The following is a 72,089-nucleotide window of genomic DNA, read 5'->3' as shown; positions in this document are numbered from 1 at the left end:
TTTGTATGTTGGGTGTCGTTTTTAATTTTGCTTTAATGTTGTGGTTTAGTTTATCTATAGTGTTTGTGCCATATCCATTCTCCACTGCTATTTGTCTGATTGTCTGCAATTCATTCTTGTAGTTGTTTTCAGTGAGTGGGGTTTTTGTGTAGTCTGTGTAGCATATATTGGAAGCTGGCTAGTTTGTGTGTAATCGGATGATTAGAGCCTTTGTAGTGGTCGCTTTCCTGAATATAGAGAATTGGTGTTGGTTGTTGTGTCTGTATATTGTGAGGTCAAGGAAGTTTAGCCTTTTGTCGTGTTCTGTTTCTATGGTGAATTTTATTTTTGGATGTACTTTGTTTATATCACTGTGGTGTTGTTGGATGCGACTTGGTGTTTCATCTATAAGGCATATGATGTCATCTGCAGAACGGTACCAATATATTATCCGGTGTTGTTTGGGTCTGACTATTGTTTCGAATATTTTATTTTCAATGTGATTGAGAAAGATGTTGGCTAGGACTCCACTGACTAGTGACCCCATTGGAAGCCCATCTTCTTGTGAGTAAAACTGATTGTCAAAGGAGAAGTAGTTTTGTTGTGTGATAAGTTTTAGGATGCTAGCTATTTCTTTTATGTGGGGTTTGGGAATTTTTGCTTGTTCTTCTAATTGTTGTCTGATGATGTTGATGGTTTCAGTGGTGGAGATGTTGGTGTACATGGATGTGATGTCAAATGATGTGAGTGTGGCTGTTGTGGGTATGTTGATGTCTTTGATTTGCTGTACTAGCTCTTTAGTGTTGCGTATGTTTCTGTTATTTGTGTATATTTAAAGTTTCTGTATGTATGTGTGAATTTCTCTGGCTAAGTGGTATGTGGGTGCACTTCTGAAATTGACTACAGGGCGTATAGGAATGCCATCCTTGTGGAGCTTTAGTAGGCTGTTCAGTGTGGGTGCTTGGGGGTTCTTTTGTTTCAACCATTTTGCTTTCTGATTTGTGAATATGTGTGAGATATTTTTTAGGAGTGTTATTGTGTTTTTCTGGTATCTTTGTGTTGGGTCACTGGTTAGCTTTGTTATGTTGTTGTCTTCCAGGAATTTTAAGGTTTTTTGCTTGTATTCATCCTGTTTTATTATTATCATGGTGCTGCCCTTGTCTGATCTTGTGATGAGTGCCTCATTGTTTTTAAGTTTGTCCTTTATTTTTCTAGAGGTTTTTTCTTCTTCAGTTTTTGTTCCTGTCAATATGTTGTTTTTGTTTTCTTTTATTATGTATCTTATTTCTTCTGTGACTAATTCTCTTGTCGGACCTGCATTGAAGTTTTGGTTATTGTTTCTTTCTTGTTGTTTTATGATGTACTCACTTTCTGTGATAAGATTCTCCATTGTCTTGTGTGTGATGTGTGTGTTGACATTGTATTTTGGGCCTTTTTCTAGAAAACTTATTTCTTCGTTGGTTAGTGGTATGTCAGTAAGGTTTACCAGACGTTTGTGGAATGTGTGGTTTGCTTGCTTTCTATTTTTATGTGCAAAAGCTTTGTTTTGTTTTAAAAGAGTGTTTAGTTTTTGTTGTTGTTTATTCCATTTTGATTTTATTTGTGTTTCTGTGTTTTGTTTGACTGTATTCATGATATCATTGAATATTTCAGAGACTTTAATGTGGTTTCCTAGTTCCAGGTGAATTTTGAATAGTTCAACATTGAGTTCTTGCTTTTTTGTATGTAGGTTTCTAATTTCTTGCTTCAGCCACTCAATTTCAGCTTTGTGTTTGGCATGACGAGCTGCAGGTGAGATACTGTTTACATTTACATGTATATAGTTAGGTATTACATTATATGAAAGTCAAAGTCTATTGAATTTTATATTTAAAATAGTTTGATGTAACTTTGCTGTGGTGTTCCGGAATTTGTTGTAGAGCTTGCTCGGAAACGCCTGGCAAGGCGTCGAAATAATCGGTATTGAAGCTCTTTTTCTCCGTGTTTGCTTTAACAATACATATGTTTTTGGATAGGGTCCGCCTTTAGCAAAAAACAGTTTTGTTTTATAACCTAAACATGTTTCACTGCAGTTGCAGCATCCTCAGTGGGCTTTTATTTTCCATCTTTTTACCACATGGTGTGGTTTTTTTTTCATGTGGTAAAAAGATGGAAAATAAAAGCCCACTGAGGATGCTGCAACTGCAGTGAAACATGTTTGGGTTATAAAACAAAAAAAGACTGGATTGCTGAATTCCTTTTTCTGCTTTGAGGCAAAATCGCCTGTAGACTTTCCACTCTGGATACCAATGTTCACAATTCACACAACACACACACACACACACACACACACACACACACACACACACACACACACACACACACACATACACAAGTAAGAATTATGTATCAAAATCCCGCCAATGCCGCTATCTATTCACTTTCCACACCTGATCGTCCCATATGCCTTCCTACTTCGTGCCAGAAGCGACTGCTTCCGTCTTCCCATTATTATTTATAGTTTCGTCTTCCTGCTTAATATTTCATTCACCTGTCTCCAAGTCCAGCATAAACCGCAGTAATATTTGTCCTATGAATCACAATTTCCCCAACGGTCACCATAGTTTTCAGCATAACCACCGGTACTATCAATGCCATGAGTACTAGTAGGAACAGCAGCACCGTCTGCAGCTACCGTGGCTGAGGTCATCGTCATGCCCATTCAAAAGACTCCCTGTATCCAGGCATGTCCTTCTACATTACATGTACTAGAACCTAATTCCCATCAAAAGGCTTGTGCCTCTTTTAGGGCACCTAGTGCCTTTATCCCCCTTACAGGATTAAGGTAAAGAACAGCATTAAATATAAAAATACTTGGATAGCATCAATGCCTGATCTTTAGTGGGGAGTAGACCAGAATGCTGCAAGTACACGTATGAAGCTAAGTATCAACACGACTGTCTAACAACATGTAGGTCTATGTACGGATGTACAGCAACGCTTCTACCTTGGATTAAGCGATTACTTCTTGCTATTTTTCGCTGTTGCCAAAATTGAAAACCATTAGGTGTATAAGACAATGACGGCAATGAAAATTTGTACCGAACCGGTCCTCGAACGCTGATTTTCCCCTTGTCGCTTCCCCCTCTCAATAAGAGGGAAATCGGCGTTGGAGTCCGGTACAGCAAAAATTTTCATTGTCGTCTTCCCATTATACACCTGATGGTTGTCCATATTCATGTGTTTCATAACAGCTGTAGTCGGCGCAGTGCCTGTCCTTTGGACATGCATAAATGTCCAAAGGGAATCTGCATCGTAATTCTTAACAATACAGGCACTGCAATTTCGTCATAACAAGATGAAGGGATGCAGGTGATTCGCAATAATGTTTACATTGTTTTAAGCTGACATGATGTCTCTGATTACCATACCAGGTCTCATGAAAGCGCAAATGAGTCTCCCACATAACGTAATCTTTGCCGCTGTGACGCAGAGCATCTTTCGAGTAATCTTCTGCCTGGATGACGACGTAGTCGAACAGGACCTCTGATTTGATGTAATAAGCAATGTAGTTAATTCGGCAAGGTGATATAGTGTAGGAGCGACGATCCCGTTCCCACAGAAACCGTCACTTATGAAATAGTTGAGTCTAAATGGGAACACGAAAGGTTTGTATGGCATGGAGAGTCATGTTCAATGATGTGTCCTAAAAGGGCTGCTGCGAGACAGCGTTCCTCTTTGTTGTTATATCTGCCACATATCGCCGCCTGTTCTACTGAGCAAGCAAGCCAACTACGTGCACCATCGTTGATGACGGTGGACGTTTAAAACGCCGTCTACTCTTGGTTTTACCATACTTCAGCCATTCTCCACAGTCGATCACTACCGTATCCCCGAACAGCTACCTGGCATCGTCGTTTTCGGAATGCTTGTTACTAGGAATCGAGCCATAGTAATTTGTCCTTTGCGAAGATCTATTATGTCAGTGAATATCCTCATTTGGGATTTCATTTTACCAGCAGTTTTACCAGTGCAATTATTCTTCCGAGTCTTGTTTGGGTTAAGTAGCACTTCTGATTTATCTGCTTGCTGATCCAGTTTTTCGGTGATTTCCGGTGCTAATTGGAGTTGCCAGGTGACACGTCCGGCTTTATAGTTGATGTTCAGAAATGTAATTTAATCCAAGCACCTATATCTTCAGGTTTTGGGAAGATTCCTGTACAATGGTTGCTGAGCCTCTCAGAAGTACTCAAGAATACATCTATCGCCGCTAATCTTGAGTACGATCTCTGACGCGAGACCACACTCCACAGGTAGTGCCGTCAAAAGTCAGAACCATACGATTCTGAAGGGGTTGGAGACTCTTTACAAGATTTAAAGTGGCACTGCCCAGTAATAACGTAGGAGAGTGTAGTTCAGAGCGGGGCAGCGGCATACGTGGTAATAACAATTACGCTTTTGTCTCTGCTCCACTTGTAGTCGTGCAAAAGCTTAAGAACGAAAGTAACTTTCGCGTGATGCGTCTCTCTAAGGTAACAACGCTTGATGAAACTTGGACCACATATAGAAAGAACTGCTGCACTACAAAACAGAGATGGAAAGAAATGCGCAATGAGAGGAAAGGAAACGACGCTCTTACTCCTGAACATAATTACGCTGAAGATACTGCGTAATTCTTAAGAGTGTGTGATAGCCATGGACAGCAATGAATGCTCTATAATGTGCTTCCATGCTGTTGTAGTTCACTCGGTTCCCCCATCAGTCCGACTGACAACTGATGGATGATCGTTGGTGGTTCAGCACTTTGCCCGACACATCCCACATGTGATCGACGCTATTTAATTCATAGCGACGGTCAGGCCAGTATATTGGTAGAGTTTCCTTTAGATCCAAGAGCTCCTCCTACTGCTGTATTCGATGTGATTGTGCAATGTCATCCATAAGGAAAGAAGCCGGGATCGAATGTACGCCTGAAAACGTGAATAAGGGGAAGGAGTACAGTGCCACAGAAATGTTGAGCCATGAATTTACAGTGTTCAAATATTTGGAGGTCAGTAATCTCATGCCACATTATGCCTATCCTTAACGTAACATTTGCACCACGAGGACAATCATGTTCAACAATGCTTCTGAGTGCATTTCGTGTGGTAAGAGGTGAAGGTACATGTGTCTTCAGAAGTGCAATCAGAACAGCTTTTGCACAACTGCGTCGACCTGGTCAGGTGGAGGAGTGCTTTGACTGAAAGAATATATGGCCAACGGTCTTCCTGCCCATTCACTCAATTGAAATCCCATCAACAGGATATGAGATGTGTTGGGGAGATGTGTTGAAGCACGTCCACATACACCAACACTCACCCAGGTGTTGTTAATTACGCTGATGGACGAAGTTATAGCCCTACTGTTACATGACAGTTTATGCCCAGACTGTCATGTAACCTATTTTCTAACTTAAATTGCAGATTCCAATAGGCAGCATAATCAATTCCTTAACACTTCATGAAAACTGGAAACAGTATTCGGTATAGCCAATGACTACGCTGGTAATTACTTCATCATCTCTTTTCCTCTTAATAAAATGAAGCCATTATTACTGCATCCTTTGGGACTTTTTAAGCTGGTCCACGAATAGGATTGGCATTATGTTGTTTGTTGCTGAAAGCTGTCTCCAGGCCGGCACAGGAAAGGGATTGTAGTGGGCCGTATCCACTCAGCATGAGCATCACAGAAGCCAGGCTGCATATCACAAACGGCATTGTGTGAGAAGCGCAAACGAATATTTTCAGCTGGATAAAATCTGCAGACCACGTGAAAACACAAGGATTCACATCTTCATATCTTAGTGGGTGCTATTGTGGTAGCTCGCAGTAACTATATTGGTTCAAGGAACACGTTTCCAACCTCGAATACAAGCAAGGCTTGTGGTTGGATTTATCTGGAGATCTGTCATTTAGTTGTAGATTTTTTCTGACTTGTTGTCCATGCCATACCCCACTGGTTAACAGCAACAAAATCTGTGACTTTAAGAAATTGCTAAACTTGTTTATAAAATTAATATTAGTCGAAATTCAAAGCACACTTTCATAAGGGACGAGAGATTCTGCCCCTGGGAGAACGAACTAATTTTCAAATAATAAAGTCAGAACAGACTTGCCTCAGAGAGACTCATGAAGACACTTGCTCCAAGTGTTTGCACGGAGCAGATGAGAGTGAGGTCTCCGACACACTCAGAGGACGAACTGAACACATCATTAGCAGCCATTAGTTCTTCACTGGTACAGCTTAATGGGCTCAACATTCGTCCAAATATTGAAATTTCCGTTTTTGATTTTTTCATTGATTTAATGTATACAATTTCACATTTCCAATTATATGTAATAAAAATGTGTTACTGCCCCATTTCTGGTTTCTTAATTCATTTAATCCTTGCGGTACTGAGGAGTGAGGCATACTTTTGGAATTTTTTGAAAATATTGTATTCTAGCAACTTACTTAATATTTCAAAATTAAGGAAAAATATTTATTTTTTCGAATTAATTCTTTAACCAGATTTCATAAATGTTATAAAATTTTCAGGTGAACTTAACCCAACTATTTTAGTCTCAGTAGTAAATGTCTCATCCAACAATGAAATGGCACTATGCATATTTTTAGGTTCAGGCCCATAGTTAACATAAGTGTCATTTAAAGAGTATGTTATGAGTAAAAAGTCTGCACCAGTGAATGGAATTTGCATTTTAAAAATTTTTTGTGGTTGTCATTAAGTACCCCATATTGATAGTACACACTGATATTGCTAATAGTGTGTTAAAAGACCCCACGAAGGTAATGCAAGTTACAGAGAATGCGAGGTTTCTGCTAGGGATAAGCAAATCACTGAACTGACATGACTAAGAACTTTTGACAGTTCTCTGCCCGAAATCTGATTCTTTGAATCACCTGCCTCTGTGTAAAAATTTCTGGAACATCAAGGACATTTCGCGGTCACTACACTACAGAGATGTCTCTGTAAGGGCACTATCACTTTCTGGTCCTCATATGTTTATTTTATTTGCTTTGGACATTTTGTCTGCAGAAACTTGAAAGTATAAAAGGTAATTGCTTTGATAATAGTTACTGTTTTTTTCAGTATATAGTGAATTTATTAATGTTGACAGACTATAACGTGATGAACTGTCTGTTCAACGAAAACCGCAGTGTAGCAGTTCTCAGAAAAAATTAAAGGACCAGCAATATTAAACCTTTGAAGAAGAGCATGTTTTTGTTGTTGTGGTCTTCAGTCCTGAGACTGGCTTCTTGCAGCTCTCCACGTTACTCTATCCCGTGCAAGCTTCTTCATCTCCCAGTACTTACTGCAACCTACATTCTTCTGAATCTGCTTAGTGTATTCATCTCTTGGTCTCCCTCTACGATTTTTACCCTCCACGCTGCCCTCCAATGCTAAATTTATTATCCTCTGATGCCTCAGAACATGTCATACCAACCGATCCCTTCTTCTTGTCAAGTTGTGCCACAAACTCCTCTTCTCCCCAATTCAATTCAATTAGTTATGTGATCTACCCATCTAATCTTCAGTATTCTTCTGTAGCACCACATTTCCAAAGCTTCAATTCTCTTCTTGTCCAAACTATTTATCATCCATGTTTCACTTCCATACATAGCTATACTCCATATAAATACTTTCAGAAACAACTTCCTGACACTTAAATCGATACTCAATGTTTACAAATTTCTCTTCTTTAGAAACGCTTTCCTTGCCATTGCCAGTATACATTTTACATCCTCTGTACTTCGACCATCATCAGTTATTTTGGTCCCCAAGTAGCAAACCTCCTTTACTACTTCAAGTGTCTCATTTCCTAATCTAATTCCCTCAGCAACACTCGACTTAATTCGACTACATTCCATTATCCTCGTTTTGCTTTTGTTGATGTTCATCTTATATCCTCCTTTCAAGACACTGCCCATTCCGTTCAACAACTCTTCCAAATCCTTTGCTGTCTGTGACAGAATTAGAATGTCATCCGCTAATCTCAAAGTATTTATTTCTTCTCCTTGGATTTTAATACCTACTCCGAATTTTTGTTTTGATTCCTTTACTGCTTGCTGAATATACAGACTGAATAACATCGGGGAGAGGCTGCAACCCTGTCCTACTCTCTTCCCAACCACTGCTTCCCTTTCGTGTCCCTCGACTCTTATAACTGCCATCTCGTTGCTGTACAAATTGTAAATAGCCTTTCGCTCCCTGTATTTTACCCCTGCCACCTTTAGAATTTGAAAGAGAGTATTCCAGTCAACATTGTCAAAAGCTTTCTCTAAGTCTACAAATGCTAGAAACGTAGGTTTGCCTTACCTTAATCTTTCTTCTAAGATAAGTCGTAAGTCAGCATACTGAAAACAATGCAAATGAAATAATTTGGATATTCTGTGTGTAGTTAAATAACACAGTTTATAAACAGTGTGTTAAGTTCGGTCTGAAACCTGAAACAGAAGAAAGTTTTCATTGGCTGCTGTATTCAAGTGAAAACATGAAAAATGTGATTTTAATACCTCGTTCAGTGATTCACCAGTTTAACAGAAGTATGATAACCCAAGACTGAATGTGTGGGGCATAAATGTACTGTAAAAGAGTACGTGTCGGGAATGTGGGATATAGTTGTTACATCCCACTTCCGACACCAATTGTAACAGAGGACGTGGTTTGGGGTTGTGGAGAGAAACTTCTGACACCAGTGTTAATGTATAAAATGGCAGGGAAGGGGGAACACAGTTGTGAAATATTCCTCGAGGCGGCAGTGTGCAGGAGGCCGACCGATCAGGATTTGATAGTGGGCATCCAGGGCAGCTGTTAACTGACGAAACAGGAAATTAAATACAATAAAGAGGATATATTTCAATATACGGAGTACAAAGGCCGCGCCTAGGGTCGGAAGTTAGTAGGTTTAGGCCAGTCTAACAGGACGAACAATTAATTAAAATGGGAAACAGAAGGGGAAGCGGTTCGTGTTAACTTACGTTGGTAGCCGGACGTGAAAAGCAGAGCCAGAGGCTCTGCGTTCCAAAAAGTCGTCTGTTCCGCTCGAGATCTGGATTATAAGAGAGAAGCAACTGTGTTCCAACCCGCAGGACGCTCCGGCGTCCACCGAGCGAGGTGGCGCAGTGGTTAGCACACTGGATTCGCATTCGGGAGGACGACGGTTCAATCCCGTCTCCGGCCATTCTGATTTAGATTTTCCGTCATTTCCCTAAATCGTTTCAGACAAATGCCGGGATGGTTCCTTTGAAAGGGCACGGCCGATTTCCTTCCCAATCCTTGCGCTCCGTCTCTAATGACCTCGTTGTCGACGGGACGTTAGACACTAACAACCACCACCACCACTCCGGCGTCCACACACGTGTTGGGTATCCCGCGCACGCTATTGGCTAAAATATATGGCGTGAATTCACTAGCAGTTTCAGCAGAGGGCTCAGGGCGTCTCCCGTCAGCAGCTTTAATTGGACAGAACTTCCACGGTTTTGAAATGAAAGCGACTTGTGTCACGTAGACATGGCGTGAATTACTCTGGGAGGAAACTTTTAGAGATTCCACTAGGCCTTTGAAATAAATATTTTAAACTAATTCCCTAAAATATTTCTTGACGGCTGTCATTCTGAAGAGTACATTTCGCCTATGATCTGACAGCATTTGGTAAAGATGCAGCTGGTGGTGCAGAGCTGAGCGGCCTAATGAATTAGCCTCCTCCACCTCCACTTATATTTGCAAAATTCAACAGACTGCTGGTGAAGATGCTGCCGTAGAATACACGCTTCATGCTACAGAAACGGCTGTAACAGAGAATAGCAACGACATATTTCAGTAGCCTTCGATGTATCCTAGCAAAAATAAGTGATATACAGCTTCGAACGGAGAAGGAACATGTACTGGTTTTTCATGTGGTGCTGTCATGGGTAAACATGGCAGATGTGAAAATAAAAATAAAAAAACAACATGGAGGCATTGAGGTGACACTGGTTATTCCAAGAATCTGAACAGCTGAACAAGGTAAGACTCGTCATTTATTTAGGAGATGGGGATTCAAAAGCTTTGAAAGCAATTGAGGATGAGAAGCCTTATTTAGATAAAGTCTGCGACGACTCGAAACTACATACAAGGGAAGACACTGGAATATGTCAGAGGATTAGATAATAGTAATAGACTCATAGAATCACAAATAGAATTCAAAATTTTTATGGCATGGCCATGAGGTAAAACGTTAGTACCGTCGAAGATATGAAAAAAGCTGTATGGCCAGTTTTCTTTTGCCTCTCTTCAAAAGACGATAAATATATTCATGGCTTATGTCCTCCAGGAAGTGATTAATGATGCAAATTCAACAGAGCAAAGAAAACGCTGAGAAATTTATTCACTAGCCAGCTATACATTTTCACATTAAGGAGGTCTTGAAATAAACTTTCTAAGTCTTGTCAGTTGAAACACATTTGAAGAAATATTCCTATAACAGTGCCTTAATCCTCACATGAGCAAGAAAAACGTAATCTGGACCACAATTCACAAGACAGTTTTTGTGTCAGTTGGTTCACAGCATTGTTGTCGCTTTGTTAATGTGGCTACGTTCAACGAAGAAAGTGTTGTAAGATGTATAGTCCTGGTACCCACCATTGGTCGTTTCACAGTGAAGTAAATGTTAAAATTTGGATTAAGATAGGTTATCAGGGAGAGCTGTTAAAGACCTTCAAATTAGAGCAAGACAGCACCAACGAGCAGGGAAGAGGAAATTTCAAGATGGAAGAAGATGCAGACAACTTATCATATTAATCTTAACGGCTGTTTACCGTAATTAGTATTTCTTAAGAATAATGCCAACGTTCTGTTTTTCTACTTGCCAGAATTTTTTTAAAACGATACGGTGTTCTCATTGGATTATTCCGTATATTCTATTACATGGGTTATTTTATTTTGTAAATCTTTACATGCAGAGGAAAATGTAGGCAGTTTATTTTTATTTTGATGTTCGCTTTTTACAAAAATCATTTTTTGTCTAAAACTAATCAATCCTTTTAGAGATCCCGCTGTTAAAGACGTTAAAAATGTGTAACTTACAAGCCATTTTCTTCTGACGTTTATTCCTAATAGCTTCTGAGAGAATTTACCTTCAATATGAATAAATTCTTGTTTAAGGTAGGAATGTCCCACCCAATTTCGAGACCTTTAACGGTGTCAGTCCGCAATGAGCGGAACGCGAAGACTTCGCATGCCTAATATTCAAAGCCAACTACTTGCTCCCATCTGCCCTCTGGCTAAAGTATTGGTATTCATTCTTGCTTCTCCGTGAAACTTTATTCAAATTACTAACCATTTCCGCAGTCACTGGCCGTATCAGCGTTATAGTTTCGTATTGTGACCTCATGAATCCACTCAGCTGCATCATTCTGTTGTCCATGTATTAAATATTTATATGCTTCATTGAGTGGGTAAGTCAGTTAACATGTTATCTTAAGACAACATACCAAACTGTTACAGTTACTGTGTAGTCTGATGGATCCCTTAAGTAATATATCCGTTTGGATTGTGGTAGCCATACTTTCAGGTTTAAATGGGTCACGCCTAGGAACATGAAGTTATCCATAGCGCGAGACTGTTTCCTTTAAATTGGTGTTAAAAGGGATGTCCATCTCCTTTAGGTTACCGAGAATCTTATCAGTATCCGCTTAGGGTTATGCTAAACAACTCAAATGACGTCACACACTACCTTTTCAACCCTGCAGCCAGAGTGGGATTTCGTTGCAGAGTATGCATTGCCGTCAGTATCGATTGCAAACCTTATTGAGAACGATGTCCCTCCTTTTGTAATGTCCAGGGGACCATTATGAATAGCGGTGACATCAGTGTAATTAATTTCTTGGAATACAAGTGTCGCTCCCGTTCCTCTCATTGTGTATTTCTTTCAGGTACCTTCTGTACGATACTGAAGTAGTTCTTCCTATGTATGGTCCAAGTTTCATCGAGCTATGTTGTTCTGCATTGACACATCAAACGAAGGTTAATTTCGTCCTCAGGTGTTGCACACCTCTGCACTTTACTTACCGCGTCGCATACCCGCAAAGCCAAATGTGTTGCGGCGAGCATGGGTGCTAGTATTTCGGCTCATAAGTGTAGATAATTTATTTATAAATTATACAGAGTGTGTCGTTCTTTTTTTATATCTAGCTCATTTGTTACTAATAATCTGATACGAAAGAGTAAGACTGATTTTGTTAGAAAATAAGTTAAATTATGAAAGTGATATACCATCACGAATTTTTCACACGATTTGTCTTTGTGCGTTACAAAATTGCGTTATAAAATTTGAATCCATAGATCTTCTAATAGAAAATTTCTGCTGTAGTCCTACCTTTGGATGCTATGTCTCATATTCCAGGTGTTTCAAAATTCTAAGTTGCTATTTAAACAGGCTATTTCTATTACAACAGAACATTTATTACAGTTGTTTGTGACAGAGAGGCTGTCAGAGCACATTCATCCGACTAACACGAACTTCCGGCTCTCGTCTCTCACTTGCACGAATGGAAACGCATTTCCAATGACGTGATTTAAATGTGTGGAAGATAAACAGCCGCTACGTTAACAAGTTGCGAGCTGCCCTATCTCATTTGCTGCTATTGGCTGTCTGTGATTCAGTGGTGGCATAACACGTTGAGAAGATTGATTGCCGTTCCAACAGTTGACGGTAAGTGACACATTGTAGGTGTAATGAACCAGACGCAGCGTAATATATACGAGAAACTACGCAGGCTGAACCACGAAGCAGTGTATCACACACGACGTCGCTATGGGGTCACGTCAACAGGATAGATTCCACGAGTCACCACGCTATCTGTCCCATCTCTCTCTCCCTTCTCTCTCTCTCTCTCTCTCTCTCTCTCTCTCTCTCTCCTCCGTCGCGCCATCTCTCGACCCCCCCCCCCCCCCCCCGCCCTCTCTCAGTGTTTTTGTAAAACATGTCTCTTCCTTTTTCTATCACGCACTAAATTTCTCTCTCTCTCTCTCTCATTGTATTTGTAAAACGTAGCCATGATCTTAAAATCTTTTTTACTTTTCATTGGATTGGTCGAATTACCGTCAAGACAGAGCGGTGTACATGCAGCGTGACATAATCATCAACCAAAACCATTACTGCAATTGTATATTCAGTCCATTATAACTAATGGTCGGGAATTATACCCAAGTTCTTTGCAGAAAAGGAAAACGTTATTTCTGTACTGTCCAGGATTAAGTATTGAAGAGATTCTCTGAGTTCACTCTTAATACGTCTTATGCAGACGAGTAGGATCGTTTGCGTTTTAGATGAGTTTAGCTTCTAAACTACGTTCTGCGCCCTCTCTGGTCAATGACGTAAGTCAACACTTATGTGATGAGTGGCTTTGTGATGGTTTTATGGGTTCCCACTTTGGTAAAACTTAAGGTCGTTACCGTTTAAATCATATTTTCAAAGGAAGATGTGAGTCGACACATCATTAACATACAATGAGGAAGGTAATGGACCCAATACTCATTCTTGTGCAGCCCTAAATACTACATTCCTCCACTGTGATCACTTCGTTTCGATTATTGCACACGGTTGACAGGATGTAATACATGAGTGGAGCCACAGTACAGCACTTGAAGAAATGTTTCGACTCTCGTGTCTAGAAAATAGAATATCAGAGTCAACAGTGTGTAAATCTTCGCAGAAATAATAAAAAATAATAATATAAAAAAGTAGTCGCCTCTTCTTTGTCCATAGCTCATTTCAGTTCGAAGGGCAGGTTCATACTTCAGGTTGGAAAGGTATTCCTTATCTATCGCGATAGCAAGCACCTTTCCAGACATGAAGTAGGGCAGTGTAGTGTCATGTTCGTTTTGCAGATAACAGGACAAGAGAGAAATTGAAACCCAGTGCCGGCACATGGCCTACTCAACACCAAGGGGGCCGCTGAACATAACGTCCCCAACCGACCCACACCTCACTCTCAACATTGTCATGTGCCTCACTCCATGAAACACTGTGGAAAGATTTGGAATTTAACCCGGATAATAATATAAAGTCTAGTGACCAGGAATTTACGTCACTACCACTCCTCCTCTTTCCGGCCAAATACCGACAGTGAGAATTTCATCCACCTACAGGATTGGAGCCGGGTTAACTCCTAGTCGAGCACCACTTCACAGATAGCAACCACCGTTACAGCGGCCACCCCACAGATAGCGACGACGACTCCAGTGGTGGCTAGAGCTACCATGAGTACTGCTTACGGGCAAAACTATGCACTCGCAAGAAATGCACCATTTCAGTTGAAATGTTGTATCAGTAGCGGCGCATTAGAGACTTTTGTGGAACAGAAGAGTGAAAATACATCATGCCGCGAGTAACAGTGGTGACCAACGATTATCACGTTGCTTGCAGAGAGCTTGTAAATCAAGGATGTTGCTTGACTTGTGCAGGAACTCAAATTGTGGCTCACGGACATGGAATAGGTTCGAATTGGCAGGTAGTGTTAAGGACTTAAGCCTCGCAGGCTACTGACATTCGGCAGGTGCACAGTTGATCGATATCTACGAAATTAAATGCATAGTAACCGTGGGATAGTTAGCCCAGAACCGAATTAGGTGTTGGAAGTGGCTATATGTATAGCTTCAAATTTCTAATAGACATATACGCGATGCTAATCTCCATTCCCGATGACCATAGCGAGCACTGCGTTGTACTCGACAGTGCCATGATACCATTACAGATGGAAAAGAAATCACTAGTCGTGTATTGTTTACCGGCGAAGCTCGCCTCTCCTTGTACCCTGATAATCATAAACATAGGGTTCGGAGAAAACCCGGCAGTATCGTAGGCCTCCAACACCGTGCCGCACATGTGCAACAAAGTAGTGGTGGGGGATTTTCTGGAGTGGCATTACATGTCTACATCGTACACCCCCTTGGTAATTGAGGACGGGTTCACAGCTCTAGGGTATAGTGGCGAGATCTTACTAACAGTACTGGGACCGTATCGCCAACATTTTGGTGACGATTTCACTTTGATGGATGACAGTTCGGATGGCCGTCGTGCTGTTCACATGAACACGTTCTTCACATGTCTGTTTCATCGAACATGAATCCATCCGAACATGTTTCAACGGTTTGTCGACGTCGACGGCTATCAAGTACTCTGCGTGATATCAGCAGAACTGCCATCGAAACATGGGACAATTTGCACCAGGACTGGCTTGATGATCTCATCGAGGGTACAACACGATTGATTCAAGAATGCATCCGAGCAAGGGGACGTTCCACTGGTTACTGAATTTTTTCTGGAGTGCCAGTAGCAACAGAGGATATTTCGTCCTCAAATGATTTTATTTTCTTTTTCTTTGCTTTTTAATACGTGGTGATTAGGACACATTGCAAATGAACATGTACGTAAGCATCAGAGCGAATCTTTGTTTCCTGCAGAATCAATTTCAAAATAAGAGGGCGATGCATGACTTTTGTTCACGTCTATAATTAAACAACAAACTGGTAAGAGGATAATTTCAGAACTACCTCAAGAAATTACGGTAGGACTACTACCGTCTATAATTTATGTTAATGACTTAGAGGATAAAGTCGGAATTCCACACAATATGACATGATGTGCATGAGCTCGAATATCGGACGTTTGCAATAACATCAGGGGCCTGATTATCAGTTCATCTATTACGAAAGTTTGCATCAACTATGGTAGCCACACTTTTCAGTTTTATTGTAGTGGTAGATAAGGTTACGGCGTTAAAAATCAAAAGTCATTCAAAATATATTTCGTTGACATTTGAAACGACTTCTAAACACTCTTCTTTAAAAATGTTATTCTCGAACATTGAATGTTTCCATTTTGGGATATCAAAGCGTCGTAAGGGAATGTAATATCAACAAATAATGGAAGTTTCAACGGTTTCTAGTCCGTGGGGAAGTGATCAGATAACTCTTGAGTAGAATAATGTAGTGGATTCAAGTCATCAGTAAATCGATTCCTGGGAAATACCGTCTGATCACCGTACTCTATCCCGGTAGCTCTTTTGTAACTGGCGATTAGAAGACAAATACACTCCTGGAAATGGAAAAAAGAACACATTGACACCGGTGTGTCAGACCCACCATACTTGCTCCGGACACTGCGAGAGGGCTGTACAAGCAACGATCACACGCATGGCACAGCGGACACACCAGGAACCGCGGTGTTGGCCGTCGAATGGCGCTAGCTGCGCAGCATTTGTGCACCGCCGCCGTCAGTGTCAGAACGTTTGCCGTGGCATACGGAGCTCCATCGCAGTCTTTAACACTGGTAGCATGCCGCGACAGCGTGGACGTGAACCGTATGTGCAGTTGACGGACTTTGAGCGAGGGCGTATAGTGGGCATGCGGGAGGCCGGGTGGATGTACCGCCGAATTGCTCAACACGTGGGGCGTGAGGTCTCCACAGTACATCGATGTTGTCGCCAGTGGTCGGCGGAAGGTGCACGTGTCCGTCGACCTGGGACCGGACCGCAGCGACGCACGGATGCACGCCAAGACCGTAGGATCCTACGCAGTGCCGTAGGGGACCGCACCGCCACTTCCCAGCAAATTAGGGACACTGTTGCTCCTGGGGTATCAGCGAGGACCATTCGCAACCGTCTCCATGAAGCTGGGCTACGGTCCCGCACACCGTTAGGCCGTCTTCCGCTCACGCCCCAACATCGTGCAGCCCGCCTCCAGTGGTGTCGCGACAGGCGTGAATGGAGGGACGAATGGAGACGTGTCGTCTTCAGCGATGAGAGTCGCTTCTGCCTTGGTGCCAATGATGGTCGTTTGCGTGTTTGGCGCCGTGCAGGTGAGCGCCACAATCAGGACTGCATACGACCGAGGCACACTGGGCCATCACCCGTCATCATGGTGTGGGGAGCGATCTCCTACACTGGCCGTACACCTCTGGTGATCGTCGAGGGGACACTGAATAGTGCACGGTACATCCAAACCGTCATCAAACCCATCGTTCTACCATTCCTAGACCGGCAAGGGAACTTGCTGTTCCAACAGGACAATGCACGTCCGCATGTATCACGTGCCACCCAACGTGCTCTAGAAGGTGTAAGTCAACTATCCTGGCCAGCAAGACTGGACATGTTTGGGACTGGATGAAGCGTCGTCTCACGCGGTCTGCACGTCCAGCACGAACGGTGGTCCAACTGAGGCGCCAGGTGGAAATGGCATGGCAAGCTGTTCCACAGGACTACATCCAGCATCTCTACGATCGTCTCCATGGAAGAATAGCAGCCTGCATTGCTGCGAAAGGTGGATATACACTGTACTAGTGCCGACATTGTGCATGCTCTGTTGCCTGTGTCTATGTGCCTGTGGTTCTGTCAGTGTGATCATGTGATGTATCTGACCCCAGGAATGTGTCAATAAAGTTTCCCCTTCCTGGGACAATGAATTCACGGTGTTCTTATTTCAATTTCCAGGATTGTATAATATTTACTTTGGTTGCTGGTACGGGTCGGAAAATGGTCAATATGACTTGAAGTAGTCGAATCTTTCTAGCAGGATGGATCCGTATACCTGACAGGCACACAGGACGTCGCCTTTCACAGTCAATGCTCTTGCCGACTGAGCTACCCAAGCGGGAATCACGACCCGCTTTCACACTGAATTCTGACGCTGCTCTTCTATGTTAAAAACGTAGACACATTCCTCCAGATATTTTGATAGACCAGCTCTTCTGGAGGAATTTTTATGGATTCACGTTTCTGTATCATATTCTGTCACCACAGTGCCACTTCAGGAAGGGATACTGGAGAACGTATGAGATGTTTGAAAAGTAGGACAGCGGATTCTTATCAGTATGACTTAGTCGGTAAGGGTGCTGCACGCAAAAGACAAGGTTCCCAGGTCGATTCTCAGTTCGTAACACTGTTTTAAACTGCGTTAAGATTGAAAACAGTGCAAACTTCCCTTCCAAATGATAAAGTTATTTTGATCACTTGAAGGGATTTGGGAGTAATAGAGTGAAGCGGAGACGGGAGAATTTCGTGTAAAAGGGACAGTCGGAAAGCTATAAATTTACGCGAGGAGGATGTAGGTGGCATTGAGAGAGAGTCGTTTTCTATCTCGTCGGGGAGGGATGGTGAGATTAGAGGTAGTCTATGTTCGGTGCAGAATGTTCAAATGTGTGTGAATTTCTTAGGGACCAAACTGCTGAGGTCATCGGTCCCTAGACCCCTAGACTTACTCACTACTTACACTAAGTTATTCTAAGAACAACACACACACACACACACACACACACACACACACACACACACACACACACACACATGTGCCCGAGGAAGGACTCGAACCTCCGACGGGAGGGCCGCGCAGTCAGTGACATGGCGCCTCTAACCGCGAAGCCACTCTGCGCGGCTCAGTGGAGAATGACAGTGGTATTGACTTAATGGACTACTTATTATGTCCAGTGAAGCTGTCAACAAATAGTTTTCGAACTGGTTTTTCTCGAATTGTTGTATGTAATTTTTCTCCGAATGGATGCAACTACACCGTCGATCGAAGAAGTTCCCGAACAGGGTATATTGCCGACTTGTAAGCGAAGTCGGCGCAGTAATCACTGTGGGAGCTTAAAGTAGACAGCCGAAGGGCATTCAACCAGTCAGTTATGAGCAGGCACTGTTAAATAGTCGAAGCGGTACCGTAATCTGTCAGCCTTGTTGTGTCATAAGTCACAGTGGAGCAATATATCTAAATGATGTATTCAAGATTTTCACCAGAACGGTTTGAAGAGGAAAAAAAGTGAGCGCAATGTTTGTCCCGCACAACTTCACTACCGAACTCAAACAGCGACGAGTGTGGGTCTTATGCAACTGGATAAAAATGCAAAACGCGAACAATCATTTTCCGGACCAAATCATCACGTGTGACGAGACATAGCGTTATCAATGTCAACGTGTCACGAAACGACAACATGGAGAACAACATAACCGACAGTAAAGTCAATGTGACGTGCAAGTTGAACCACCTCCCAAAGAAGGATTTTAAGACACTTTCAGCCTGACCTATGAAGCGGGAGGGGAGAATATGTAGAAAATCTGTAGCACCATACTTCAGTACTTCAGTCTCGAAACATTTCCATCGGACTCTACTTATCTGCTTGCACGAACAATCAGGAGAATTGCGGTAACTTCTAATCCTTTGACCTAGCTTCTCAGCAGATTTCTAAGCTAGTTTGCTTTATCTTCCCCAGTCTATTCGTGCCAACAATTTTTTGTTACTTCGTTACTGCTTGCTCTTCACTTGCCTATTCCTCACTCAGTTTTTCCTATCTCCGCTCCTCGTCTGAGCCGTTCTACTGAATGTTTTTGGAGGGTAGTACTCTACAGTTGCTGGATACTGAGTTGGAGCGTAAGTTCGTAGCGTTTTTCCATAAGTTAATTTGACGCAACAGATGCATGTAACAAAAACTTCAGTCATCATCAATATATTCACCCTCAGTGTTTACGACAGTCTGCCAATGCTTGGATGGCTTTCCGATTCCGTGACTGTGAAATCACGTAATTTGAGAAGAAGAACTTATCGAGCCATGTTCGGAGAGGACGTTCATCCAGAAACGAAGTTCCTTGAATGTTATTCGATACACAGCGGAAAAGGTTAATTCTGAGGGCGCAAGTTCAGGTAAATAAGGTGGGTGTGGAATGACTTCTCAATCCCTGTATAAGTTTTCTTGTCAGCGTAGCAGTATGCGGGCGGACGCTATCATTGAGTAGCATCACCTCATGCAGTCATCGTTGTTTTTCGATTGCGTCTGCAAGACATCTCAGTCGTTAACAGTAAATGTCAGATATGATAGTTGCCCTCCGGAAAGTGATTCGTAGTAGACCATACCGTCACCGTTCCACCAAATGCATAACATTATCTTTAGTGGATGCGGACAGGTCTTTGTAAGTTCCAGTCTTTTTGGACTCAATCATTCTTTTTTTTCATTATGTTTCCATTATTTCTCGCTACCAGTAACGATGCACGATAGGAATGGTCAGTTCTTTTCACGAGCATGACCAATAAGCAGACATGGACATACTGCCAGCCTCTGATTTTCGTGATTTTGCTTAGAGCATGCGGTACCCATTCACCCGTTTTTTGAACTTTGTCCATAGCATGCAAATGTCGCACTATACCCAAATAATTGCAGCTCATCACGTGAGGCAGTTGTGGTTTTACGCTGATGTGGACCATTGTAGATCAATGCGTTGAAATGAACTTCTAAAAACCCCGACGGCCTTCTTGAAAGTGGAGATCCCAATTAAAAGCAAAAAAAAACTTTTTCGATCCTTGCTCTGTCCAATGGAATTATCCCCATACACGGCGTGAACGTTTCTGGCTGCCTCTGCTACTTTCACGCATATTCTCAACTCAGCCAGAAGAATTTATCGGAAATATTCTGATTTCCCCACTTGTCACTCATTTATTAGCATCCACAGCTTCACTTGCTATTTCGAAATGACAAACTGCAATATGGAAACTAAAATAGCCACAGTGAGCTACTAATGATAAATGACAATAGATAAATAAACCAGTGGCAACTGGAATACCACACATAAAAAAGAAACGCTGTGAACTTATGCACCAACCTAAAAATTTGCTAAAGATATACAGGCTGAGCCACCTAACGTTACCGCTGGATATATTTCGTAAACCACATCAAATACTGACGAACCGATTCCACAGACCGAACCTGAGGAGAGGGGCTAGTGTAATTATTTAATACAAACCATACAAAAATGCACGGAAGTTTGTTTTTTAACACAAACCTACGTTTTTTTTAATGGACCCACGTTAGTTTTGCTAGCACATCTGAACATATAAACAAATACGTAATCATTGCCGTTTGTTGCATTGTAAAATGTTAATTACATCCGGAGATATTGTAACCTAAAGCTGACGCTTGAAACCTCCCACGTTCAGTTGGTTGTTGTAACAAACACGGGCCACAGTCGGCGAGCAGCATCTGCAGGGACATGTTTACGATGACGACCGTGCTTACGAGTGTGGCTGTAGTGCACTGTTGTGGTTTGTTCTAGCTGTCGCAGTGTCTGCATGTAGCGCTTGCTGCTATTGTTGTTCTGCATTCGTGTCCGCACGCAGACCAACTGTATTACACCTTGTTACTTACGTCTGTGATAGTATAGTGTTGTAGGAACTGTGACCATGGTGTATTCGAATTCTGAAAAGGCGGAGAAGATACTCATCTATGGCGACTGTCGACGAAATGCAGCTGAAGCCTGCAGGGTGTATGCAGAACGGTACCTAGACAGAGAGCATCCAACGTGCCGCACATTGCAAAACATCTACCGCCAACTGTATGCAACACGTATGGTCGTAGCAGGCCCGTCACAGGAGAAGCGTGTGCAGTTGGTGTGTTAGCAGCTGTTGCCATGTACCCACACATGAGTACACGGGACATTGCGAGAGCCGCTGGACAGAGTCAAATTAGTGTCATGCGCATACTGAATCGTCATCGCTTTCACCCGTTTCATGTGTCGCTACATCAGCAATTACTTGGTGATGACTTTAATCATAGAGTGCAATTCTGTCAGTGGGCATTAACAGAGAATGCGGGTTTCACAAACCACGGGGCAGTGAACCTACGGAACATGCATTACTGGTCCGTTGACAATTCTGGCTGTCGCAGACAGGTAGAGCGCCAGCGACAGTGGACTGTAAATGTATGGTGCGGATCATTGGCGACCACCTCATTGGTCCTCACTTCATTGCAGGGGCCCAAACAGCTACAACATACATCGCGTTTCTACTGAATGATCTGCCAACGTTGCTCGAAAATGTCCCACTGGAAACGCGTCGACGTATGTGGTATCAGCATGATGGTGCACCTGCACATTCCGCAATTAACACTAGGCTGACCCTTGACAGGATGTTCGACGGGCGTTTCATAGGACGCGGAGGACGCATAAATTGGCCAGCCCGTTCTCCTGATCTTACACCTCTGGACTTCTTTCTGAGGGGTACGTTAAAGGAGAATGTGTACCGTGATATGCCTACAACTCCAGAGGATATGAAACAACGTATTGTGGCAGCCTGCGGCGACATTACACCAGATGTACTGCGACATGTACGACATTCATTACGCCAGAGACTGGAATTGTGTGCAGCAAATGATGACCACCATATTGAACATCATTTGGCCTGACATGTCGGGACACACTCTATTCGACTCCGTCATTGTAAACGGAAACCACGTGCGTACGTGTACCTCACCCCTCATGGTAATGTACATGTGTGTCAGTGAAAAAGACCAATAAAAAGGTGTTAGCATGTGGACTTAATGTGCTGTTCCAGTCTCTTCTGTACCTAAGGTCCATCACCGTTCCCTTTGGATCCCTACGTAATTCGGTGCTCTCCGATACATTCGATCGAACAGCAGAGGAGTGGTACTCAAGCGTCAACTTTAGGTTACAATATCTCCGGATGTAATTAACATTTTACAATGCAACAAACGGCACTGATTACATATTTGTTTATATGTTCAGATGTGCTACCGGGTTTCACTAAAAAAAAACGTAGGTTTGTGTTAAAAAAACATACTTCCGTGCATTTTCTTATGGTTTGTATTAACCAGTTACACTGGCCCATCTCCTCACGCTCGGCCTGTGGAATCGATTCGTCAGTATTTGATGTTGTTTACGAAATATATCCAGCGGTAAAGTTAGGTGACTCACACTGTATATGTCGAACTACACAGTCAGTTGTTGTCAAAAACTTTGTTGTTATTAATTTCGATGATATGCCGGGTGATTATAATTAGATTTAAAACTTTCAAAACGCTGTAGAAATAACTCGACTGGTCACAATGACGTCAAATTATATTATCGGAGAAAGGACTGCCATACGCACGACCCATTGAAATTGGGATGAACACGCCGGGTACCCTGCTTTTCCTCCTTTCTCGTCTGTGACGTTCGCCATGAGTGTTTCAATGGAAGATCGCGTTCCCCTTGTAAAGCTGTATTACAAGAATGATGATCGTGCGCCGAACGCTTAGACAAAAAAGCGTTGGTCGGATGGCTGAGGGGGGTCTGGAGAAAATTATTCGGAAATATCGAAAAACAGGTACTTGTGGTGTGCAGCCTGATAGAGGGAGGAAACGAATTGATTCCTTGACGGTGGAAGCAGTGACCACAGCAGTCCAGGAGAAGACGAGTGGTGGTGTGCAAACGTGTAGCACACGCACATTGCCCGAACATTGGACATAGCCATGAGCACGGTGCGTAAAAACCTACGAAGCATCCTTCATTACTATCGATTCAAAATTACCCACGAGTTGCTCCCTGTTGACCTGCCAGCAAGACAGACCTTTGCTTTAGAATTTCTTGCTCGCATGAAAGTTGACAGTCATTGGCCGTGGACAGACGAAGTGCACTGCCATGTGACAGGATACATCAATAAGTACAATTGCTGAATATGGCTAACGGAAAATCGACATGCAAATCAATCAGTACTACTTTGTCCTGGACTCTGTGTGGTGCGAGTTTACGGCATCATTTATCATAGGGTCATATTTTTTCGAAGAGACAGGTGCTTACTGCCATGTTACCTTTACCGTCACTGTAAGTGCTATGTGTCTCTTTTGCGCAACCACGTCATTCCAGCTCTCCAACAACGTGGATGTGTGGATGGGATCATTTTTACGCAAGATGGCGCACCTCCGCACACTCGAAATCCAATTAAGCAGCTGCTGAAGGGCCATTTCCCTGCAATCTAGCGATCCCTATGACATGATCCTAATCCGTGTGATTTCTGGCTGTGCGTCTATCTGAAAGATGCTGTGTTCAGTGCCCGGTTGCAAACTTAGGAGCGTTGAAGGCTCGCATAGCGCTGCACATTCTGAACATGACACCAGAAAGACTTCGATCAGTTGTCGAACATGCTGTTTCTCGATTTCAACTTTGTGCAGAAAACGGTGGACAGTGTATTGAACACGTTTTGCGCGAGTCACAAGGAAATTAATAATACTATTTGATTTGCTCATTTTTTGGCCTCGGGACAATTAAAAACCAGTTTTTCCCTTCCGATGCGATATTACCGTGCCGTGGTGGATGAGCGTACGTAACTAACAGTAGCAGACCTATACACCCATGCACACTGAGCAGTAGAGATTGTTTAACGAGAAACGTATACTTTAGGCATTTTTGTATGATTCATTTGTCATTTGTAAACGAACAACATTAAATTATGGTGCTTACAACGCCATCTATTGCTAAATTTTTCTTCTGCCATACGTTTTCCCTATTCTCCGATAGTATTTCGTTGCAATATGACTTCATTCTGACCAGTAGTATTATTTCGACACCTGTTTCATAGTTTAGCGTTAATTATAATCTACCTGTAGGTGGACAATTATTTGTCGCTGGTCAGATGTATCTTATACCTTTTTGGTTTCTTATGCGTTATATACTGTTGCCTTAACATCTACTGAAACAGCAAGCATCAGTAATTACATATCATTAATATGCTTTTGCTATTCCGATATCTGTGTACTATCCTTCCAAAATGTTACCTTTATTCTGGTATTTTTTACCCTAATGGCAAAGTATACAATTTACTGTCATTAATTAGTTTGATTCTTAGAATCTTGAAGCTCCAGCCACTTTTCCACACTGTGTTTAGAGTTCCTCTTCTATTTCCTGTGATCTCCAGTCGTTAAGACGTCGGCACGTCGAGTGTCCATTCGGATGATGTACCCAGAGCGTGCCGAGTTTCTGACATCACAGCGCGGAAAAAGCAGACTGGGGAGTCTTGCCTAACGCGTGGAGGAACATCTGGCATGACAGTTACTCTGAACATGTGTCTGAACGTAGGCCATTGAGATGGAAGAACACCACCTACGTCACACGGACGCTCTGTCTCTTCAGTTCTGATGTATCTGATGTACTGATTAATGACGCTTTCAGTTGAAACCTACCGCTTCTAAGCAGCGGATAATTGAGGATTTAGAAATTCCGCCTTTCCTTGTATGAATTGTTGTAATAAAACTACAGGGCGGGAAATTTCCAATTACTACTTACAGCATTACTGTAACATGTGTGTTATGAAAGTATGTCGTTGCAGGTCAACAAAACCCTGAGGATCCGTTAGAAATGCAGTGTTCTCGGTACAATTTGCTACAGTTAAATGTACGTACGATTCAAGCTTTTAGGAGATGGTAAGATGCAAAGTATGGTCATTTACCACTCGTTGTTGCTATAGCGCAACGTGTTGAGTAGCAGAACAGTAAAGCACTGATGCGGTGCGGCTGGTTTGCATCTCCCAATAACCAAAACCATTTCTTGCTACCATTCTAATACGTTACTAAACTTCCTTATTAGTTTAGTGAAAGTATATTCATAATAATATGGGTTGGTACAGGGTGTTTCAAAAATGACCGGTATATTTGAAACGGCAATACAAGCTAAACGAGCAGCGATAGAAATACACCGTTTGTTGAAATATGCTTGGGACAACAGTACATTTTCAGGCAGACAAAGTTTCGAAATTACAGTAGTTACAATTGTCAACAACAGATGGCGCTGCGGTCTGGGAAACTCTATAGTACGATATTTTCCACATATCCACCATGCGTAGCAATAATATGGCGTAGTCTCTGAATAAAATTACCCGAAACCTTTGACAACATATCTGGCGGAATGGCTTCACATGCAGATGAGATGTACTGCTTCAGCTGTTCAATTGTTTCTGGATTCTGGCGGTACACCTGGTCTTTCAAGTGTCCCCACAGAAATAAGTCACAGGGGTTCATGTCTGGCGAATAGGGAGGCCAATCCACGCCGCCTCCTGTATGTTTCGAATAGCCCAAAGCAATCACACGATCATCGAAATATTCATTCAGGAAATTAAAGACGTCGGCCGTGCAATGTGGCCGGGCACCATCTTGCATTAACCACGAGGTGTTCGCAGTGTCGTCTAAGGCAGTTTGTACCACCACAAATTCACGAAGAATGTCCTGATAACGTGATGCAGTAATCGTTTCGGATCTGAAAAATGGCCCAATGATTCCTTTGGAAGAAATAGCGGCTTAGACCAGTACTTTTTGAGGATGCAGGGACGATGGGACTGCAACATGGGGCTTTTCGGTTCCCCATATGCGCCAGTTCTGTTTATTGACGAAGCCGTCCAGGTAAAAATAAGCTTCGTCAGTAAACCAAATGCTGACCACATGCATATCGCTGTAATCAATCCTGTGCACTATATCGTTAGCGAATGTCTCTCGTGCAGCAATTGTAGCGGCGCTGAGGGGTTGCCGCATTTGAATTTTGTATGGATAGAGGTGTAAACTCTGGCGCATGAGACGATACGTGGACGTTGGCGTCATTTGGACCGCAGCTGCAACACGGCGAACGGAAACCCGAGGCCGCTGTTGGATCACCTGCTGCACTAGCTGCGCATTGCCCTCTTTGATTGCCGTACGCGGTCGCCCTACCTTTCCAGCACGTTCATCCGTCACGTTCCCAGTCCGTTAAAATTTTTCAAACAGATCCTTTATTGTATCGCTTTTCGGTCCTTTGGTTACATTAAACCTCCGTTGAAAACTTCGTCTTGTTGCAACAACACTGTGTTGTAGGCGGTGGAATTCCAACACCAGAAAAATCCTCTGTTCTAAGGAATAAACCATGTTGTCCACAGCACACTTGCACGTTGTGAACAGCACACGCTTGCAGCAGAAAGACGACGTACAGAATGGCGCACCCACAGACTGCATTGTCTTCTATATCTTTCACATCACTTGCAGCGCCATCTGTTGTTGAAAATTGTAACTACTGTAATTTCGAAAGTTTGTCCGCCTGAAAATGTACTGATGTCCCAAGCATATTGCAACAAACGATGTATTTCTATCGCTGCTCGTTTAGTTTTTATTGCCGTTTCAAATATACCGGTCGTTTTTGAAACACCCTGTATGTAACTATATGTGCGCTCGTTGTGAGGAATGACTTTACACGATTGGTTTAATCCACAGAACAGCTTGCACTCTTTGCAGTAATATCTTATGCACTTTATTGTTCCTTGTATTTCACACGTTGTGTAGGTAATGCTGTTGAACAGGAATTGCCTTAGAATTTTACTAAAAAACTGACAATGATGAAATAATTTATATTTTACGTGGAAAATTACTGTAAATCTAAATTGCGCTATATGTAATGGGAATTTTACAATCCAATGTCCTTACTAGATGGATATAGCACACTCGTTTTTGCCTTATAGCGTGTCTATGGATATTGAAATTTTGTTTGTGTATACTACAGACAGAAAAATTTTACTAGCATGTGGAAAAGGGAACAAATCAACAGAGCTAACGGAGGAATCTTACGCATGCCCATTTCATAAGCAATGAGATGTGTGAGCCGCGTATAGTCGACAACTGCCGATGAGTGAGCCACAAAGTACCGACAACTGCCGCGGAGTTCGCAGGAGTCGCGTGTACCGCACTGAGAACGTATGCACAGGTCGCACAGTCTGTGTGCCGACGGCTTTACTCGGTAACGGCACGATGCAACAAATTGGCGTTGCGAAGTGCTGTATCACACGGTTTATACTCAACTTATTGTAGCCCTTCAATGGACTTAATGGTAACTATGTTGTCTTTGGGGTTCTGTTTCGTTACGCAAGGACAGGGTCTGCTAACGAAATGTGTAGCTCCAAGAAGACCTGTTAGAGGCAGGTGGAAAGTTTGCGATTGTTGTGACGATATTTCGTGCACTGGACATCAGTATTCCACACTGAGTAAAGCCTGCTACCAAACGATGCTGTGGGGAGCGTCCGTCCGGTGGTAACCGCAAACGCCAAATGACAGCTTCAGCTGTAACGAGGCGATCGGAGACCGGCGCGACACGGCGCAGCCAGGTACCGACCTGGCCGTTAATCCCGGCGACTTTCCGCGCCAGTGGTGGAACCTGTGGGCCATCCGCGGTCGCCCTCCGCAATTAGACCGGGAACCGCCGGCACTGGCGCGAGCGCCGCAGACCGGCTAATTAGCACAACTCTGGCGCCAGGTGCGCTCGCCCGTTTGTTACGCGCAGCCTAGCCGGAGCCTCCCGTTTCATCACGTGACATGAGGGACCTACTCCTCACTGTGTACGTGTGCATACACGCCCGTGTGTGCGCGTGCCGCGCGAATGTGTGTGTGTGTGTGTGTATGTGTGTGTGTGTGGGTGTGTGTGTGTGTGTGTGTGTGTGTGTGTGTGTGTGTGTGTGTGTGCGTAGGGAAACACAAAGCCACCGCAGGGCTCTCCAGCCTCACCTGCGCATTAGCTGATGGGCTGCTAACGAAATTAGCGGTGCCCTCCAAACGCCACTGTACTCCCCTCTCGCCTCCAATAACGTGACCCGCGCGCTCCTTTGGCAGCGGTTTCGTAGTCGATCAAAGCCGACACCGAGGAGGAGCTTACAAGCCAGTCACTTTTCAGTCTCATGCACATCTTACAATTAATAATTCATATTATTATAATGTGGTTCACGGTACAACGTGCAGAATACGGCCATTAATTAAAAGTCTGAACATACACTGATGCAAAGGAAGATGGCGACTTTGATCCGATGACGGCATATGTCACTTGGGAGTAGTAAATATTCTGATTATGGATTCAGCATCATCCGCCAACAGATAGCATAGTGGCATAGCTACTAAAGCGCCATCTATGTGTCTGCCTTTTAATACGGAATCCTCAAAGCCAGAAGGCTGAATGTAGCGCAGACGTCTGAAGCACGAAGGCCACAAAGCCACGCTGACACATTCGTGCTTCATACAGCCAGCTGAACAAATTTGAAAGGAGTCAAACTGTGGCCCTCCGAGTGGCGCGATGGTCCTTTCGGAGAACTGCCAGACAAGTCTGACGTGCTACCTCAGTTGTGCAAAGGCGTTGGCATCAGTGGTCATGTCAAAGTTCCCACTGCTGTAGATGAGATTCTGGACGTCCACGCAGCATATACCCCCGCCAGGATTGTCTTACTGTAAAGGCAGCAACGACAGATCACGCAGATACTACAGCGCAGATAAGAAGGTTTGTGACACAACACATGGCAACACGAGCTGTTGCGAACTGGTTATTAGCAGTGGGATTACGGGCTTGCACACTTCTAGCCAGACTGGTGCTGTCAGAAGATGGTCTTAAGCGATGACAGCAAAATCTGCTGCATGCAGTTGATAGTCACGTGTGTACGACGTACACCTGTGGCCGTTGTCTTGTAGAGTGCATTCGTCCAAGACACAATGGCCGGGCACCAGGCCTTATGGTCTAGGATGCGGCCAGTTACAACACTCAGTCACCTGTGGTGCTTCTGGAATAGGTGTTAGCCCTCGCCCGGTATGCGCAGAATGTTGTTCGGCTCCTTCTTTTGCCATTCTTGCAACAGGAAAGTGATGTGTTGTTTCAACATGACAATGCTCGCCCACACATTGACCGTTAAACTATATGTGCTCTACAAGAAGTCGCTTAACGGAGCTCTACAAAACCACGTTAGTTGTATGAATAAATAATAATATCAAAAATACGTTTTTAATTCACAAATATTTTAGTTAATTAAACCTTTAAACACTTAACACCCATTTTCAGGAATACTCCAGGCATACAACACTATCACAATTCACACACACACACACACACACACACACACACACACACACACACACACACAATTACCCACACTTTTTGAGTGGTTTGGTAAGAACAAAGACTGAACTTCCTCATTTACTTCAGTTCTGTTTCTGTATTGTTTCAGTTTAATGTTTGGTTATTTCACAATTAGTACTATGAGTTCATCATCAAAAATCAAAGGCCAAATATCTTAGGATCAAACATAAAAGACCAAATACATTTTACCTTAGGATTATCATCTAAAGTTTAAGCAGGACTTGTTTAATCCGATAATCCCCAAATTATTTTATCACGAGAGAATAGTCTAGCTTTACTCGGTTCTGTTGATTCCTAATACATCTACATCTACATGACTACTCTGCAATTCACATTTAAGTGCTTGGCAGAGAGTTCATCGAACCACACTCATACTATCTCTCTACCATTCCACTCCCTAACAGCGCGCGGGAGAAACGAACACCTAAACCTTTCTGTTCGAGCTCTGATTTCTCGTATTTTATTCTGATGATCATTCCTACCTATGTAGGTTGGGCTCAACAAAATATTTTCGCATTCGGGAGAGAAAGTTGGTGACTGAAATTTCGTAAAAAGATATCGCCGCGACGAAAAACTTCTTTGCTGTAATGACTTCCATCCCAATTCCCGTATCATATCTGCCACACTCTCTCCCCTATTACGCCATGTTTTGCACCCTTTCGATGTCCTCCGTCAATCCCACCTGGTAAGTATCCCACACCGCGCAGCAATATTTTAACAGAGGACGAACGAGTGTAGTGTAAGCTGTCTCTTTAGTGGACTTGTTGCATCTTCTAAGTCTCCTGCCAATGAAAAGCAACCTTTGTCTCGCCTTCCCCACAATATTATCTATGAGGTCTTTCCAACTGAAGTTGATCGTAATTTTAACACCCAGGTACTTAGCTGAATTGACAGCCTTGAGAATTGTACTATTTATTGAGTAATCGAATTCCAACGGATTTCTTTTGGAACTCATGTGGATCACCTCACACTTTTCGTTATTTAGCGTCAACTGCCACCTGCCACACCATAACGCAATCTTTTCTAAATCGCTTTGCAACTGATACTGGTCTTCGGATGACCGTACTAGACGGTAAATTACAGCATCATCTGCGAACAACCAAAGAGAACTGCTCAGATTGTCACCCAGGTCATTTATATAGATCAGGAGCAGCAGAGGTCCGAGGACGCTTCCCTGGGGAACACCTGATATCAATTCAGTTTTACTCGATGATTTGCCGTCTATTACTACGAACTGCGACTTTCCCGACAGGAAATCACGAATCAAGTAGCACAACTGAGACGATACCCCATAGGCCCGCAGCTTGATTAGAGGTCGCTTGTGAGGAACCGTGTGAAAAGCTTTCCGGAAATCTACAAATGCGGAATCAACTTGAGATCCCCCGTCGATAGCGGCCATTACTTCGTGCGAATAAAGAGCTAGCTGCGTTGCACAAGAGCAATGTTTTCTGAAACCATGCTGATTACGTATCAATAGATCGTCTCCTTCGAGGTGATTCATAATGTTTGAATACAGTATATGCTCCAAAACGCTACTGCAAACCGACGTCAATGACATGGGTCTGTAGTTGTATGGATTACTCCTTCCACCCTTCTTAAACACTGGTGCGACCTGCGCAATTTTCCAATCTGTAGGTACAGATGTTTCGGTGAGCGAGCGGTTGTACACTCCTGGAAATGGAAAAAAGAACACATTGACACCGGTGTGTCAGACCCACCATACTTGCTCCGGACACTGCGACAGGGCTGTACAAGCAATGATCACACGCACGGCACAGCGGACACACCAAAAACCGCGGTGTTGGACTTCGAATGGCGCTAGCTGCGCAGCATTTGTGCACCGCCGCCGTCAGTGTCAGCCAGTTTGCCGTGGCATACGGAGCTCCATCGCAGTCATTAACACAGGTAGCATGCCGCGACAGCATGGACGTGAACCGTATGTGCAGTTAACGGACTTTGAGCGAGGGCGTATAGTGGGCATGCGGGAGGTCGGGTGGACGTACCGCCGAATTGCGCAACAAGTGGGGCGTGATGTCTCCACAGTACGTCGATGTTGTCGCCAGTGGTCGGCGGAACGTGCACGTGCCCGTCGACCAGGGACCGGACCGCAGCGACGCACGGATGCACGCCAAGACCGTAGGATCCTACGCAGTGCCGTAGGGGACCGCACCGCCACTTCCCAGCAAATTAGGGACACTGTTGCTCCTGGGGTATCGGCGAGGACCATTCGCAACCGCCTCCATGAAGCTGGGCTACGGTCCCGCACACCGTTAGGCCGTCTTCCGCTCACACCCCAACATCGTGCAGCCCGCCTCCAGTGGTGTCGCGACAGGCGTGAATGGAGGGACGAATGGAGACGTGTTGTCTTCAGCGATGAGAGTCGCTTCTGCCTTGGTGCCAATGATGGTCGTATGCGTGTTTGGCGCCGTGCAGGTGAGCCCCACAATCAGGACTGCATACGACCGAGGCACACGGGGCCAACACCCGGCATCATGGTGTGGGGAGCGATCTCCTACACTGGCCGTACACCTCTGGTGATCGTCGAGGGGACACTCAATAATGCACGGTACATCCAAACCGTCATCGAACCCGTCGTTCTATCACTCCTAGATCGGCGAGGAAACCTGCTGTTCCAACAGGACAATGCACGTGTGCATGTATCCCGTGCCACCCAACGTGCTCTAGAAGGTGTAAGTCAACTACCCTGGCCAGCAAGATCTCCGGCTCTGTCCTCCATTGAGCATGTTTGGGACTGGATGAAGCGTCGTCTCACGCGGTCTGCATGTCCAGCACGAACGCTGGTCCAACTGAGGCGCCAGGTGGAAATGGCATGGCAAGCCGTTCCACAGGACTACATCCAGCATCTCTACGATCGCCTCCATTGGAGAATAGCAGCCTGCATTGCTGCGAAAGGTGTATATACACTGTACTAGTGCCGACATTGTGCATGCTCTGTTGCCTGTGTCTATGTGCCTGTGGTTCTGTCAGTGTGATCATGTGATGTATCTGACCCCAGGAATGTTTCAATAAAGTTTCCCCTTCCTGGGACAATGAATTCACGGTGTTCTTATTTCAATTTCCAGGAGTGTATTTGAGTGCTAAGTAGGGAGCAATTGTATCAGCGTAATATGAAAGGAACCTAATCGGTATAAAATCGGGACCTGAAGACTTGTCCGTATCAAGCGATTTGAGTTGCTTCGCAACCCTAAGGTATCTACTTCTAAGAAACTCATGCTAGCAACTGTTCGTGTTTCAAATTCTGGAATATTCCATTCGTCTTCCTTGGTGAACGAATTTCGGAAAACTACGTTCAATAACTCCGCTTTAGCGGCACAGTCGTCGGTAACAGTACCATTGGCAATGCGCAGCGAAGGTATTGACTGCGTCTTGCCGCAGACCAGAATTTCTTCGGATTTTCTACCAAATTTCGAGACAATGTTACGGTGTGGAACCTATTAAGAGCATCTCTCATTGAAGTCCGTGCCAAATTTCGCGCGTCTGTAAATTTTAGCCAATCTTCGGGATTTCACGTTCTTCTGAACTCCGCATCCTTTTTCCGTTGCCTCTGCAAGAGCGTTCGGACCTGTTTTGTGTACTACGGGGGATCCGTTCCATCTCTTACCAGTTTATAAGTTATGAATCTCTCAATTGCTGCTGCTACTATATCTTTGAATTTGAGCCACATCTCGTCTACATTTGCATAGTCACTTCGGAAGGGATGGAGATTGTCTCTTAGGAAGGCTTCTAGTGACACTTTATCCGCATTTTTAAATAAAATTATTTTGCATTTGTTCCTGGTGGACTTGGAAGAAACGGTATTGAGCCTAGCTACAACTTCCTTGTGATCACTAATCCCTGTATCAGTCATGATGCTCTCTGTTAGCTCTGGATTGTTTTTGGCTAAGAGGTCAAGTGTGTTTTCGCAACCATTTACAATTCGCGTGGGTTCGTGGACTAACTGCTCGAAATAATGTTCGGAGAAAGCATTTAGGACAATCTCGGAAGATATTTTCTGCCTATTACCGGTTTTGAACAAGTATTTTTGCCAACATATCGAGGGAAGGTTGAAGTCCCCACCAACTATAACCGTATGTGTGGGGTATTTATTTGTTCCGCAACTATATCATCGGAGTCTGGGGGTCGGTAGAAGGAGCCAATTATTAACTTAGTTTGGCTGTTAAGTATAACCTCCACCCATACCAATTCGCACGGAGTATCTACTTCACTAAAAGATAAACCACTACTGACAGACACAAACACTCCACCACCAATTCTGCCTAATCTATATTTCCTGAACACCGTCTGAGACTTCGTAAAAATTTCTGCAGAACTTATTTCAGGCTTTAGCCAGCTTTCTGTACCTATAACGATTTCAGCTTCTGTGCTTTCTATTAGCGCTTGAAGCTCAGAGACTTTCACAGCATAACTACAACAATTTACAACTACAATTCCGACTTTTCCTTGATCCAAGCACGTCCTGCATTTACCATAGACCCTGTGAGATTGCAGCCCACTCCGTACTTTCCCGAGGCCTTTTAACCTAAAAAACCGCCCCGTCCACGCCACCACAGCCTCCGCTACCCGTGTAGCCGCCAGTGTAGTGAACTCCTGATCTATTCAGCGGAACCCGAAACCCCACCACCCTATGGCGCAAGTCAAGTAATCTGCAGCCAACACGGTCGCAAAACCGTCTGAGCCTCTGATTCAGACCCTCCAGCCGGCTCTGCACCAAAGGTCCGCAGTCGGTTCTGTCGACGATACTGCAGATGGTGAGCTCTGCCTTCATCTCGTAAGCAAGTCCGGCAGCCTTCACCAAATCAGATAGCCGCTGGAATCCAGAGAGAATTTCCTCAGATCCAAAGCCACACACGTCATTAGTGCCGACATGTGCTACCACCTGCAGCTTGCTGCAACCTGTGCTCTTCATGGCATCCAGAAGGACCCTTTCCACATCAGGAATGACTCCTCCCAGAATGCACATAGAGTGCACACTGGATTTCTTCCCCTTCTTAGCCGCCATATCCCTAACGGGCCCCATTACGTGCCTAACATTGGAACCCCCAACTACCAATAAGCCCACCCTCTGCGATTGCCCGGACCTTGAAGGCTGAGAATGATCCTCTGAAACAGGGCAGGCAGCTGCATCTGGCTCAGCCAGAGACAGTGCCTGAAACCTGTTTGTCAGACGCACCGGGGAGGCTTTCTGATCAGCCTCCGGGGACGCCTTTCGCTGCCTGCCACGCCTTGGAACGACCTCCCAATCAACCACAGGCGAGGGCTCAGCCCCACTGCGGGCAGCAACCGGGGCAACCACAGCGGCAGAACGGTCTGGGGACAGACGGGACGAGGTTGACATCCCCGTGATACCCAAGTCCAGCTCCCCACAGTGGTGCCCATTGCAAACAGCCTCCAGCTGCGCGACCGAAGTTAGCGCCGCTTACAGCTGTGAGCGAAGGGATAGTCGTAAAATCCATTTTCCCTTTGCAAACAAAAGGAAATTAAATTCGTTACTTGCTTAGTTCAAGGAAAGTGAACACCTGCAGCAGTCTTTTCCTCAGAGATGACGTGTAAGTTGCTTTTTGAGGAGAAGGTGAACGATCATATAAAATAAATCTACTTCCATTTATTCTCTGTCTCCTCCTTCCTGCATCCTAGGAAGTTTATCTTCAAAATTTGGATAATCTCCTTTCAGCACTGCGGCTCGTCTTCCTATTCGTGACGTTTGTAGAATCTGATCCTTTTTTTTGCATCTGAATGATATATTACAGGAATGTCTACAAGAAAAGGCAGTTGACTGCATCCAGTTCTGCTCTGCAGGAATGAAAGAGCTGGTTTTACAAATGCATGTCTAATAGGCATGCAACAAAACTGGAAATATTTAAAATTACCAAAATAGGCAGCAACCAGTCGCAAGATCATATTTTCTTTATTTAATTTTGCATATCGATTTCGACTGGTTACAGCCGTTATCGGTGCTTTCAACGAGTATGTTCCCTGAGTAATAACACTGTCTTAAACAGGCATCAAACACGATCACTCCATGTTTGACGTCTGCGTAAGACAATGTTATTACGCAGGGAACATACACGTTGAAAGCACCTATGATGGCTGTTAATCAGTCGAAATCGATATGCAAAATTAAATAAAGTTAACATGATCTTCCGACTGATTGCTGCTTATTTGGTAATTTTATGGTATACGTCGCTGCACAATTTGGGCACCATATGGAGCCCCCCATACTGAAAATATTTGTTTCACAGACCAAAAGATCTTTCAAAAAAGAGCTATTACTTCATGTTTAACTGTCACCATGAACACTGCCTCTCACGATAAGACTGACAAAGAAAATGTGTGGAGCTATAGAGACATTCGTACCTCTATCTCAAATAGTATTATCAAACTGACTGAAAGAAGCACTGTATTTACGAAGATTGTTTTGGCCGCCATGTCTCAGGGAACAATTTAAAGACCTTTTTTCAGTTTATGTTTTTGAATGTGCTACAACTAAATTTAACTTAATGACTTTTGTGGCAATCATTGTACTCTGAAACAAGGTGCAGGCAGGCTAAGATATGCAGTTTAGTGGCTGCCTCGTTTAATTTGAATAATTAAGTATAGTTGATATTCTGTTAAAGCAAATTTAAAGCTAAGAAGTGTCATAAAACTGAATTATGGGGTGACATATCAAAGCGGCCAAACTTATCTCTTCAAAATGAAACTAAACGATTGTTGTCTGAAATTACTTTTACATAACACCGAAAGCTTTTCATGACACCTAAATTCATTAATTACGATCTTTTGACTGTACAGAGTGACACAAAATTTACATTTAGTAAAACGGACAGGGAACTTTGGATCGACATAACTTAGGAACAACGATTCTGACAAATACGTTTAACAAAACTATATTAAAACTTCGGCACACTATGGGGTTGCCTGTAACATACTGATACATTGCTGAATATGGTTAATATCAAAATGTCTGAGATTGTTTGTTTTCCGTCTAACCGGTAATGAAATTTTTACTTGCTGAATGTAAATATGGATACGCTCTGCACGTCTGCAGTGATGAAATTAATATAAAACTATCATGCACATACTGTTGCCATGTTTACTTGCTCTAGTGTCGGTTCAATATTCCATCACATAGACCCAGCTGGATAATCCTGCCTTCTGACACAAAATAAACTGGAGGCGACGCTAAAAACTACAAGCCGCTGCCATGCTAAATATTACGCACTTCCATATCAAATTCTTTTTCTTTAAGCCTCACATCGCCAGGCACGGCACCCCACAATACGTACACTGCCAAAACTTGATTGAAACTACTCTGCTTTTCCGTTCACTTCCTCCCTAGCGCTGCTTCCTACAAGGTCGTCCAAAACACTAGCAGTCGAAAAACCATAGTGGATTCCCTGCCCTTATGATTTCAGTTTGCTTAAGGAAATTACATGTTCTAATAACCTTAGAATATTACATTCAATACATTTATAAATTACATTCATTTCCGTACTTTATTTCCCATAAAATTATTGATGTTTTCACAAAATACGCACTCCTTCCAACGCACGTTCATCACAGAAATAACACTTCTACATTTTTACATAGTTATAAAGGTTTCCTCTGTGGTATCGACGTTCGATACCACACTTGTCAGGGGTTGCAATTATCGAGCGCAGTCCGTATTAGTATCGTTGGACCCGCGATTCGCGACCAGCGCCGCTAGCGCCGCTCCGCGACCTCTCGTCCACTCTTGCTCGGGACGTGAAGTAGTAACGTAGCATTACCTTCAGCTGACAGGAAGCAGTCTCTAACAAGGCGCTCAGTAACGTATGGCCTAAGTGAGGCCTCAGTAGTTATCTGTTTATAATTATATTTGTTGGAGATTCAGACCATACAACCGGCATCTTATCGACGTTACTGACTAACCTGCTGTGATTTATATGATTCAATTTAGCATTGCGACCAGTCAACACTAGCGACCACTCTTTCGTCGTCGGCGTAACATCCTTAACAATAGCATTTGGTATAAGATCGATAATTTTACTGAAAACATTTTAATTCGACACAGCTTAAACAAAATATTTAGAGATTTCAATTTGAATTTAACTGTAGCATCACACAGTAAAGGATTAAATTATCTTCTCGTCTGCAGATATGCTTAATTTTTAAGTAGTGCTGATATTGCTGGAGTGTTCATATTTGTGTTTCACTTTATTAATAATTCAAGAAGCGCCTGACCGATGTCCACTGTGTCCTTCCATTTTCTATTTCAAAATTGGAAAAGTGTTTGACTCCCCTGTAACTACTAAATGTCCAATAACAGACGGATCCCTTTCTCTATGTTTTTGTCTTTGTTAGCCACTTTTTCACTTCAAAAGCATGAAGAGCCTTCCGATCACATATAAATTCTGTGGTACATTTTTAACTGTTTGAAATGTGAGCAGTGCCGTTGCAACACCTCTCTCACGCCCAGGTACTGAAGTTGTTAATTAGAAACAGACGTTTCGCCCATAAGCAGTGAACATGTTGGCGTAGGGATGTATACAAGCGTGAAAATCATTTCACCTAGGAGGCAAAGTTAGGTACTCGGTCCCTGAATTAACTTCTTGAATAAGCACTTAGACTTTCTCGTACCCAGCCGGTGATACAGTTTTCCTTTGATGTCCCTCACAGTCAGTGGCACAAATGTGCTCTAAACTGATAGGATTGTAGGAACCTACTACTATTAAATGAAGAAGACCTGAGCCACCATATTGAAAGTGTTACAAATATACTTCTGATACTAATCAACATAAGTAACTTGAAAATGGGAAGCATTAACTAAAAGATTACACCAAGACCTCACATGGACCAGGTGTAACGCCGTGTTTAAGAACAGCAGTCCTGCATGGCTCGAAACTTGTACTGTGGCTGGTTGCTTAAAGATCACTCACCGCTTCACACCAATGACAGTAATGTTATCAAGAAACCACTAGACATGTACTGTTGAGGAAGTTGCAGTATAATCATAGCGTAAGTTGCAGTTTTCAGTGTGATGATACATGTGATATGCTACGTGATGTGGCGCACAATACGAAGCAGAACCAACCTCAATTTGTAGAGTGCATATAAACGGCAGTATCATAGGATATGTGGGAAGGGGATTTGAGAACCCAATTTCGATTCATCTTATGTGCCTTGAAAAAAGTTGTTTTATGTAAATTAAGCAAAACTAAATATTTCGCCCTACTATCTGTGAAAAAAACATAAAAAATAACAGTTCTCAGTTTCACATGTGTTGTTGAACATGCTGTCTTCCTCATTCGATTCTGTTCGCTTAAAGAATATTTGTTTTATTATTTATTTATTATAATTGATTTACGATTTTTTTTTGCATCTTGTAGACTTGTCTCTCAGCATGATGATGAAATTAAGTAAACCACCATGCATGTCTTGAAGACGTTTCAGCTGAAGAGTGTAATCGATGGCTAGTTTACATTTCGTCCATTTTAGTCCATATATTCAGCGTATGAAATGTAGCTGATACATCGAAATTGTTTTTAACGATGGAAGAAGAGCCATATCTCCTTCCACTCTCGAGTAAATAGATAATATTTACTAAATATTGTCTACGACAAAGTCGGTAAAGACTGGCCAGTTCTGAGGATTTTTCCGCCAAGAGGGGCGTTGCCTCGTGTTCCTTTATGTAGTTGCCGCCGATACAAGTCGAAGTTACCAGTTACACGTGCTCTCAAACTCTAAAACTGTCTGCAGCTGTTCGTATTTCACCACACGCCATGAGTGGCAACGGATCTCATTTCACATCCAGCAACATTTCTTTTTAATTCATCTCAAACTGAATCTCATTCTATCTTCCTAAATAGTTGAGGAGAGACTAGCATAGTTTTAGTAACTTGAAACCATTAGTTATACAATTACCTCATTGGAAAAGGTGTGCCCATTAATAGCAAACTTTTCATACTCGCATTTTCAGCGTCACGCAAACATCTGCCAAGTTTAACTTATTGTAATGAAATGCCCCTCAGCAGGAGAAATGATCGAAACTTTTTGTCTTGACAGAGAACCTGATTCTAACCTGCAAAATGTTTGGAATCATTCAGTAGAATTTGTGGATGTTGTGTTCATGATGAAAGGGCCCCTATGAACCCTTAGTCGAACTATGATATTTATAACACTTTGCAAGTACGTTTCTGTTTTCTGAACCTAAAGTAGTGGTAGTACACGACGACGTCCTATTCAGAAGAGTGCATGATTACATATGAGACAGAAACATCATTCGTGGTGCCTTGTTGCCGGCTGTATAGCTCCAGTGGGGCATGGGTGTCAGATGGATAAGCGCCATGTAGCGCTATCATTACTGCAAAGTGTCACAACGCATATGGTGTCAGATCAGCGGCAAGCAGTCACCGGATTCCACACATCGACTTTATGTGCTACCAAATCTGTCACCAAAACATCGTACGGTTTCGTATTATTTGTATTCTAGGCGATACAGTCTGGAACCGCGCGACCGCTCCGGTCGCAGGTTCGAATCCTGCCTCGGGCATGGATGTGTGTGATGTCCTTAGGTTAGTTAGGTTTAAGTAGTTCTAAGTTGTAGGGGTCTGATGACCTCAGAAGTTAAGTCCCGTAGTGCACAGAGCCATTTCTTTGTATTCTGCTCACGTTATTTATTTAGTGATGCTCGGTGCTGCACAGGAATAGTGCTACAACTAAGGTAAACACTAGTTATTTATAATTAAAGTTGTGATTGTTTATTGGGTACTCTTTTAATCATAACCGATGTATCAGCCAGTGAAAAGTTATCATGTAGCGAGCTGCTTCTTATACCTCAGTCATACAGGCTAGCCCACGGGAAGGAGAAATTTTTCATTTTGTTTTTATGAGAGTTAGTGGACATTTACAACGATATAAGTTATACAGAACTAGTCTACACTCATTGACACTTGGACAAATGCAAACACAAGATTATTTCTTAAAAAGAGCATCACACAATTGCATTCATCACTGTCGAAACACTGAAGACGACCACGAAAGACCCAAATTGAGTTCTCAACTACTTCTTGAGGAGCGGCACCTGTCCCGGCCCTGATTGGGGCTTCCTACTGATCATTATTGTGGAGTCGCTGCGAAAAATCTTTGTTCTTGAAGTAACCTTACATAAAAAAAACAGCGGACATCTGGTACGCGGCTAGTGTTAATCGTGGGCTGAGGCGTCCTATACTTGAGACGTAAGCTACAGCCTATAGTGGGCGCTAATTAGCATATTCGATTTCTGCAGGCAGTTCTTCACCGATTGCAAGGAAAGGAGCGGAGATGGTCCCTATAATCTAAAAGGTGTATGTACGCTACAGGTACTCCGCTATTTCAGTAGCTGCTTTCTGTATGTAGAGCACGCCTGATCAATAAAAAGTGCGACCCATACAGTTCTGCACCTGTTGGTGGGGATGGAGAGTTCGCGACTATAGAAACAATTTTCATCGAGCCATTAATATAAATGGAATAAATAGACCTAACAAAAGTAATCAAAACATCAAATGTGAATACGTAGGATGGCAATCTTGGTTTCACGTTGAATATAGTACATCAGCTATTATGTGTGTTTCCGGCTGATTGTGAGTGCACTTTCGGTGATGATAGCTGTTCATAATAAAAATACTTTATGAGTGATATTGAAATCTATCACCCTTACTCGTTTTTGTTTGTGTGGTACGAGGTACGCTGAGTATCGTCAGCCACATTTATTTTTAGAGTCACTATAAAAAATTTGTTTGCAGCCACATTGCTATAGTGTTCTTTTTATTCAGTTCCACACAAACCACAATTTCATACTAACCTTGTAGGATTAAATTTTGTGCGATTTCCTTTATATACATAGCTACATGGTACAATTTATACTTTGTAATTTGGCAGTCCAATTTTTTATGGTACAACACTGTGCATGATGATCTTCCGTATATAATCTAGAGGTTAAATAAACATGGCTTAATTTTAATACTGGACTAATTAAATATTTACAACCTGTGTATTATATGTGAAACATTCAGTTTTCTCTCTCCCAAAGCAACGGCCTAAACTTTTCAAACTCGTCCTCAGCGGTGTTGGAGTGTCTCTTAGAACGTTCTTGGTTGGGTGGTGCACATTTGCTGTAGCCACTGTTTCTCTGTTTTATAGTCTGAAAAAGGAGTATCGTGACTGTGGTTTCCAATGGAGGAAACAGTAAGAACCTGCGAAGATACTGTTTGAGATAAAGTGGGGCAATGGCTCGGTAGAAACGTAGGGTGCAATATCAGCACTCCTGTTTCTGGAATAGCGCAGCGAATATCAAGTTTCAGTACGACCGTGATTTCCAGCGAGTGGCCAGATGGCGTCTGCAGGCGAGTGCAAAGTGCCGGCTGCCAGATAAGGCTGCTAGCAGTCTGCTCCCATTCTCCTTTATATTTTTCGGAAAGATGGTGCTGCCAATAAAGAGGAGCACAATAATACCAGTATACATTTCACGTTCTTTGCAGTCAGTTTCAGCCATTCTATACAGAGAACTAACTTAAGAGCTCACGTCACGCCCCACACTTTCGTCCTAAAACCTACCTCTGAAGGCGAGAATGTTATGCATTCTCGTACAGCTATTGCAATAGACTGGCTAGGGTACTCCACAGGGCTACAACAATCGTTCGGCGTGGAGTGGTAGGGTTTTTGGGCGATGCTTCAATTCAGAAATAATTTGAGTGTGTAGTTCATTTGCGTCTTGGTGACTTGTGCTGTGTGCGAGGGCGTCAGTGTTGATCAAGTCTGTGGACCTTCATCATTGTAGCCGTCTCCATCTCGCTGCCATCTCTCCGGTGCTCAATTCCTCGTCACTGCGAACCATCCACTACCCATCAACCGCCCTCTCACCGCTATTATCTCGCCGCTTCCGGTTCGCCACCGCAGTCTTACCGCCAACACAGTCCTCGTCACCACCGCCAACATATTTTATTTTCCCATCACCATTAAATCTGCCCGCCTCTCTGTAGTCTTCCCAGTCACGTCGCAGACATTTTACAGCCGGCCGCCTAATAACTGGCGACAAGTCCATCACAGCTCAGCATCTTCGTCCGCAGCGTCGCTTCAGCCGTCGCCTACATCTGTTAAATGCGTCAATTACCATCCATTATCATCAACCATCCAGCAACATTTATCACATACAGCATACAGGGGCTGTCCGAGTTGTTCACATAAGTTGGCCAATAAAGCCGATCCCTCTCAGAATTCTAAACCTTGTGATATCCACGTTCTGGCAACAGAGTAGAATGCGGAAATGTCTGAAATAAGTGTTGTCCTTTCGTAGAGAGGTTGTAAGGCTACGACTGTTGGCTATACAGTTGTAAATAAATAAAAACCAGTCATAATCATCGTGCAATGCAGACTATTTTATCGCATTTCGATTGTGTGCAAAAATAGTCGGTTCGATGGAGCTAAAAAATAATTCCATTCCCTTCCTACTTCCTAGCTCACATGTAGTACCAGAAATATGATTATGTTTATCAACTACCGTTTCTAATTTGAAGTTCTATCTTCCTGCAGTTACGTAGTGGATTTCGCATGCTCAATTCATAAGAACGTTGTTCAAAGCTGTAAAACAGAGTTGCAATTGGAAAAAGTCTAACACTTACAACATATTGTTTGCTCTGGAATTAACAGCGGTATTAAGGCAGCAAGGCATCTCGGAACACTTGCACTGTGTGTGGACCCAGTGCTTTTGGCAAAACACGCCAGAAAAGGATTTTATGAACTTCCAGCATGCTTCGTTATACTAAAAGGGATTTACTCTTTGGAAAAAAAGTCGTTCCTTCTGTCATGACTGACTTTATATATTCAGGAAGTCTCTATAAAGGACTTTTGTGAAGAACGGCGGCCATTTAACCGTAGTCTCCATTTGCACTTAACAGACAACGTTCAGATGTCGGGTGTAGGAGTACAACAGTCCGTAACTGAAAACAAGACAAATCAAAGGGAGCGATAATTACTACAACACTTGATTTGTAAATAAAAAGCACCTTCTCTTGCTGCTATGTACTTTATTTGTCCAAGACATGATTGGCAGTTTTTCACTTTAAGGCATCATCAATGGGATATACATTGATAGAGTTTTATTTTGACATGTGTTAAATGAAGATTATAAAACAGTTCACGTCTCGTTTTTTATGTATGTAAGTGTTTATTTTCAGTTCTTTGTATTTTTTTGTACCCAAGAACTGTAAGTGCCCACTTATTTGCGGTGGCTTAATAAGAGAAAAGGCGGAAAGCGTCTGGGAGAAATAAAATACTGTGCTGTAAGAGAAAACGTATTTAATTTCCAAAACAAATATTTCTGTACTTGCTGTTGAGAATGGTCACACAAGCAAACTCGTAAGACTATTACTGCATTTTAGCTTGAACGTCATCATTTCGTCATTGAGAATCCCTGGTTCAAAATGCCTCTGAGCACTATGCGACTTAATTTCTGAGGTCATCAGCCGCCTAGAACCTAGAACTAATTTAATAGAACTAACCTAAGGACATCATACACATCCATGCCCGAGGAAGTCCCTCGGTTCCAGACTGTAGCGCCTAGAACCGCACGGCCACTCCGGCCGGCTTGAGATTTCCTTGCAGTATTGTTACTGGTGTGTAGTTATGACTTCTTTATGTTAAATTATTAAGAGAAAATTCAGTGTCGAGCCGTAAGGAAAGACATTTATGGAACAAAGGGTCCTAAGAACGTAATAGTTGACAGTTGGTGGCTGAAGAAGAATGTTGTGTCCCACAAAACTCACCCGAAGGCTGTGTTTAAGGCAGCTGGTCGTTGTTACCAACAACTAAGGACTGTAACCCAGCTTACCACGCTAACCTTACAACGAAAGTCAAATATAATAAAACAGAAAGTACTGTAACACGAGCATGTGCATTAGAGCAGAAATGAAAAAGACATTACTCATTCTGCACTTATAAACTGTTTACGTTTATTGAATGTCCTTTAAACTGAAACAGTATGCAAATTTCGCATTTCATAGTTATAATTAATTTATTGATTTTTGGTCTTACTGTCCGTTCTGTCACGAATTGACTAAAAATTCTGGCTTCACTTAGACTGGAACAATGGTGCAAAGCAGCACTCACTTTAGAAGCAAACACGTCATCTCATTGCCACTGAAACGGTTTTGTGATTGTCTTTGTCTTATTGTCTCAGTGGTGACTACAATTGATAAACTGCAACGTGAAAGACGAGATTAGTTGAAATTTCCGCGTGGAGTGACCTCAATCGACTCAAAAGTGGAACTACGGTTTCTCAACTTTCAGCTTATAAATACTGAACGAACGACAAGTACCTTCGTATAATGTTTACAGTATATCCACTATTAATGTCTTGTCAGTAAAAGTGAAAAGCAGCTATGTTAAAGAGCTTTTCAATGTGTATTATGCTTAAGGGAGAGAGATACCAAGATAGCAATACATTCACCGTGCTATGAGTTTTGCCAATTTCCTATGCATCGCTCCACAGTCGATGCACAGCGTTATTAACTCAGTCCCTGATGGTATCGTTTATGAACGACGCCTGTATCCTGCACTGTATTAAGATAAGAGTCATTGGGGTTTAATACCACTTCAGAGATGGGCAGACAGTTCTAGTACTTGCAGATTCGTGACGCCAAACTATCACTAAGTTGAATTGTATCTCAGACGTATTTCTGCTAGTGAAAAAGTTGCTCAGCAAGGAATGAGCAGCATACTGACACTCGTACTTCAGACGTAACACAGACCTACGATAAGCCAATTAACTGCAGTGAAATCCCATATGCTGGCATTTTTGTGGCAGCTTTTCTTCTTCTTTTACGTTCTTTTGCAGTAAACTGGCACCTCGTTTTGGAAACGATAAAGAATTGTTACAGTCTACCACGCCATAATTCACACTTGCTCCCTCCCCTCCTACCCGCGGAGATTCCTTAAAATTTGACACTCCTTGTCCTTTCATACCTACATTATCAGGATCTTGCCAGCTTTTTGAGTCGTTATTCTGCTGTTACTCTGAAGATAAACATATAAGTAACTGTGGTGAACATCCAATGCCTCTATTCTCTCAGCTCCATAATTCGATATAAGGTGAAAGTGAGTGACATAAATTCCCGCGCCCGGGTTCGATTCCCGGGGGGGGGGGGGGGGGGGGTAGAGATTTCCTGTGCCTCTTGATGACTGGGTGTTGTGTGATGTCCTTGGGTTAGTTAGGTTTAAGTAGTTCTAAGTTCTAGGGGACTGTTGACCATAGATGTTAAGTCCCATAGTGCTCAGAGCCATTTTTTGAGTGACATAAAAGTGCTTATGACTCATACGCAATATTTAGCAGTAACTGGCAAAGTGTGGCGAATTCCATCAGTAATCTCACTGTTAAACTCAAATACTACATAGAATTCCTGTAGCTGATTTCGTTGCAGCCATTTTCAATTAAAATAGAAGAAGAAGAAAAACATCTGGCCTTAAACATATGTTTGTGCTGGGATGTGAATTTTAGTATCTACGTTACGTATTCATCTTCAGAGTAATAGCAGAATAACCACCAAAAAACGCTGACAACAAGAAACTGATAAGGTAGGTTTGAAAAGGCATGGAGTGTCAAATTTTATGGGACATCCATGGTTCCATGGTTGTTGGGGATGGGAGGGGAGCGAGTGGGTGTGAATTGCGCTATGGAAGACTGTAACAATTATTTATCGCTTCCAAAACGAGGAGACAGTATACTGCAAAGGAAGAAAAAAGGAAACAAGAAAAAAAAGATAAGCTGCCAAAACGACGCGATCATATAGCATTTCGCTGCGCTTCACTGGCATATTATGGGTCTGTGATATGTGGGAGGTAGAAGGGTGTGTAAGCCGTTCATCCACTGCTGAGAAATTGTTTCATGCAGAGAAAATAAAACTGAGCTATAATGCAAAGTAGTGGTAGTTCGTCATCATGAATTAGCAGCGTATTGATTGACTCTGCAAGTTTTAGAATCCTTCCCCCATCTACGCCATCGTATCACATCCTGACAAATATCTAAGTATTGTGGTGGGATAGAGGCCTCGTTCATAAATGATACCACTATGGATTCACGGTATATCTCTGTCTTAAGCATAATGAGAGTTGAATAGCTCTTCAACATGGGTGCTATTCGCTTTCACTGACAAAACATTTACAGTAGTTAATCAATATGAGTAGATACTTGTCATTCGTTCAGTATATGTAGGCTTAATGACAGTTTTGCTTCATGTTGACTTACCCTAGACATTACTGTCTACATTTTTCGTTCCTTATTCCACATCCTGAGGACAACCGTTTCTCCTTTCATGTTAGCAGCAGCTCGAATCGAACTTCACATGTTCGCTGGAGTCAATTTGTAAATTTGTACACAGTTTTTGCAGTCGCTGTTGTTGTTGGTGACAGAATGTGGTGTATTAACACCAAACTTATTGGGTGGGTGCCAGGAGGTGGCGTATTAAAACTCGGTGAGAAGTTGCCAAATGATTTATTTGTCTCCACTGCAGTGCTCCGTTCACCTCGGTCTGCATCACAGGCCCTGCAATGCTTAGGCCACAGTCCCAGCGACCTGTGCAACGTAACGCTGTGTCATTCCGGCCTTGTTTACCATCTGTAGAGCCCCAATTACGTGAGGATGGTTGCGCCAGCAGACGACTCAGCGGCCACCATCACCGTTGACTCTGCGGTGCTCCGCCGGGTGCCGTAGGGCGGCCCTGTTGCTGCTGCTTCTTCTTCGGCTGGTGTAGCTGGGAACGCGGTGGCAACGACTGCGGGCAGTCCGGCCTCCGAATCTGCGGCCCTCTCCACAGAAGTTTCCGGCGTGTATCGGGAGCCGAGACGACTGCCCGCTTTAGTGAGTCGAAGAGTGGCCCACCCTGGCTGGCTGCGGACCCTGCGTCGGCTTCAGAGGGTCGAACCAACCACCCACCGTGGACTGGAATCGTGTCGCCCCATCTGTTGCTGCGTGTAGCCGGCGGAGTGACACGCCCCGCCATCCAGGACATGCTGCCACACTTTAATGAATGTCTTAAGAAAGGAACACCTATTTGTACTCGGCTGCGCGCCTCTGTTTCACTAATGCATCGCTCCGAGTCACGAGTCACGTACGCCCCACACCCCCCACACCCCAGTTGTACCAGCGGGCCCCTTCTTCCTGTATCTTGCACCATGCAAACCTCTGCGTTTACTCTTTTCAAGGGTTCGACAGTCCTGTGGCCTCCATTCCACTTCGCAACCACTGGTCAGCGTAACTTATTGCAATCCGGCCCGCACCTGGCTGTAACTTGTGCTCAGAATATCACACAAAACTAACTTTCTCTATCCTAAACGGTGGTGCCGCTACCCCGCCTTTCTGCTAATTCTTCGTTTTATTATCTGCAGATAACACATATAAAAACAAAACCGTATCATTGCAGATCCCACTGATGAAGGCTTAAAGTGAAATACAGAGCAGCAGAAGACAAGTGTTGTTGTAATTATCGCTCCCTTTGATCTGTGTTGTTTTAGTTATGGGCTGTTGTACTCCTAAACACGACGTCTGTACCTTGACTGTTGAGTGCAAACCGGGACTACGCTTAATGGCCGACGTTCTTCACATATTTCGGTTATAGAGACTTCGTGAATGTATAAAATGAACCATCACCGAAGGTAATACGTTTCTGGAAACAGTACAACCCGTTGAGTATAACGAAACATCCTGGAAGTTCACAAAATCCTTTTCTGACGTGTTTTGCAAAAAGCACTGGGTTCACACACAGTGCATGTCTTGCGAGATGCCTTGTGAGTAAGTGAGACATCCTTAATGTGGAAAATTGAGTCATGGCAGAAGGACTGACTTTTCTTGAAAGGCCGCGTTATTAGCCGAGCGGTCAAAGGGGCTGCTGTCCTGGAATGTGCGGCTGGTCCCTGCGGAGGTTCGACTCCTCCATCGGTTATGGGTCTGTGTGTTTGTCCTAAGGTTAATTTAGGTTAAGTAGTGTGTAAGCTTAGGGACTGATGGTCTTAGCAGTTAAGTCCCATAAGATTTCACATACATTTGCATTTTTCTTCTTGAAAGATGCGTGCTCGAAGTTCATAAAATCCTTTGTTGACATGTTTTGCCCAAAAGCACTCGCAGCACACGCAGTTCGTCAGAGCTGCATTCCTGCCTACACACCTCCGTTAAACCCATAACAAACAATATGGCAGGCCGCGGTGGCCGAGCGGTTCTAGGCGCTACAGTCTGGAACCGCGCGACCGCTACGGCCGCAGGTTCGAATCCTGCCTTGGGCATGGATGTGTGTGATGTCCTTAGGTTAGTTAGGTTTAAGTAGTTCTAAGTTCTAGGGGACTGATGACCTCAGAAGTTAAGTCCCATAATGCTCACAGCCATTTGAACCAACCACAAACAATATGTTTTTTCTGCTTGCGACTCAGTCATATAAGCTGCTACAACGTTCATAAGATTCGAGCACGCAAAATTCAGTACGTAACTGCATGATGAAAGAGCTTCAAATCACAAAGTGATAGTTGGTAAACACAATAATAGCGGCACGTTCTGGCCCTATGACGCCTGAAAAAAATGGCGAGTTTCGTGCGGCTGGTAGCAGGTTGCCAGGGGCCGCTCTAGGGCGATGAAATCTCCTAGCGTACAATTTATCTTGACACAGCCACGGAATTGTTGCGGAGACTTCCGGAGGAGGTTTAGAAGGTGGAGGGAATTATTTTTGAGCTGCATCACACTGACGACTTTCGAAGTCAACCAAAAGGCGATTATAAAAGTAGGCGGAATGGAGTAGACTAGATCTCGTGACTTGGTGGTCACATTGTGCGACGTTTACCACTCGGCCACACACAGTTACAAACTCTTCCGAATTCTACAGTGTTGCCAGATGGTTCATATCTCCGGCTTTAGAATTCTGAGAGGGCGAGCGACTTTATTGGCCACCGTAAGTGTAAGTCTTAGCCTCTGTGGCGCTAGGCCGGCGACAATTTTTTTGTCTAAGACTGTACCTCCCCATCCCGACATAAAGCACGTCATCGCAACAACTCCACTCTCTCCATCTACCTGTCTGTCATGCCGTACTTACCACATACTCTCCCACTACAAAAGCTACGCATGAATATCTGTCCTTTTCGACGTCCCTTCAATCAGCTGTAACTCGTGTGCCACCACATCTACCACAGCTGCATGTGTCACAAGCGAACAGACTACAGTAGCAACATAAGAAGTCTTAGTTAACCATTCCACGAGCCTAAACACACCAACAGACGTCAGCCCTGCTGAAAGACTGGAACAACTTCCAGGTAACCCGCTAGAAAAGCATATGCCGTCATCCCCCATCCCACAATCATCTTTCCCTCGGACATCTCTCCCACGCCAGTCTGTGAGCCGTGCGCGGTTCGCGTTGATGCCGTTCATAGCTTGACATCTTGTAATAGCGATAGTGGCGTCTCGTTATCTTAGTGTGTTCACTGGCGCCACTGTAGTTGATTCCCTTGTCTCTCCGTGACTGGCAGCAGCAGCGCTTATCGGCAGCGCTGCCTCTAGTTTGAGTTATCACCCTGTTACGTGAGTGCAATTATTGGCTGCCTTTCTCACCTTATCTTGTATTTGAGTTACCTTCCCAGGTCGATCCTTGGAACACTTGCTGAGAACCGTTTATCCTGATTCCTTAGATGGTGATGTTTGCTTTAAGGATATTTGTATTATCTAATTATTGTTGGTGTAGCTTTCAGCCAAGCAATTGTTCAAATTGCTCTGAGGTCATTAGTCCCCTAGAACTCAGAACTAGTTAAACCTAACTAACCTTAGGGCATCACACACAACCATGCTCGATGCAGGATTCGAACCTGCGACCGTAACGGTCTCGCGGCTCCAGACTGCAGCGCCTCGAACCGCATGGCCACTCCGGCTTGTGTTAAAAGCAAGGTATTTGTTTAGATGTGTGCTATTTGGAATTGTTTTCCAGACTTGTAATTTAGGCCTTCAGTCGTTTGTTATTTGAAATTGTTTCTGGCTCCGCAAATGCCAGAAAGTATGAAACATTAGCTTCTTTGAATGATTCACAATGGACTGCCGTGCGTACAGTCCAGAGTTCGTCAACCTTCAGTGAATCATGGAGAGCCGCTGCTGAACGAATTCAGGGTTGTAAATGTCCTCGTGCCATATGAAGTTCTCATCTTCATACAGCATTCGCACTGACGAAAACATCATATTTTCCAATACGAGGGTGGACTGCTCACTGTCGAGGGTTCTTCCTATCCTGTGAAGAATTCCAGCTCGTCTCACAGAATTATTTCCCCAGCCGGAAACACATAGCAGACCACTTCTTCTGGTCATGGTTACATATTGGTGTCTATATAGAATCTCTTGCGGCCTGTAAACGACTCTTGGACCTCCGTTATTGGTGGAAAACACCTTCTCGTTAGTGAAACTTATGTCTTCCAACGACACTCACTCAAATGGAGCTTTGCAAATGCAAACCAGTATATAACATTAGCTTCGCTGACTTGATTCACAGCGGACTGCCGTGCGTGCATTCCAGAGTTCCTCAGCCTTCGGCGAATCTTGTCCCTGGACTGGGGAAGTTGGTCCGCAATTGCTTCGCTTTCAGAAAGAGGTTGTCTCGCTCTTAGACATTAGCTCCCTGTCCTACTGCTTTGAGCTGACTCTCTTCCTGTCCTATCCAGGATATCTGTTGGTAGTGCGTCTTTCAGGATAGTTCCTTCACCATCTCGTTGCAATGGTATGTGGCAAGTCATACCCTCTGCCAGCTTCTCTGATAGAACATCCACATTTTTTAACAAGTAACTTAGTATTAAGGAAACATTCTTAACCGTATTTTTCATTAACAATGGTGACGACTCTTCTCGAGTCGATATGTCCCAGTGAGACATTGCAGCAGACGGCCTGATGTGTATTTCCGCTTGCAGCCTTATACTGATGACAGGAGATGAAGTAAACATATTTACGTGAGAAATGGCAGCAGAGGCAGAACCATAAGCTGCGGCCGTGTTGGCCCGTCCCGGGTAGTGGTATAGGTAGTCAAGGGGCGGGAGGGGGGGGGGGGGGGCTTGGTTTCGGATCGCCGTCGCAGTCTCACTTGCCTCGGCACCAGGCTGTAGCTGGCCGGCCAGCATGCCAGCTGGCCCGAAGCTCGCGAGCCACTGTCAGTACAGGCCCAGGCCGCAAAGTCACACTCACCCCTTGAAGGGTCAAACGTGTCATCCAACCTACCCAACTCTGTAGTATAAAGTGCTGCAGCAAAAGCTGTTTTGCTATAACTTGAGCTAGCACATTTAATTTCGACGTTTCTTTACGTACCTACCACAAAACATTTCAGCTAGTTACCAATCGCAATTGCCTCAAGACTTAGACCAAGATAAGCAAGCACATTGTAAAAGTAAAAATGTTTTGGTGGCAATCTCATCAATTGATTGTATATATGTAGTATATTATTCATATTTTGAGCACTTATAAAGTGTACTCAATGTCTCTGAAGCAATAACTGCTTCACGAAGAAACTTACGTTCTGCTGAGACACTTCAATTGCATCGCAATAATACACGATTACTCTGTAATTCACAGAGTTCACAGAATGGCTTCAATTTCTCAACTTTTCCACTCACTTACGAAGCTCGAGAGAAACGAACAACAAGATCTTTATGTGAGACTTCTAATTTCTGCTGTGTTTCTGCAGTTGTAATATCATACTTTGTACTGCGATGGCAACAAAATCTGTTTGTTTCCGGAGGAGAAACATGGCGGTTGTAATATCGAGGAAATAGTGTGTCGCAGTGCAAAAGCGTTTCTTTTAATATAGCGTCCCCAACCTTTCCTCCTGTCCTCTCACCCCTCAAGAAAAAAAAGTAAAACATCTTTGACACCCTCTCCAGTAATTCGCTATAGTACTAATTCAACTACCTTCTTTGAACGTTTTCGATGAACTCCGTCAACCCTTCAGGTAATGATCACACAGTGCTCATCATTATTCTGGAAGAGATCGAACAAACATGGTGCTGGCACTATACGTAGTAGATTCTGTGTGTTTCACTTTCGCCACGACATGTGATGTACCCCAAATACTTTGATTATATTTCTAACTCTTAGGACTCTCAATACATCTACAGCCCTCAATATAGTTTCACTTGTCGGATTTTCGAAGCTTGACGAAACCTTCAGAGTAATCTTGTCGAGAAACGTTTTTTATTTTTTAGGATCTATCGCCATGTTTTGCACCGTGAAGATGAAGTTTCAACGTCATTAACAAATTCGGCTTGCTCCTCTGAGGACTTTAACAGACTGTAAGGTTACAGGAGAATATGGGCTTGGGACAAGGAATGAAAGAGGAGAAAGACTGATTGAGTTCTGTAACAAGTTTCAGCTAGTAATAGCGAATACCCTGTTCAAGAATCACAAGAGGAGGAGGTATACTTGGAAAAGGCCGGAAGATACGGGAATATTTCAATTAGATTACATCATGGTCAGACAGAGATTCCCAAATCAGATACTGGATTGTAAGGCGTACCCAGGAGCAGATATAGACTCAGATCACAATATAGTAGTAATGAAGAGTAGGCTGAAGTTCAAGACATTAGTCAGGAAGAATCAATACGCAAAGAAGTGGGATACGGAAGTTCTAAGGAATGACGAGATACGTTTGAAGTTCTCTAACGCTATAGATACAGGAATAAGGAAATGCGCAGTAGGCATTACAGTTGAAGAGGAATGGACATCTCTAAAAAGGGTCATCCCAGAAGTTGGGAAAGAAAACATAGGTACAAAGAAGGTAGCTGCGTGGAAACCATGGGTAACAGAAGAAATACTTCAGTTGATTGATGAAAGGAGGAAGTACAAACATGTTCCGGGAAAATCAGGAATACAGAAATACAAGTCGCTGAGGAATGAAATAAATAGGAAGTGCGGGGAAGCTAAGACGAAATGGCTGCAGGAAAAATGTGAAGCCATCGAAAAAGATATGATTGTCGGAAGGACTGATTCAGCATACAGGAAAGTCAAAACAACCTTTCGTGACATTAAAAGCAGCGGTGGTAACATTAAGAGTGCAACGGGGATTCCACTGTTAAATGCAGAGGAGAGAGCAGATAGGTGGAAAGAATACATTGAAAGCCTCTATGAGGGTGAAGACTTGTCTGATGTGATAGAAGAAGAAACAGGAGTCGATTTAGAAGTGATAGGGAAATGGGAATTTAAAAGAGCTTTAGAGGACTTACGGTCAAATAAGGCTGAAGGGATAGATAACATTCCATCAGAATTTCTAAAATCATTAGGGTAAATGGCAACAAAACGACTATTCACGTTGGTGTGTAGAATATATGAGTCTGGTGACATACCATCTGACTTTCGGAAAAGCATCATCCCCACAATTCCGAAGACGGCAAGAACTGACAAGTGCGAAATTTATCGCACAATCAGCTTAACAGCTCATGCATTGAAGCTGCTTACAAGAATAATATACAGAAGAATGGAAAAGAAAATTGAGAATGCGCTAGGTGACGATCAGTTTGGCTTTAGGAAAAGTAAAGGCACGAGAGTGGCAATTCTGACGTTACGGCTAATAATGGAAGCAAGGCTCAACAAAAATCAAGACCGTTCATAGGGCTTGTCGACCTGGAAAAAGCGTTCGACAATATAAATTAGCGCAAGCTGTTCGAGATTCTGAAAAAAAGTAGGTGTAAGCTATAGGGAGAGACGGGTCATATACAATATGTACAACAACCAAGAGGGAATAATAAGAGTGGACGATCAAGAACGAAGTGCTCGTATTAAGGAGGGTGTAAGACAAGGCTGTATTGTTTCGCCCCTACTCTTCAATCTGTACATCGAGGAAGCAGTGATGGAAATAAAAGAAAGGTTCAGAAGTCGAATTAAAATACAAGGTGAAAGAATATCAATGATACGATTCGCTGATGACATTGCTATCCTGAGTGAAAGTGAAGAAGAATTAAATGATCTGCTGAAAGGAATGAACAGTCTAATGAGTACACAGTATGGTTTGAGAGTAAATCGGAGAAAGACGAAGGTAATGAGACGTAGTAGAAATGAGAACAGTGAGAAACTTAACATCAGGATTGATGGTCACGAAGTCAATGAAGTTAAGGAATTCTGCTACCTAGGCAGTAAAATAACCAATGACGGACGGAACAAGGAAGACATCAAAAGCAGACTCGCTATGGCAAAAAAGGCATTTCTGGCCAAGAGAAGTCTACTAATATCAAATACCGGCCTTAATTTGAGGAAGAAATTTCTGAGGATGTACGTCTGGAGTAAAGCATTGTATGGTAGTGAAATATGGACTGTTGGAAAACCGGAACATAAGAGAATCGAAGCATTTGAGATGTGGTGCTATAGACGAATGTTGAAAATTAGGTGGACTGATAAGATAAGGAATGAGGAGGTTCTACGCAGAATCGGAGAGGAAAGGAATATGTGGAAAACGATGATAAGGAGAAGGGACAGGATGATAGAACATCTGCTAAGACATGACTTCCATGGTACTAGAGGGAGCTGTAGAGGGCAAGAACTGTAGAGGAAGACAGACAGAGATTGGAATACGTCAAGCAAATAATTGAGGATGTAGGTTGAAGTGCTACTCTGAGATGAAGAGGTTATCACAGGAAAGGAATTCGTGGCGGGCCGCGTCAAACCAGTCAGCAGACTGATGAAAAAAAAAAAAAAAGTTACCTGCCACAATTCGAAGAGAAATGTTGTGATTATCTGCTATGTACATGTATTAGAAGTAGCAGGAGATCGATATCGCCGCTTCACTCGCAGAATCCCACTCGCCATCTCTTTTCACTAAGTGATATCCCGTCAGCTACTACGAGTTGTGACTTTTCAGACAGTAAATCACGAATCCTGTCACACAGCTGAGACGGTAGTCCATAGGAAAGCAATGTGGTTGCAAGTCGCTTATGAGGAATGACTTCAAAAGCCTTCTTGGAGATTACTTTCACACAGCAACTTCAACTACTCTCATTGTCAACATTGTCACATTATCACATTATCGGTATCAGCTATTAGTATAGTATTGGGGAAGCGATGAGAGCTGTAGATGATTTCTTATTCCTGGAAAATATCGACACACTGTAAAGAGTAAGAGGCAGCAGCTCTCATTTCCCATCTTGCGCGAGAGTAATATCTTACCGCCACCATGACAGAGTTACAAACAGCAATAACCAATCCAGAACGACATCGTTAGAAATTTTGTCTTCGTAAGACGTCTCGCTACGTTCAGTAACCACTAGATTTAATGGTAACAAACTTAAAATACTGTGGCATGGCCAATGAAACTACTACACAAATCAGTTAATGCTATAGTATCGCCGAATACTCTCTTAATTATATTTCATTCAGCAACTATTTACGTGGTAGTCTACTAAAACTACATGAATAAGACAAAAGAGTCAGGTTTAATTAAGATAGCCATACATTGAATGGTTTCTCGTTACGTTATTGAACCAAATAGACACCAATATCAGAGAAATTGTCAACTTTATGTTCTCCCTCAATACCAAAAGGTGTCTTATGATACGCACCTAGTTTTTAGATCTATGCTTGTAGAAACATGTTGGCTCTGAGTTAAGCCACGTTTAAAGCGCAATCCCCAAAACGAAATAAATAAAAACAATCAATAGAAAAAAAATTTCTTGGCGGTTCATCTATCAGGGACGAGAATGGTAAATAAAGGCGTTACCAGATTAGAAGCCGTGCGGTAGGAGTGTTTGCCTACCAAGCTCCTTGGTGCCGTCTGCAAGGTAGCATTTGTTATTCTGCAACTGCAAGGCATCTCATTAGTTAGTAACAAATTTCAGCTGCGAGGAGCACATTGCTGTGAAGCAGGTCGTAACACAAGAAACCTTCTTTGTGGATGTATACAGGCCATCGTTTGAGATAATATTTATTGTGTTCTCCTTATCACGTTATGATACGATACTGGAACTGATTTAGCTTTACGGCGACGTCTTTAAATCTATTACAGCAAATTCCACGACCAGTCCTTTGAAAGGGCACAGACGACTTCGTTCTCCATTTGCTCCAGTTCCAGGTTCTTCTTCCTCCTTAATCTCGTTTCCGCTGACACGTTGTATTATAATCACCATTCCTTTTTATTGACGTCAGTATGACTATTAAAGGCAAGTGTGGCACGAAGATTAATTGGTCGTCACATTAGCCAGTTATCAGATACACTATCATTGGCCCTAGTAGTAAATTGAAGAACGGAATGTGGTGCTTAATTTATCTCAGAACGATCGTACTTTAAAAGATACGACTTGACTTTCTCGATTGTACTCACCCCATACAGGCACCAGGAGATTCAAATTGCCGCCACAGCTTTCACACTTACACGAAACACAAACTGAACACAATGTCACAAATGTTAGACTTTACTCCGTTTTAGACTCCGTTTGCTAATACATAAATAACGCTCCTGATAACGTTAAAAATGAAAATTACTCAACTTGCCCTAACAAGACCTGTGCCACCGACTTCAACAAAATAAGAGCGTAGTTAAATACGTACGTAACTCTATGTCATACAAAATAGTCATGGAACATGCTGAAACATAGTATTACATCGTGTGCAACGTTATATAATGCATATATTATAGTCCAGAAATGTCCACTGGAGGCCATAGGCTCTACGCACAATGCGTCGCGATCACCTGGGCGGACACTGGTCTGCATCAAGCGGCCACTGGCTGATGGCATTGAAACTGATCGTGCCATGTCAGGCACCCATTACCCCTTTCACAAATATGTTTCGAGAATATTTTTATATTACTGGCTCGTTAGAAAATGAACGAAGCCTTCTCTGACCTTCTGTCGACTGATGATCTTAGCAGGCACACGGTACACTGCTGAAAGGAGAAAGAAATATGGGTAGGTTTGATAGCCTACCTTCGCTTTCGCGCAGCGTGACGTTGACTACTAGACATTGAAGAGGTTATTCATAACACCAGCTCAAGTGGAATTCGATACTTCCCGTGCCGTGTGCTGCATACCTCATTATGAGAAAAAAATTATGTTAACGCATGTGAAATTTCGTGGTTGTCTGACTGACGCTAGCTTGTAATGGCTAAGGTGTTGGTTCGATTCCCGCTGAGCCACCAGTTTTTAACAGCCAAAAGCGTAGTGTCTTCACCTCCAGTAACCCAAGTAAATAACGCAGAGCTATAATATGGTTCCAAGTCAGCATTAAACACGTGAACTCACTACTAACTGGGACGGAAATGGCTTGGTTTTGGCTGTCAGGGACGGTAGTCGCTGTAACTCTAGTAGGATTTCTTATTCTAGTAATGTTGTTTTAGTTGACAAACTGATGTTCGTGTAACATCATTTCCGATGTGAAGCGACGCAGATAATCTTGATAATCGACTCTGATTGAGCTCTGAATCCTATTTTCCTCTGGATTTGATCCCTTGGAGACGATACAGTGACATCATTTCGTTGTTTCCTCACGATGCCAAACTTCTCCAGGTCCGTACGAATGGAGTGATCCTAACGACCAGGCAGTTCATAACTATTCATTGCGTTACATGTAGCTGACGTATTCACATATCACTACTGCTGAAGAAACAATAAATGTTTCATGTCTATACGTAGCTGTAAGAAAATAGTGAAAGGTGCCGAGTTCAAATCCCTGCCAGACAAAAACAATTTCTATCGTCATTTCAGGCTCAAGTATAACGCTGTTTGTTACCATATTTACTGTCTTACACCTGATAGTGCTTAGTTCATAATTCATATAGGTACTGAGCTCTACTCCCTGTTTATCACTGCAACTTTACTCCATGGTCTTTCACAGTTGTGCGTCTTACTTCATTACATACCTTTCATGTCTTCTTCTCAGGAGCAACATAAGCTTTACGTTGTTCCTTGTGCAGTGCTAAATGTATTGTCATTTATTTCCGAACTGGTGCACATCTGGCATCTCGCTACTGGTGAAGAAACAGCGTTTCATATCCCTTCGTACCTATCGTCACTTCAGGTTACAATATCAGGCTGTTGCATATCTAATATCTGACATCTGATGATGCTTATTTAAAAATTCATATAGGTACTGAGTTCAATTCCCTGTCCATCGCTACTACTCTGGGCTCACTTCTCAGGAACAATATAACCTTTATGGGTTTTCCCGTGCAGTACTAAACGTATACTCATTTATTTCTAGGTTCAGACATTCATCCTTGTAAACGGATACTGGTAAACACTTCGATATTTTATATCTCTTTATGCCTAGTCGAGTTTGGATCTGATACGCAATGTTTGTTTGGTTAACAGTGCGTTCAAATTCGTATCATGAACAACAACTCGTCACGTCATTTAATGATTATGGTAAGATTTAGTGCCATTTTCTGTAATGAAGTTTAATTTCCGAGTTTTAAGGTCTGTCTCATCTTTAATAATTTGTTTTCTAATATTTATTGTATGACAGTATTGGTTTACATCTCGACTCATTGCAATAATGAGCCGTGTTTTCTAGTAGTCTCTAGCGGTATTCATTGTGTGAAGTCACACGAGTGTACTGCAGAGGTTTTAGAGGATCTGCAACGCAGTTATGCTATGTCGGATGCATACATTCAGGTTCGTCCTACACATTCGACTGCAGCAATGACACACATCTTATTTTGCCGAGTACTTCTGTTGCATATTTCTCGCCTTACCCTATAGTGTACCACTATTTTTCTCATAATTTCGAACAATTCCATCATTTAACATAGGCTAACACTTTTCCGATGTGGGCAAATCCAATGAACAAATCTTGATTTATTTTCAGTCTTTCACAAGGTCGGAATTAGCTATTTGGCACCTTTACCTCTCCTAAAGCCAGACATCGTTCTGTATACTACTCAGGTTTTATTTTCCGTTGTTCTGTATATTATTCTTGTCAGCAACCTCATTCGAGCAACTTGGTACAATGGTTAGAACAATGACGGTTCACACCCACGTTTGGCCATCCTGATTTAGGTTTTCCGTGATTTCCCTAAATAGCTTCATGCAAATACCGGGATGGTTCATTTGAATGGGCACGGTCGACTTCATTCTCGATCCTTCCCTAATCCAATGGGACCGATGTAGTCGCTGTTTGGTCCCTTCCTCCAAATCAACCAACAAACTTCGAGACATGAGATTTTGAGCTGCTCGTGCGATAATTCTCACATTTGTCTGCTCTCGCTATGTCAGGAATTTTGTGGATGATGATTTTCCAAAATTCGTATGGTATATCACTTCTCATACATTCTGCACACCAAGATCAATAGTTGTTTTCTTCTCACTTCCCCAATGATTATAGAAAGTCAGCTATCTGTCCATTCTGCCTTACACCATCGTAAGACCTCAAAATCTCTATTTACGAAATTCCAAAGTGGCTTGTAATTGTATTCCTGAATTTTCCTGAAATTTTTTGTCTCACCCACGGTTTCCTCCCAGTTATCTTGTCTGTAACTATCTTTTTCATCCCAATTTCTGTGACTGGCCTTTTTAAGGTGTTCAGTCCTCTTTGATGAACTGCCTCCTGAGCTATTCCTTGTCGCAGAATCTATAGCGACAGATAGCTTCTAGCGTATCTCTTCATTCCTTAGTACTTCGATACCATGCTTTTTGGTGTACTCTTTCAGGACCACTCTCATAAACTTCAGCCTAACTTTACCACAAATGCCGGCCGGAGTGGCCGTGCGGTTCTGAGCGCTACAGTCTGGAACCGAGCGACCGCTATGGTCACAGGTTCGAATCCTGCCTCGAGCATGGATGTGTGTGATGTCCTTAGGTTAGTTACGTTTAATTAGTTCTAAGTTCTAGGCTACTGATGACCTCAGAAGTTAAGTCGCATAGTGCTCCGAGCCATTTTTAATCACAAATTCATCACAACTAGATTGTGATCTGAGTCTATATCTATTACTGGGTACGCCTGACAGTTTAGTATCTGATTTGGGTATCCCTAGTTGACCATGATGTAATTTAACTTCCTCCTCTTGTGATTTGTGAAGAGAGTATTCGTTGTTACTGGCGGAAATTTATTGCAGAATTAAATTAATCTTTCTCTTCTCTCATTACTAATAGCAAGGTCATAATCTCCTGTAACCTTTCTTTAATCTTTTCCCTACAACTGAATTCCTATCATCCATGACTACTAGATTTTCGTCTACTTCTACTTACTGAATTATCAGTTCAGTATCCACATATACTTTCACTATCTCTGCACTTTAGTCTTGAAACATCGGTGTGTATACCTGAATTATTGTTTTCCATGTTGGTTACCTGTCGATTCTGATGAGAATAACCCTATCACTGAACTGTTCACAGTAGGTCACTCTCTCCTCTACTTATGTATTTATTACGAATCCTATTCCCGTTATATCATTCTCTGCTGCTGTCGGCATTTCCCTATACTCATCTGACCTGAATTCCTAGTCTACTTTTCATTTCTCTTCTTTGAGCCTCACTATATCTAGATTAAGCATTAGCATTTCCCTTTTCACATTCTGTACTTTCCCTAACATGTTCAAATTTCTAAATTCCACGTCCCGACTCGGACAACGTTATCCTTTCGTCCGTTTTTTAATATTTTTATCGTGAGCACCTCTCCCTTGGCAATCCCCTCCCGGATATCCAGTCTCGAGTTTTATGCCGAAGGAGAGATCATCATATGACTTTTTCAATTACAGGCCATATGTCCTGTGGATACACATTACGTGGCTTTTAGGGGCAGTTTCAAATCCCAAGGGTAAAATGGTTCAAATGGCTGTGAGCACTATGGGACTTAACGTCTGAGGTCATCACTCCGCTAGAACGTAGAACTACTTAATCCTAACTAACCTAAGTACATTACATACCCCCATGTCCGAGGCAGGATTCGAACCTGCGACCGTATCGGTCGCTCGTTTCCAGACTGTAGCGCCTAGAACCGCTCGGCCACCCCGGCCGGCCATCCCAAGTGTAGGAGAGTGCCCTGAACCTCTGTCCTCTGCCCTCTTTGACAAGGCCATTTGCATGATGAGGGTGACTTCTTGTGCCCGAGGTCTTCGGCCGACATCGTTCTCAAAGAGCATCACTAGACGTGAGCGTTAAATGTGTTAGGGATTTCGACTAATAAATTAAGTAAGCGATACTGACCTCAGATTTTTCCGACCTGTTCTACGAAATTGTTTGAAAACGGGAATGAGCAGCACTTTTTTTCCTGTTTCTAGGTATCCTGCGTTGCTTCTGTGACATGCAATAGACTTAACTCCTTTCTAGGTTGTTCTGCACAGTGCATAGACGTAAAGTGGAGTACTCCAGAGAAATAATTGGGAAGACCGTAAGTTAAAGAAATTGACCATGACGATGGTCAATACAGAATACAACACAACATCACATAAGCTCCAGTTACCTACGGCAGCCGTATTTCGTCCTGGAGCTGGAATGTATGTTTCGGGATCGGGAAAACGCAACGCTAGGGTAACGAAATACTGGGGTTAAGAGGATAACTCAGGAGGCTTAAGAACTACATAGTAAAGTACAGCTCTACACGGGATATAACAACTACAATCAGGAGGAAGGATAGTACTTATTTTTACTCTGATTATATGCCAATATCATATGAGAACGAAATTTTAAGTATTCGTGACGTAAATGTACGATATCGAAAACAATTCATCTCGGTATTCATTTTAGGCACTCTCATTACAATATAAGGATATTGACAACTAGAAAAGACGACAATTACTTGGCAATAAACTCCGATTGTACTGAAACCAGAGATCATTTTCCACTAAAATTATAGAAAACTACTCCTATCTCCGAAAGACATACTTACTGCACAGGGTTAGTCATTCGTATGAACTGCAGAAAATAGTTAATGGTAGACATTTTCGTCGAAGATAAGGAGTAGATAGATTGTAACTGACATGTGCAACACTTTGGAGAAACACTTTAAACCGCTTGTAACTATTCAGGATGATGACCGCCAGACTGTGTCTGCGCTACACCATTGACAGAAGTGATCACTGGGATGAACGCCGCTAGAATTTATAAGTAGCCGACTACCGCTGGACAAAAGGCTATTTGAAACTAAAGGAATCAACTACTTCTGATGAATATTATGTGTGTTAGTTAGCATGTACTATTATCTGTGTTGTATTCATGAATTATTGCTCTCGTAAGACTTACTGAATTTCCCAGTTTTCTTATTCCAGTTTTTGAAATACGGTAAATAATTTTTAATACGTCTACCAACAAATGTATAAGTTCACTTGTATCAATATATGACGATATTTCAAAACGGAATCTACAGATGGTTTATTTTCTCTATCGTGACGCATTGTAGGTTAAGAATAAATGTACACTAGAGTTTGTACACAGATTTTGCATTTTTTTAAAACATCCACTGGTTCATATTAAAGTTTCACAATAGCTGAGACACTGCATTCATTCTGTAGTTAGTAGACAGACAAACCTGTCAATGATTAGTTAAAATACCCGAATATGTACGACTTTCATCAATAATAATAAGTCTGTGTGGCTTATTTGTATATATATCATAATTTCATTCATTACATAGATTCAGTAGTATATCCCATCAGTCCAGAAGCTTCCGAGACAGCATTATCAAGGAACTGAATATGGTGGTTTTAATGCACCCGTTTATCTACATAGTCTCCCCACACTTGAGTATGATACACCTTACGTTCATTAACCACATGAAATCGTCAGAAGTCTTTCTTTGGGATGGTGTTCATCTTGCGTGTCATATTGGCTTGAATGTAGGTTATGTCGTAAAGTGTTGAGTGTTCTTGTGAGATTTTCACTTTGTCTTTTTCATAAGACCACGTCTCGTCATCCGTGACAATTCCACAAAATAATTGTCCGTGTTCTGCATTTCAGTCGAATAGCGACAGACGTCCACGTTTCTTTGCTTTTCTTCAGGAGTTAAGGTATGCGTAGCAAAGTTTGCAGACAATTACGTCTGCTTCAAATATTCTGGAAAATGTCTTCGCAACTTGAATTACAGACGTTGAGACAAAGCGATTCGTGACAAAATAACGTTGACATACTCCGATCGCAAGTCCACTACTTAACACTCTGTTCACAACTGACTGATCGAAAGTACATGTATTGTTTACTGTTCGAACTGCCACCACAACACCTGCGCTAGCGTCGCTTATATGCGATGAAGACAATTAGCTACGGAACTTTTTGGACAAACAGCTTACATTTATTAAAATCTAATTAATCATTCTACAAACCAGAATAAGTTCATATTGTGAAATTCTGAGGAAATTTCGACAGATTTATCAGAACAGAGTTAATGTTAGAAAAAAATCTGTAAGGTGCGTCCACTCGTTCTTTAATACTCGTTATATCACACTTTTTGAGTGAAATCGTTACGTTCCGCGCTTTTAAATTTCTGGAGTGCATGTGTACTTTTATTTTCTTCGGAAGTCTTCACAGTCCGCCTTCATTTCTGTGTTGTAGTAGACATGAAATATAGATAAGCGATTCAACTGTGAGCTGCATCCAGGATGTAAGAGATTTATTTCATTTTTATCCTTTCTTTCTCGCTGCATGACGTTGTTAGAAGAACTCGGGGAGCGGCACTTCGATGTAGTAGACGAGGAAATTACCTACACTGTCCAGAAACGTGTGTTCAATCTTATGGGACTTAACTGCTAAGGTCATCAGTCCCTAAGCTTACACAATACTTAAGCAGTCCATGACTGCAGCCCCTTAGATCGCTCGGCTAATTCCGCGCGGCAACTACACTGTCCAATCACATTAATGAGACCGCCAGTCCAAAGCCGGAATAACCATATTTTGCAGCGTGAACAGCTGCAAGATGTGCAGGAATAGAGGCAAAGAGATTCTCAAAAGTAAATGTCAGGTATATGGAGCCATGCCGACTCCATTGCCGTGACCAGCTGCGCTGGTTCCTCGGATGAGGCCGCATGGCGCGAACAACCCCATCGACGTGGTTCCAGAGATACTAGATTAGGTTTAAACCCTGGGAGGGTGGAGTACTAAGGAGAACGGTAAACTAATCCTGCTGCTCTTCGAACTGCGCACGAACAGTATGAGCTGTCTGACATGTTACGTCGTGCCGACTGATACCATCGTGCCGAGCAATTACAAACTGCATGTAGTGATGGATATGGTTCCCAAGGATAGGTACATAGTTGTGTTGAGCCATTGGGCCTACCAGAACGGTGAGATCACCCAGGGAAGTCCACTGGCCTTGACCTTTCCGAAGATCGTTGCAGCGTTTGCCTTCAGTAATTTCATACCTTCCAAGCCAACGACCGTCAGTCCGATGGAGCATAAAGCGTGATTTATCTGGAAAGGCCATCTATCACGAATCAGTCGACGTCCAGTGTTGGTATCTGGTATAGGCGTGGAAATTCCAGTCTTCGTCGCCAATGAACGCAGCAACTTACGCTGAACGGTCATTCAGGCGAAACTGTTGGTAGCCTCTTGACGCATCTAGGTGGTCAGTTACTTACGTGTCACGTGTATTTTCCCGTACACATTTCCGCAACCGTCATTTAACGCTGTCATCTATAGCTCGTGGCGCACAACAGTTGCCCCGGCACCGGTTTTGGATACCGCCATTTAGCCATGCGCGGTGTACTTTAACCACAGAGGCACGCGAACAGTTCAAGAACTTAAGCATTTCGGAAATGCTTCTATCTTTCGCCCGAAAAACAAAGATCATGCTCATTTCGACGTCATATAAATCGCTCGGATTCCGCCTGTGGGAAGGTATCGCACGTTGCGTCGAACATAGGCGGTGATCACATTAATGTGACTGGACTGTGTATGTAAACAACAGCAGCATTCGCTATGGTAGCAGTCGCTTCAAAACTCTTGTTTGGTAAAAACAAGGTTTGCTCTGAACAAAAAACGTTGGTATCAACTACAACTCCTACGGAAAATCATTGATGTTCAACTCATACACGCGTTTGTCTACACATCTACCTTTATTTGAAACTATGCTGACATGTACGTGCTCGTCAGAAAAAGGGTAGGCTCGGATTCACTCCCTTTCTTTTTTTTTTTTTTTTAGCAATAACGATTCAAAGCAACAAAACGGTAGCAAACTTTCATCACGTAATCCACATTATAGAGACGTCCAACATTGTCATCTCTGCAGCACGTTGAATTTTTACAGCCTCCGTTGTGTATCAACCTGCAGGCGTTTAGTAATGTTATGCTTCAAGGTACTCGTACCGTTAATAAAGCCCATTGACTTTATTAGCATGAAGGACGACACAGCCCTGTAACAACTTTGTTAATCTTAGCCTATAATGACACAATGGAACACAGGCGTAAATCTTAATACCAAGAAAAGTAAACAAATAAAATAAATCAGAAGCTACAGCCAGAAGCAGGAAATGACGGCATTTAAAGAAAACGTGAGTCATCAGTGTGACCAGTTTGTGCTGGAATACGGGTAATTATGTCATTGGTGTTTTTAAAATATGTGTCGCATATTACAAACGATCATAATTGTAGAAACAGAAGAGTGATAGAGTTTTGGATTTACAGTTGCATAAGACATACAGGGTGAAAAGTATTTAAATCGACAAACTCTTGGAGGCTGTAGAGGACATCAAAACAAATATTTTTCCGTAACATCATTTTTCCTATGAGGAGTATTTAAAACGGTAGAGGAAAATTTCTCTGGCGACAAATTAATTAAGCCAACAAAAAAGTCCAGAGGGGATATATCTGGGGATCGATGAGGCCATAGTACCGGACCAGATCGGGCAATCCACGTTTCTGGGAACCGTCGGTCCAGGAATCGACGCACACGACGACTGAAATGTGCCGGCGCCCCGTCATGTTGGAATCACATGCGTTGTTTTGTAGGGAGCGGGACGTTTCCTAGCAATTCTGGCAATGCTCTGGCGAGAAAATTGTAATAGTGCCTGCCATTTAATGGCCTAGGTAGCAGATACGGCCCAGTTACATCGTCTCCAACAACACTGACCCACACATTAACGAAGAAGTGCACTTGATGAGCGCTAGTAACTGTGGCATGTGGGTTATCCTCACTCCAAACAAGCGAATTGTGCATGTTGAAGACTCCATCACGCCCGAACGTAGCTTCATCGATAAACAACACAGAGGATGGAAATGTAGGATGCATTTAACAGTGTCCCAGGGAACACCGCGAAAACTTTGCTCTGGGTGGATAATCAACTGGTTCCAGGTTGTGGACACGCTGTAAGTGAAATGATCGTAACAATTGCTCTCGAAGGACCGTTCTTACATTCGTCTGATTCGTCCCCATGTTACGTGCAATTGCACGAGTGCTGATTGAAGGATCCAGCTCCACATGCGGCAAGACAGCTTCCTCAAATTGCAACGTTCTCACCGTGCTACGGCGTCCCTGTCCAGGTAATCTGCTAAATGACCCGGTCTCACTCAGACGGTGGTTCACAGCAGCAAAGGTCGCAAGATGCGGGATACGGTGATTAGGATATTGTTGTTGATGAACCCGCTGTGCAGCTCATCCGTTGTGGTGCGCTACGTAGTATGCACCAATCATGTCAGTGTACTCACTCCAGGTGTATCGCTCCATTAGTAAGCAGAGACAATGCACTACTACACTGGTGGACAGCAGTTGCCCACAACGGAAGAGCATAATACACCCTGTAGCAACTGAAGATCGTAATGGGGCCTCTAACAACTGAAGAGCGTAATACGGCCTCCACCGGTTTAAATACTCCTCATAGGAAAACATGACATTAGGGGAAAATATTTGTTTTGATGTTCACTACAACCTCCCAGAGTTTGTCGGTTTAAACACTTTTCACCCTGTATAAAGTATTGAAAGAGACCTTCCGACATAAAATTTCGTCATTGTTTTTGAAAGAGAAGACAGTACACCAGGTGAGTCGGACAAACGCCACCTGAATCCACACCTGAGATGTTTCAACATGGAAGGGGCGTCAGCGGAGTAGGAATGATGTGTGCGCAGAGTGCCGAAGAAGAGAGAGAAGCAGGGAAGACATGTCCGAAATTATTCTTGAACACATCGCAAGGGTAGACGGACACGTACTGACAATGTGGTCGCCAATGGCAGTGCGTGCTATTACTCACTACGAATGAGTTGGTAGGACTACAGTGTTCGTCATCCATGATTTCTTGCTGGTGTTGCATGTTCAGTGAAGGAAGGCATACTGTGGAGGATGAAGGTAGAAACGTGCATACCTCCACATCAACGAATGAAAGCAACTTTCCTAGGGTACAAGACAAGGGGTTAGCGTACAGGCGCCTAACGTTATCAGATGTGGCATCCAAAATACGTAATGACAGACCTCAGGCCCATCACATGCTCCACGCTCTAAAATGTGTTGGATTACCGACTAGTGTCTGCAAGGTGGGTGCCAATAAATACGACTTTCGATGAAAAGAAGGCAAGAATGAAAATCAGCATTACTTGATGCAGTAGACGCGCGAGAAAAACGAGTTCCTATTTCAACCATCACAGGCAATGTGTCCGGGCTCTTTCGTGAAGGTTTTGTGCTCTTGAACGACAACACAGTACCACACACAACATAGCTCCAACGGGACTAAATTCGTCGCTTCAGATGGGAGAGATTGGATCACCAACCTGCAGTCTCTTGCCTTTCACGAGATCTCTGCATTGAAAGCTACACTCTCAGGGCATCATTCCCGAAGCAATGCTGAAGTGGAGCAGGGTGTGCGACAGGTTCGTGAATCACAGAGCACTGAGTTTTGGAAGAGTGGTTCCTTCGAGCTGCTTGCTCGCCACGACAAATGTCTCAATGTCGGTGGCGACTATGTTGAAACATAGTGGAAGGTGTATAGCTTATAATGCCATGGTGTATTTGTTTCTGGCAATACAATCCGTGTGAAAAACAATGACGGAACTTATTTTCGTAACGTTTCTCGTATTCATATCTAGAATGCTGCTTCGACGACTGCGTTTCCTACACGTACATCCTTTTTGCAGAACTATGATATGATCTCTGCCATAAAATAAATCTGCGATCACCAAGTTAGGATTCCGTTACTACGTATATGGTCTAGCAATACACGTTTTTAGCTAACCGCAAGACGGCAAAGAGAAGCAGCTCACCCTCGAGAAGGTCGTGAGAGCCAAAGGGCAGTGGGTGAGCGGGCTACGCATGCCGGACGGTGACGTAGTTGGAGGAGCGTGATTACAGGTGGCGCGACGGAGTGCGACAAGTTGGATTGCGTGCTGTAATTAAGGGGCCACGGCACAGGCGGCGCACTCCGGCCAGCACGCATGTACACACACACACACACACACACACACACACACACACACACACACACAGAAAGAGAGAGAGAGAGAGGGAGAGAGAGACGAACGCACGCATACGCACGCACTCTACAGAGAGAGAGCGATGTATTCCCACCGCGCCCTCCTGTGACACACCGGGCGTGGAAATTGCGGGGAGAATAAAGCATACACACAGTGGAGCACCTCCTCTACCGTCAGACGCTACTACATCCCTACTACATCCCTTTCTATGATTCTTCACAGTACAGTATGGTAGAAATTCTATCGAAAAACATCGTCACACAGCTTTCCGCCACTTGTTCTTCGGCTTCTCCGTATTGCCACTGAGCATGTACGTGCGGTTTGTTCCTGTAAAACACTAAATAGTGATCCTGAGGGGTAGGTAAACGTAAGAAACGTTTCCATGAAGTGGTGTTGAACATAGAATATTTACATAGCCTGACAAAAAGTTTAAGCACCTAGAAGGGAAAGAGGAAACGAAATGAAACTTCTCGTATAGAGGTTACAAGATATGATTTTGATGATTCCAAAATTGAGTCAAATTCACAAAGAACTTGGTGGTAAGAGCCGACTCATCAGTCAGAGACGTTTCGTTATCGTCGCATTACTACGCATTTTTGTGCACTTGTGGCACATTAATCTACTCAGCAGACCAGTAGCCTCTGGAGAACGAATGGGCAAACTTACTTGTTTATTAGCTGATAAGCCACCTCTGCAGTTCCAATCTTCTTGTAAGTAATCACCAGTGAGTTGAAATGTGTGTATGCCGAATGTGGATGTTTGTGCGGGCAACAAGAGCCGCATGCACAGCATAGATCCTTTGCTAAACGTTTCTGACTGAGGAGGTTTAGCAAAGGTGTTAGGTAGGGAAATGGGTCAAAGATGTAGGTTAGGCAGAATTTGGTCTTCCTGTCGTTGGTCAGACCTAGCGCAACTCTTAACGGCGCCTCTCTCCGCACCACACCACTAGTTTGAAAGTGAAGCCGTTTTCCTGCGATCGCCATCATTCTCGCTTTCCTGAAGCACTGTCGAGCGTGGACTAAGGAACCTAAAGAGCCAGAAATGTCCAAATCAACTGAGCGTCTCTCAGATTTGGAAAGTCTCTGGGCCATGTGGGGCAGTAAGATCTATACATGGCCAGACCAATCACGCTCAATTTCGGAAGTACCATCTACCGTTTCTGATACGAAGTGGGTTTCTCAGAGCCAAAATTCACACTAGGTGAACAAGTAACACGGCGGCTTATTTCTGCAGCCACGAATCAGCTACCATACGCAATTAGATTACCACATGGTAAATAAATCAATTCCGGAAGACTCGAGTGAGCCCTACACTTAGAAGGCTGATGTAAACAGAAAACGTCCCAGTGCCCAAAGTCAGTGTGTCTGGCAACAAATTCGAGCCACGTGACCTCCTTGGCGCAAAGAGGGGGCAAGTCACCGCCCCAAGCAACACGGTTCCCAGTTCACTACTCTCCGCGGCAGCGCGTAGCTTCCCCAATCGCTCCTAGATAAACAGCGCGTTCTATACTGCGGCTGTGAACTAATGTGGATGAAGTGGACACGTAGTAAAGAGCAAGGTAGCTGTCGCATCTCAGCCTCCTTCTCCGAAACTTGAACAGGTGGCTGTGTGGCGGAACACTCCCTCTTTTTTCATACAACTAACTAAGTCTTCTGGACTTGGCTTATGTGAGCATGCAACAATTCCGCGAGAGAAAGTTAACAGGACTTAAGTTCTGCATGATATCGCAGTGACCGAGGACCACAGAGCCAATTTTCTAGCCTTATCCGCCTCCCCGTTTTAGGCGAGAAATCTCGGTCCTGCCCTTACCTTTAAACTTCTTACGACTACGACTATAACGCCTCGCAAACTTCTCATGGGTGTGGTAGACGTTACGCTTCGCCCTTTTCGAATTCTGCTCAAGAGTTTCCGGTACAACCTACTCTTAAGACGATCGTCAGTAGACCGTTTTCTTAGCTAAAGGGAATTCTCGTGAGGCCGGGGACGCGTTAAGACACTCGTGTTGGGAAGTATCAAATAAGAAATTCAACCAGGGTATCGAAAGATCCTATTTCGAGAACTCCAGTGAGAAATGATCACTGCTGCATTCAAATTATGATTAACTCGCTCCCCATAATGGAGTTGTAGACAGTACGGAGTGGTTAACGGCATTCTCAGGACACAACCTTTTAAGCGCTTTGGAAGTGAAAGTTGGAGGATTATCACTCACAAGAGAACTGCGTGGCCCATAGGTGGAAAAAATAGTTAGAAAAAATAGTTAGGTGGTGAATGTCAGCGGAGATGTGAAACTGTTGTTCGGAATCAACCAGCAGAAAATGGAAGAGGCCTCAACAGCCGTGAGGACATACAGACTGCCAGCACGAGAATGAGGGAGAGGTCCTTTGTAATCAGTAATGATTCTCTTCATAGGACAATCCTCCCTAGCTGACATGAAAAGCTTCTTACGTGAGTTACAATTGGGCTTACCACACCTGCAACTTCCACACTCCAACAATCTCCCAGTATCCTTATAAAGGGTAGACCAAATAACATATTCCTTCATGTTAGCGGCTTTATGAATACCCAAGTGGTCCTCCACGACTCTTTTTTTTAGTTACCAGTTCCCTTTGTCAATCTCTTCATCTCAGCAGAGTAGCAGCTGCAACACAAGTCCTCAAATTTATTCCTCTAGTTAAGGTCCTATGTCAGATACGACCAGATTTCTCTTGGGCTGGAATAGCCTTTCTACCAGTGCTACTCTTATTTTTATGTCCTCATGGGTTATTTTGCTGACTACATTGTAGAATCCCTCAACTTCATCAACTTCCTGAGCATCAACTTTGATGTTAAATTTCTCGCTATTCTCACTTCTGCTACTTCTCATTATTTTCATCTTTTTTTCGATTTACTCTCAAATCATATTCTGTACTCATTAAACTGTTCATTCCATTCAGCAAATCATGAAATTATTCTTCTATTTCACACGGGATAGCAGTGCCATCAGCGAATAATATCACTGTGGTCTTTTCTACTTGAATTTTATTTCCACTCCTGAACTTTCTTTGAAATTCCGACATTGCTTATT

Source organism: Schistocerca gregaria, chromosome 3 (genome assembly GCF_023897955.1).
Source record: "Schistocerca gregaria isolate iqSchGreg1 chromosome 3, iqSchGreg1.2, whole genome shotgun sequence".
NCBI lineage: Eukaryota > Metazoa > Arthropoda > Insecta > Orthoptera > Acrididae > Schistocerca > Schistocerca gregaria.
This window is presented reverse-complemented; position numbering follows the sequence as displayed.